Here is a 61664-nt window from a genome sequence, read left to right on the forward strand (position 1 = left end):
GTACCAGGTCTCTGGTCTTTGGCAGGTGACATGGTCTGAGCTTGATATGATAGGACTTTGATATCACCCCAGGCTATATTGTGAGCTCTATGGTGGGGAGGTCATGGTGTTCTCTTTCTTTCTTTCAGGCTCAATTTGGAGCTTGGCAATCAGTGGCTAGTCTGACATTTCTTATTGGTACCCAGATGGGGTGAGGCTCCTGTTAACAAATGTAATGGTTAAGAGTGTAAGGGACTGGCGAAACGTCGGAGGAAGAGACCACAAGAGACTGGCTTCATGCAATAAGCAGACGGGGATTTTTATTGAGGATCCAATTCAGCACGCTGAGGCTCTAGGCTCACTCAGGAAGGGAAAACAGCCCAGAGCCCAGAGCCGGGGTTGAACAATGCTTAAGTACACTTTTTTGGGGGAGGGCGGGGACTTTACATACATCACAGTCTCCTTTAACAAATCACCATATACCGGGGGAAAGTTAAACAACAATTCTTAGACTTGATTAGTACATACATTGGTGGGAACAGGGCTAGCTGGAGTGATAGGTCATTCTTAAGGAGGGGGTTACATTTAAACTGATTGGTTTAGGCCCTGAGGTGTGTATGTGCTGGACTGCACAGGATCTTAGGCCATAAATCAACTAAATGGCCAGTAGGGCATTGTCTTAACTGCCTCGGGAATTTAACCCATGCTTTGCAGTTTGAAGCAGGTTTACAATGCCTGGTCCTTTACATTTTAACTCAGGCTTTGCAGCTTAGAAACTTTATCCTTTCAAAGAGGAGCCCCAGACCATCCCATGCGTTGGTTATGGGATCCTTTCATGAGACCATAGGTAGGTGGGAGGACTCTGAGAAGGGAGCCCAATGCTTATGGGCTTCTATTTCAGTAGAAAATTTTGAAATTGAAAGAAAATTTAAAGCAAGTTAGATTCTTTTCAAGGCATCATGAGGGGACTTAGTATAGTTTCTTGTGTGTTCTTTCTATATTGCCTTGGGTCTAAGGGCTAAAGAGAATCCCCATTAAGTGATGTATATGCCAACCATTGCAAATTGCCTGAAATGTCTTGTTAATATATGTTGGCCCTTTGTCAATTTTAATAGACATGGGAACATTCATAATTTTAAAACATTTAGGTAGATGGGAGATGACATTTTTTTTCTTTCATCTAGGGCAGGGTATCTTGGGGCTAGGGAGGCTGCCATTCTTAGGACAGTAACCCTCAATGTGGCCTGGCTGATTACAGCCCTAGAAAATGGGATCAGATCTTGTTTGGGAAGGCCCATCATTTTTGTTAACTGATAGTTTGTTAACAGCAGCTGTTAATGCCTGAATGGGCCCCAAAAAGGAGGCTATTTCCTTTGTAGCAGAGTTTTATTTTGAAAGGGATTCACTGCATACTGGGGCAATTGCAGCCCTAGTTCCTGCAGTTGCTCCTTCCCATGCCAATTGTTTAACTAATGAGCCTTGGGTAGGATCAGGTTGAATGAGCTTCCCAAGTGCCTGGATTACTCTAGATAAGAAGCCAGGAAACCATTCATGGGGGCCTTGGATCATATTCCTGAAAAATTCATCTTTTTCTTTTTTTAAGAGTTCTTAAAGCAATGTCTTTGACTTAACAAGATGCCTAATATAGGGGCCCAAGACGCTGACATGGAGGGCCCTAAGAATAACAAAAGATGTGTTTAGGGTCCAATGTCTTGTGCTTAGTGGGGGACTTGACTTGTTAGATCAAGGCTGTATGTCCACATGGTGTGTCCAGAGTGGGAGTTCCCTTTAACAGAGAAAATTGAGGTTCTGAATTTTGGGAAGACCAATCCCATATGTGAATTCACCAGGTGAACCAGGGGAAAAGAGGGGTCATAAGGTGACGCCAAGCCTTATGACAGTGTGTGCCTCAACTCAGGGTACCAAGGTATGACAGGGACAAGGAAAGGGGGTAAAGGAGGGGGGTTCAAGGAACTGTCAGCACATGGAACACAAATGGATCTACTACCCAAAATCCTACCTGAAACCTTACCTGAAATCAAAGGGATGGCCAGTCCTGAGGTGTGAGGGTGCAAGAAACCACGTTGTGGCGCCAAATTGCATGTGTTCCTATGTCCCGTCTTGGTCAATGGTCACTCGGCTACCTTGTCGCAGGGGTAGAGACACAAAATCAACACACAGACTCCGGAAGCTGGTGAGAGAACTGGCTGGAGACCTACCTGTAGTCGTCATCCAGTAGCTCAGTTTATTTTTGGAATGCACACAACTGTCAATCATACATAAGCAAGACATTATCCATAAGCCAATCATCTTCTGCCTAATGTAAGCACACTGTGAGGAAACTCTAAATGTGGCTGTCATGGCGGAAAGCAATCTGGAAGGGTCTCTGGCCCTTACTGAGTCAGGGGTTTCATGCCCTGAAGGCCCTGACTCTCAGTTTTCTGGTCTGGTAGTTTGGCAACGGTAACTATAAGTGCTGAGTATGTAGTTTCACCCCATCCTGCAGTCCCTTCTGTCAGGCCTGAATGAACATGGATATTTCAAGCACTTTGGAGCTGCTCATAGCTGCTAGCTGTGGCTGAAAGTTATTCCAACAATTGTCATAAAAATTTGCTATTGAGCATGTGTTCATTATGTAAATATCAACCATGCACCTTCGCTTTCTGGCCTATATATGAAAAGGCCTATGGAATCATGCAGGAGTCTGAGGGCTGAAGACTCTGGGCCATCTGGGAACTATTGTCACCTCTGCATAAGCATGACTACAGTGCCAACCGTGCCTCCCATCTCTCAATTGATGGAGAGGCAAACCTTACATTCTGAGTCTGAACACAAACACAACAACAGACATAGTCTGCAGGATATTTGCAGGTGAGAGATATCTCAGTACTGATAGATTAATGGAGATTGTTAGGGGCATGGGCGCACCTATGGACACCAAGAAGCATACAACTCTTAGTTTCCTCAGTCCTATTACAGTGGACTTTTATGGAGAGTTATGATATGATGGGATGAGTTCTTTGAGAAGAGAAAGAAGGCTTCTGACTGCACTGTGGGCAAACATAAACCTTGCAAGTTGAACTGTCAATGAAGTGTTGAAACCCAGGCCCCAGCCCCTGGCCAAGGAAAGAAGTCAGTGGCACAGATGAGTTGGAGAAGGAGTTATATGCAGTTATATGCAGCTGCTTTGGCCATGGGATGAATGGTTTCTATTGATATGGAAGCAAAAATTGATGCAAGTGTATGAGAGACTACCAGAATTAGGAATTGCAAGATAATCAAAAGGCCTAGAAATCCAAAGTACATCCAGTAGAATAAGATCTCTGTACTTTGAAAATACCCATCAACCTTCCCTATTGTGCTGACTGAGTCTGAGGAGGAGAAGAAAGATTAAGGCCTGCAAGCCCAGTCAATGTGATGCATAAAATGAAACAACAGCAGGCAATTGCTCCAGTGAAAAACTGGCATGGCCAGCCCAGGTGTCCAAGTTTACCCCATTCTACCTGTTAAGCAGAATCGGTAGACTTACAAAAATAATTTACCCAGGTGGCAAGAGAGCACCATGTTTTTTTTTTTTTTTTTTGTTATTTTGTTTTGTTTTGTTTCTGCAAGAATTAGAGATAATCAGCATTCTGTGTTGGGTCCTAAAAATGGAGAGGTTAATATTGCTTCTTACAGCAGAAATTGTAAAATGCTCAATGCTATGAGGCATTTAGAGGACAAAAAAGAACAAGTGTGTTAGTACCTGGCCAGGCTTAAGGGGGCTATGTTTTTAGTAAGTAGCCAAGGTCATTAACACCCAGATTCAGTGTATTTACTCAAGATCACAAATATTTATTTGTGAGCATGCTCTTACATCAGTAAAATGTTGTCAAGGTGCCTTATTTGTTCTACCTGCATTAAAAAGAAATTCTATGTAATAATTTGGGGGGGCTGAGAAATAGAAGCTAGAGGCTGGTTAGGGGCTATTGCTACTTTCAAATATAGCATGCCTACTATCCCAAATGTTCCTTACATCTATGTTCAACTGCTTGAACCATAAACCTTGCTTTTTTTAGTATGAGCCCCTGCACACCAGGAACAGATGTGAAACTATTTGTAATTTGAGACTATTACAAATTCCCTGCTTTAAGCAAGGACTATTATTTGTTTTGTATATATACTCCCAGAAAATATTCTTATGGTGGAGATCTAGTGTATTATTTATTTTAGATTACACATATCGCCTTAATGTTGGCTCTCGCTCCCTTTCTTATGTAGTGATTCATATTCTCCATTTATAAAACTTTTGTGATACAAATACATTCTTCTGGTTGAAGCTTCCATAGCATGCTGCATTTTTATCATGCCTGTAATGAAATATACCTGTTTTCAAATTTTTCCTTTGATGAGAAGTTAAAAAAAAATATTTTTGGTTCTTGATCTTTCAATTCAGTTCTCAGCTATTTCCCAAGTTTATCTGAAGTCCTTGCTATAAGCTTCAGAAGTTTTTCTCAAACATATTATCCCCATTTAATAAAAAGTGCACCAGATGTAAACAATTTTTTTTCTATTTCTCTCTCTCTCTCTCTCTCTCTCTCTCTCTCTCTCTCTCTCTCTCTCTCTTATAGAGGGGAAGAATGAGTATTTAACCCAGGGCAGGTCTCTCCTAAACCCCTATATCACCAGCCCTTTTTTTAAATTGCATTTTTAACTTTCAGACAAGATCTTACTAAGTTGCTTAGGGCCTTCTCATATTATTTAGGTTAAATTTGAAATTGTTATTCTCCTGCTTCAGTCTCCCAAATTATGAGGATTGCTGACATGAGCCACCACATGTGTGAAACCTGATTTTTGAATAAATGTCACTACTTAACTTTTAAGAAATTAAAAAAAAAAGATGAATCATATCTTCTAGAGAAGTAAGTTTTGCCTTTTGGGTCAGGGATATTTGATTTTGATACCTACTTAAAAACTGGGGGCCTGTTAGATGCGGTGGCACACACCTATAATACCAGTGACCTGTGAGACTGAGGCAGGATGATTACAAATTTTTAAAAAGCTTCAGCATTGGAAGAGGTGGAGACTGAGGAGGCAGTGGCGGAGGCGGGGCGGGCGACTCCGGTGGCAGCTGCGGCGATTCCCCACTTTGTGTCTAGTTTGCTCCAAGCCACTGGAAGTGCTTCCCGGAGGGGCACGGGGTGTCTCACCGGCTTGCTGCCCACCCTTTTGCCTAGCAACCTACATTCGCCCTCCTGCCGTCCCCCGCCCTTGGCCCGCGATGCGGAGCTCCGCCCAGAGCCCAGAGCTGTGTGATTAGTTCACAGGAGCCATTGATGGACCAAGACGAAGGTTTCATGGTGGAGTTCAGTCAGGCAAGATCGAGGGTCAGAAATAGCCCCAAGCGAGAGAGAAGGCGCCATTAGGCAGGGAGAGAAGGGGCAGCTTTCCCCGCCTCCCCGAGAGGCGCCGCCTAGGCGCTCGGGCCCTGCCTGTCGCAAAAGTACAAGCACCCAAGAACATGCCAATCCTGATTCATTGTGGCCTCATTCATTTCTGGGGTTGATGCCATCTACTGTCACTTGGATAGTAGGCTCAGTGGATTCAGACTCAGAGGGCAGGACTTTTCCAACCAGGGGCTCTTGGGTGAGAACTATTCAATCCAATATACAATGAGTATGAAATGTGTGGCTTTCACTGTATGTTCCAGTTTTTATCTCTGGGGATTGCCATTCTTTAGGATCCATTTCTAGGCTTCCTCATCAACGCTCAGGAAACCCAGATTCTGCTGCCACATAGATGATACAAAATCTATAGAGAGAATGCAAGGCACAATAAAAGCCAGAGAATAGTGGCTGTGCAGAATTTTGAGACTGCAGATTGGAATTGGAGCCAAATTGGAAGAAGTTTCAAACAGCAATGGCTATGGCTGGAACTGTTTTTTGTAGATGGGAACTACCCATCATAGTCTCTCATGTCTGCAAAAATGAATCCTTCTATGGAGCAGTTCATTTCTAAGTTTCCTCTGGCCAATCAGGTGGGAAATATATCAGCAGCTGACATTTTGGAAATTCTGTTCTCTTCATTCATGGTATCTTCAATCATGGCCTGAAGCCCATGTGGACAGATTTGTTCTGAAAGCCTGACACCTCCCCAGATTGTGTGGTAATGATTGCTGTGATCATCAGGAGAGAATCCCAAATCCAGGCGTAATTTTTTTTTCATTTAATCTGAAAAAAATTTGCTGATATATAGGTGACTGAGTTGCTTTTCCTTCCAAAACTTTCTGAGAAGCAGGGCCTCAAATTCACAGTTCTGGAAATTATCTTTAGTTTTTTTATTCAGGTCTCAGAACATATCCTATATATTTATTTTCTTGTTCACATTCTCAATGCCAGCTTTATTACTCCACAAAATAATAAACTGTTTCTCATTATATTTTAAATAGATTCAGTATTTTTTAGCTATTTTTCTCCAACACTACATGGCACTGCTTATGAGATTTTTTTTTCTTCTGTTGGTGAGTATTCTATATGAGAGAAAAAAAGAGAAGATTCACTTGACTCTATGTAATAAACAATGCTCATTCCTGGCCCTTCTTTTTCTTCCATTGATACAGATACCTTATTGGAAAGTCTTTCAGTGGGGATTCCCCATTGTAGACTTGACAGGATAATGTGTCCTCATGTCACTTTCATCCTTCTCTTAGCTCAGGGGTTTCTGAGGTATCCACAACTCTCATGTCTATATACTTTGGAGTATATGGCTCATTTGTATTTTCCAAGAGAAAGAAGTCTAAAATATGATGTGGAAATTATCCTGCAGTTTAAAAAAATCTTCTGGTACATCCTGCAGTTTTAAAAAAAATCTCCTGGTACATCCTTCATTTAAAGACACTTTATTTCTTTTCTTTTCTTAACTACTGACAATTCTGCTACATAAAAATGGGCATGCAGTTATTTCTTTAACTTCCTCACTCTAACTCCTTGAATTAGAATCATGGTCCAAATTAATTTAACCCAGAATTAATATACCCAGAATTAACTTAACCATGTTATATGTTAGTTGTGTTTTAAATGCTTTAGAACTTAAAGCATTTAAAACACAAACATTTAAAATTCAAAAATGAATTTCCTAAACTTGTATTCTTACCAACAGTGTACAAGTTTTTTTTTTATACCCAAAGTTTCTTGAGTCTTTTTTATTATTAGCTTATTGACAAAATCTGTTCTCTCTCTTTTTTGGGGGAAAGACTATTAGGGATTAAACTCAGGGACACTCAAACACTGAGCCAATCCCCAAGCCTATTTTTAATTTTCTTTAGAGTCCTGCTCACTTAGTTGCTTAGTTTCTTGCTGTGGCTGAGGCTGGCTTGGAACTCTCAATCTTCCTGCCTCATTCTCCTGAACTCCTGGGATTATAGGCATGCATCACCACTCCTGGTGATAAAAGCTATTCTAACAGTTGTGCTTTGTATACAATTGTCCACTGTTTGACTTGTGAATCAAATCCCTGATTGAAGATTGCAGGGTCCAGTGTGTCATGTAGCAACAGAGATTGTGTGTTGCAAACCTTTGCTGGGGATTAACAAACATGTTTTCTTATTAATCCCTTCTCTGCACTATTGCTTGAGATTTTAGCAGCTCATCAAGAATCTTGCACATCAATGGAAAATTACTGGTTTGTGATCTAGGGGAGATTTGCATGTGATCAGTAAACTTTATTCCCATAGCTTGAAGATTTAAATTGGTCTTCTCTTTGGGGTCCTTCTGCATAGCCTCTTGCCATTCTTTTGCAGAGTATTTATTATATATGAGGAAATTAGTTTCTTCCATTGAATGAAATATTATAAGAGATAAGACACTCAGTGATGAAAAATTTTTATTCTGGAAATAATTGGCAGTTCTGGAATTTTTACAGGGGCAAGCCCGATATTGGAGCTCTCTGTTTGCTCAATACTCCTAAAGGCATAAACCAAGTTCTTTAAGTTTTAACTTCTTTCTCCTGATCCTAGGAGTTAAAGCCCATGGGTGTCCTTGACTGAACATAGATAACTATCACTTTTTCTCTCATCTTAGCACTTATGAATGTGTAGATCTTTTCCCAGAAAAAAACTAAATTAAGATTGAAAGCACACACACACACACACACACACACAAAAAAAAAACTATTTAGAGTGTCATATATATGGTCCCAGTCTTACTCTTCTCAGGGTAACACTGGCTGTTGGTCTTTCTATTTCAATTATATAGCATATTCTCTAAGGCTGGATATAGCTATGGATTGAGAGAGAGTCAGAAGCTCCTATTCTTGTATATTCCCAGCATCAATCTCAATTAAGATATGCCTTTTATTTTTGTGCTGGATTTATCCCCAGGGCCTTGTAGATTGTAGACACAAACTACACTAATGAATTCTGCCTCCAATTCAGTCTTCCTTTAGATTTGGCCATGTCACTCATCCACATGTAATATTGTTCTTGAGATGTTTAGCCTTTCAATTTGTATTAAAAATACAAATATATACATTAACTTTTGGATTTTGCTTTCAATTATGTTTCCTTGCTTTTTATTATTACAAAATATTTTCCCCATTTAATTCAGAGTTTGGGAGTGAAATATGTAAATCATTTCATACAAATTTTAGAATTTTTGCTCTGATCTCTTCTTCCATTAAAAGTTAAATATGCTAACACTTTAATGGGATTATATTTTAGATTTAGGGGAATTTTCCACCTTGCTAATGATGAGTTTTATCATGTACACAAATGGTGTGCATGGTCAATTTTTTTCATGATCTTTTGTGTATTTACTTGTATATTTTGTGTATTACTCTACATATTTTTTAACATATGTATGTAAAATATCATATATATGTGAAATCTACATAAAACTTGTTGATGATTCACAATATAATTTTAACTGGATACATTATTATAAAAATGGGTTTTGGACTTTTTTTTAACCCACCTATTTCTCCTTATATCTTTCTCAATGTTCATAGTCTTTTCTTCATGTTCTATTTTTCAATTGTTTTGACGAATGGTTCCATTTCTTTATATGTTATCATGGTTCAGATATGCAGTAATTTTTATAATCATATTCTTCTGCTAGGTAATGATCATGTATTTTCAATATCCAGTTCCTTTAAAGAAATTAAAATTTTACTCTCTCTTCATTTCATGAAGATTTATTTGCTCCATGTGTTTATTGATACTTTTTAATTTTGTGTCACAATGTACTTTGATTTTGCCATTTTCCAATATCTAAAGCTATTGAGCTATTTTATGATTATCAAATCCTTACGTGTCTCCTTATAAACTGGCTATTGAACTCACTTCCATTTTTTTTATTGGAACTAAAATTTAATTCAGAGATACTTCCTCACTGAACCACATCACTAGCTCTTTTTTAATGTTTTCCTTTAAGACAGGTTCCCACTTAATTTCTTAGGAAATTGTTAAATTACTGAGACTGGCTTTGAACTCACAATTCTTCTTCCTCATTGATCCAAGCAGCTGGGAGCATAGGCATGTGCCACCATGCATTGTTCTTACCTTCTCTTCTTTGCGGTCTGTGTTTTTGGTTGCTAAGGCTAGCTTTAAACTTGGAATCATCCTGCCTTAGCCTCCTTTCCTCTTTTTTATATTTGAGGCATTTTTTTTCATATGTGAGGAGGCAATTTTTTTTTCCAATTTCTAACTTCAATTTGTACCCTTTAAATATATCATATCACAAATATGTCTTATTTTAATATTTCCCATTTTTAAAGATAGTATTTAAGTTTGGAAATGAGTAATGATATTTCTGTCTTTTCATCCCTATTTTTTATTATTATTTTATTATTTTGAATGATTGAGAAAAGCCACATTAATCGTTTTTTTTTTTTCCTAAAATTTTGTGTAATCACATCACTAAATTGCATAAGCTGATGTTGGTCTTGCAATTATTCTACCTTTTCTTTCCAAGTATATAATATTTTAGAGTCATACACCACTATATACAGTGTTTAAATATCTTTCTTATTAAAAAATCTTTGACATATCTTATATTTTTAATTTATATTAAAGTATTTCTTTACAGTGAATGGTTTATTAATTCATCCCAGAAAAAAAATAAAATGGCATTATTTGTTAGGCAGATAGCCCATTGTTTCAGCACTTTTTTTGGAAAGGATGTTCTTTTATTCTTTTATACTACACTGCAGTGCTTTTTTTTTTTTCTTTTATTGTCTAAATGGCCAGATTCTGTTAAACGATTCTGCCTTTAGTTCTGTAGGGCTAATTATTCATCTCATTATGAGGTCTATACTAATTGCTATAATGTTAAATCCTATAGTCATATGTGCCACAATATTTTTATTAATGATGGATTTCATGTGCACTAATGTCTAAATTATAACCTAGGTATGTAGTGGTCTATAGCACCTAAGATAGTGTCAGTATGCTGTATCATTTTTAAAATAACAGAATCACCTTATGATGCATATTCCATGATGTACATGGATCACTAACTAAGAAATCATTATATGTACCATACAAGTTACAATTATGTAATGCATAAATAATATAAAATTTTTACTTATAAAACTTATCAGAGCTCTTTTAATTTAATTTAGGTTCTAAATGCATCATCTGGCATTACTGGTAATTTTTATGCTATGTTCACTGTTAATGGTTTCAAACTTTGCTTGTTAGGTTTGTATTTTTTTTCTCCTTTGAGAAAATTGCCTTTCTCGAAATATTGAGATTGATATTTAGCTATGAATCCTTACTTTTATTTTAAATGTTATCATTTAATAGTATGATTTATTTTTAATCTCAACTTAGACACATTTTTCAGGTTAATTGATATAATTATTACATATTTCTTTTTCCTGTGGTTCTGGGGATTGAACCCAGGGCCTTTTGTATGTGAGTCAAGCACTTTACCAATTGAGCTATATCCTCAGTCCTATTTAAGGTGTATTTAAGCTGTGTACTTTTATCTTTTGACATAAAAACACATCCAAAAAGACAGATCAATAATCAATTTATGCATTACCCCCAAAGTATTTTCTAGTGCCCTTTTGATTTTTTAGTTGTAGATGAACACATAGTATCTTTATTTATTTTTATGTGGTGTTGAGGTTCAAAACCAGTGCCTCATATATGCAAGGCAAGTGCTTTACCACTGAGCTACAGACCTAGTTCACTGAGCTACAGCCCCAGCCCTCTAGTATCCTTTTATAGTCTTTCTCTTATACTATTTCCCACCACATTTCATGAAATGAATTTGATCTTATTTAACAAGGCCAATACTGAACCAGCATTGAAACTATATAGATCAATGAATTATTACAAAGGGAACATACTACATAACCACTATTCCTATCAAGAAATAGAACATTAATGATGCTACAGAAAATACCTCCATTTCCTTTTACTTTCAGTATACCCTTCAGTCTTCCTAGTGGGAACTTCAACTCTTTTTTCCAGCTATTTTTTTAAAAGTATTATTCTTTTAAAAACAAAACAAAAATACAGAACTAGGATCATGTATTTATTTAATTATATTTTAAAAATGGGTAGAATTAGGTAGCTCACTTTGTAGCAAAACAAACCTGACAACAATCATGCTTGATGCATTGTTGGTGGAGCAAATCTGAGGGTAATCCAGAAATCAGAAGAAATAGGTGCATCTCAGCATGTCAGGGTTGGGGCATTAGGAGTTCAGTTATGAGAAATTATCCGAGCATAAATATTTGTGGGATCAGTCAAAGAAAAAATGTGGTTAAGCGTTACTAGAGAAAATCTGAGGAAGCTCAGATAGACCAGGTCAGGAAGTAGAGCAACAGTACATATAAGGTGGATGAATAGTGCCTTGAGAGGAAGAAATTACAAGTCTAGAGAAAAAAAAAATATGTGACATCTCTATTAGAGATCTAAGAGCAGAGAGTCATGTGTGTGGCATACTTGTTTAATTACACCATTAACTCCTAGTTTTTAGAAATTTCCAAAAAGGAGAACACTGGCATAAGTATTGTGCTGTCACAATATTTCCTGTCTTCTCTCACTTAGGATACACATCGTTCTCATTTCTGCATCTTATACATCCTCAGCAATTTCTTCTTTTTCCTCAGATCTAGTCTCTTACCCCTAACCACTTTTTCTTCTGCCCTTTTCAGTTTACCTTTTCTTACACCATTTCCTCATTCAGAACTTTGAATCTCAATTATACCACTTTCTCTATGTTTTTCTCTGAAATTGTTGTGGAAGTGGGCATAGGCCCATTGGAATCTTGGTTTTGTAGGGCCCTGACTTAGGGGGCTTGGATGGTAAAAGGAGATGTCAGGTGCAGTCTAGTTTGGTGAAAGCAGCAGTTGCAGCTACCTGTTGAAACATTCTAAGAATATTTTGGTGTCAAAGAGTAGAATGTATGCTTATGTTGGTAGTACCAAACTAATATCCAAAGTGGCTCTCAAATTTTACATGGCCAACAGAAGGGTTTGACAATTCCAATAAATTAACATGTTGGTAATTTTTAGTCTTTTTTAGATGTTTTGCTATTCTATTTCATGTTTTCCTTCCTGGTGGGTATGCCATAGTGAATTGGCTTTAGTATTAAGTTGCCTTAGTGGTAGGGATTTATACGCTTACAAAAGTTGAATATTTTCTTTTTTTGTTTAAGTGCATTTAGACATATTTTCACTGTGATTTACTCTTTTCTTATGTCTTTTTTCCTCACAAATATAACATCTCATTCACTCTGTTATATTCACTTTTCACTATATATGTAATCTGCAAATATTTCCTTCTATTTCATGTTTTAGCTGGAATCTCTGGGTGTACATTTTTCTAAAAATTTTAAAAATGGCCTTCAGGTATATAAATCCATAGAAATTTACAGGGAAATATCTTAAAAATTGAGTGGCAGAGAAAACTGGTATATGTAGATTCTCTCTTACTTGTACTCAAAAAAGGACCACGCACATTAATTGTTAGGGAATGAACAGGCACAAAGAGTGAATAGAGTATTAGTTGAGAGAATCTAAAGTTCCACAGGATTGGAAGAGTTTTTATGGTTCTTGGCAAAAATATATAAGGCTTGCTCTCTGGACATAGCTCTTTCCTCTGCTCTGCACCTGGATACAATGTATGATGCCACTCTATCCATCTCACTCACTTTTTTGAGGCTTTGACATGTCTTGCTTCATTCTACTAGCCAAGTGTCCCATCTTTTTTTAAATCCACTGTGCATGACATTTCCTTTTCTGTGATCTCAAATACTCTGTGCAAGTATAAAAATCATCTCATTTTGGGATCTGCCATCTATGGTGCTATCATATTCTGTGGTGTTTTAATGTAGTCACCTGTTGTGACAGCACCATGTTCTATAAATAAAAATATAGTTTTTCTCTCTTTATGCTTTTGAAGGCTGCATCACCACAAGGAGAGAAGAGACATTTGTAACCACATAAAAAATTACCATCAGCCACTAGAAGCTAGAATGATTCTCTTTTAGAGCTTCTGGAAGAAGTGTGGCTATGCTAACAAGTTGATATGAATGCTGTATCATGATAATAAAAAGCCACCAATATCTATAAAAGAATGATTTTCTATTATTTTTAGTTGTCATATTTGTGATTATTTTCATTAGTAGTAATAGGAATCCAGGATTTCTTTGCAAACTGAATTGACTATTTGACCAAACTGAATGCTGCTAAAGTAGTAGTTATCAAAATATAAGTAGTGGTTTTCCCAGTTGTGGACAAACGGGTAAATTATAATTGAAAGATGTCTGCCTTATTGTCAGAAACAGCAATAGCTTTGACAGACAAATTTTTCAAATTCTTCAGTATTTGTGTTTTTTCTTACCTGCTGCTTTTTTAGAACGTGACCTATGTAGTGTGATCTGGGGAAGTATTCTCTCAACCTTTTATATAATTTCTCACCACTTTATAACACATCTTTTCCTTAAAAAATAGGATTGATTCTAACAAATTTTCTCATCAGACATGTTTTTATTTTTGAAGATTGGCAGATTTTTCCCTGCATCTCTCTTACACTTGATTGAATACAAGACATTTTCTAGTTCGTGTTTCTTTTATCTTGTGATGAGTGAATGTGTTTGTGTCTGTTTTGTCATCTTGTCTTTTTGTTTCTGATTTGTAGGTACAAGAGTTTGTGAGATTGCCACTAATGTTTTATTAGTAGTATTTATTCTAATTCATTATATATGACAGAAGAATGCATTTCAATTCATAGTACATACACAGAGCACAATTTTTATGTCTCTGATAGTACACAAAGTAGAGTCACAGTCTTTATGTCTTCATACATGTACTTAGGGTAATGATGTCCATCTCATTTAAACATCTTTTCTACCCACTAATTTCCCTCCCTCCCCTTTGCTATATCTAAAGCTCCTCCAAACCCTAACCCACCAGTTTTATTAATGTGGTCAAAATAAGGGCTATTTTACCTTACCTGTGTCTCTTACTGTCTTAATTTTGCTCTTTCCCCAATTGAGAAATGACAGTTTTCAAAGTGCCTATTTTCAATGCAACCAAACATAAAGTGTGTAAAAGTAGAAAAAAAATGAGATAAAATGGAAAAGCAACAAAGCATATGTGCTTGCGATGGTGATTAATATGAATAATGTGGTGAGTTTCTGCTTCAATATTCTCTTAGGTGTGTTGTCATATGTGTAGATAAAAATTTGAGAGGCCAGATTTAATTTCAGTATGTCCACATACAACCATTTTTTATCTTTAACTTATCTTTTTGCCATCAGGGTTATTATATTACTAGATCTCTACACTTCTTATTGTGCAGTATTCAGTGACATTAAAACCATAATTGAATTTCCTTTTCTGAAACTTTAAAAAGCTAAGAGCAAACTATCTGTAGAAAATAAAACAGTCAGTAAAACAAATAAATATTCCACTGTTTAAATGTTTCCTGAGCCAATAAATAATGACATTGAAAATTTATACTTAGGAGTATGTGGCACATAGGAAAAAATATGCCAAATACAATGTATCTTCTAATATTGCAGCAAATATGTTATTAATAACATTTTATAATTTCTCAATATTATTTGTTAAATTCTGTACATGATATATCAATGTCACAATTATAACTCACTGCCTAAATTTTACAACATATTAGCTTTTTTTTTTTTTAATTTTGGTGCCCTTTATGGAACCCAGGGACACTTAATCACTGAGCCATATCCCAAGCTTCCAAACCCTATTTATACTTTATTAGAGAAAGGTTTTTCTGAGTTGCTGAGAGCTTTGCTAAGTTGCCATGGCAATGCTTGTTCTTGTGATACTCTTGCCTCATCCTCCCAAGTCACTGGAATTATAGGTGTGTGCCACCATGGTTGACATATATGAGCAATTTTATGATGCTACTTTTTTATCTTAGTTTTTTAATGATCTATAATTACTTAGAACAAAATTTATACAGTGTATTTTGATATCTGTAATGTATAGATTATTTATAATAGTTGCAAAAAGGACATGGTAAACTAAACAGTCTGTGGTAAGGTATTGTATTATATTTTGTGTTTAGTAAACATATAATATTGAATCTAATTAAATTTAAATTTTAGATTGAAATTATTATCTTCATAGCAACCAGTATAAGTGGAATATTGTGTCATTAAAATACTAGGGAAGAATAAACTGAGGGGTCTAGTTTTTGTTAAGAATATTGATAGCCCCAGTAGTGCTAATGGTCTAAAATAAGAAATAACTCAAATGTTCTTGAATGTTGAAATGAACAACTTGTAGTGTACCCATAAAATACAACATTAATCATCACGACAAAGAAACACATTACAGAAGCACACACCCTGATTGGCTCAAGAAGATACAGTTCAGCAGCTGTATTTAAAATTATAATACATGATGTCCGGCAAAATAAAATTATGGTTAAATATCCATTTCAGTAACATGCTCTGTGAACAAAAAAGTTGCATGTAAAAGGAAATAGTTTTCTTGGGATGCTTTAAAAATTTTGTGCTTAAAAGCAGTGAAGGTTTTTATCATTCTATTTGTCAAAACTGTATAATTAATATATGTTATATTCAAGGAATGTACATGCGACCTTACCAAAAAATAAATATATGACTAGCAGGGCTGTTCTAGGTTGGCAAATGGGTAGAAGCATAGAACAAATTAAAATAACATGTAATAAGCAGGTACTGAATCTGAATAACTGGTATAATATTTACCTTATGTGTGTGTATATATATATATATATATATATATATATATATACACACACACATATATATATATATTCTACATTTATGTAATGAAATATTCCTATGCTGGTTCATAAGATCTTGTTTGCTTTTTGAGTTCACAGATGGAGAAAGTGATTTAGTATGCTCCGAGCAAGGCTAATTAAAATTGGGTTGACTTTTGAGTAATCTCTGATCTTTTACATAAATGCTTTGTGTTTTTATATGTACATCATACTTCAATGGAAATTTTAAAATTTATGTTTGTAAAATGATTATGTATCTCAGAATCTGAGGAAAAATTTGTGAGTTGGTAAAAATCTCAAATTGGTTTATTATGGATTTTAACATTTTAATATTATCAGGCATTTATTCTTGTTCTAACATCAAAAATTAGCTTATGCAAAGGATATTAATGATTCAATGCAGGTGCTCTGGTTTGAATAACTATCCCATATTGATCCATGTACTAAAGTCTTGGTCTACAGGGAGTCAGATTTAGTGGAATCTTTAAAAGGTAAAGAATAGTGAGAATTGTTTATTTCATTATACTGTATGTACTTGAGTATATAGGCCCTTGGTGCTTTTTTTTTTTTTTTTTTTTTTAGTTTTCTGTTGCCATGTGCTCCTGCTTGCTCACTTCAAGTATAAAGCTGCAATACCAATCACTTCTCAACATCAATCTCCAGAACTTTGATTCAAAATATGATTTTTCTGTTTGTTAAGTGATTATTACAGGACTTTTTATAGTTAAAAAAAAAACCTGACTGAAAATTGAGTGACCCTGAATGGGTAAAAGTCATGAGCATATATCTTATTTATAATTCATTCATCAAACATTGTTTATTTAGAGGAGTAGTTTTTTTTCTACACATAATTAAAAATGAAACAAAACAATGAAAACAACAAAAAGCAAACAAACAAACAAAAAACAACTCTGATGCCTGATTTCCTGTCCATGGATATGGGCTACATTGTTTTATTGCAATTTGGATTTTGGAAATTAAAGAGCCTTTCAGGTGACTGTGCACTTTATCTAGAACTGGAAACCATTGGTTCACAGTTTAAAATGAATTACCTTTGGTGGTTTCCATGTGTTCTGTGGATTTGTCCACTTTATACTTTCAGGTGAGGGTTTATAGAAAACAGACTTGCCATGTTAAAAAAAAAATAAAAGAAATGAAAAGAATAATTTTCTTATATACTCAGGTGTTTAGACAAACTGTTGGTGAAGGAAATGTCTTCTGAGTAGATTTATCTTGGTCTCTTGTTTCATATTAAGAAATTGTTTCAAGAAAAGAAGGTCTAGGTTTCATTTAGGTAAAAATTATTATAAGTAGACTACAAATACCAAAACACACACATACAAAATAATGAAAGAAGTTACAAATATACTGCTATTTATTTACATTTTACTATTATGATGAGAAAAAATAATCATTTAGCCTTTATTTCATAAACATAGTCTGTGTCTATTTACCCAAATTATTCATTTGTTTAAAAAACATGTACTCAAGTGTTTCTCTTGAAAATATTTTAATAGTAAAAAGCAGTGAAGGGATATTTGTAGCTAGAAAGAATTGTGCTTCTATTGCACAAATGTCATTATTCACTTCCTTGAATGACTAGAAAAGGTACATGATTATTTTGGCCTAGCAAAAAATTGAGCTTTTAAAGAAGGCAGTAGTGATTCTGAGTTCAAACTTGACCAGCCTTTTTGTACGTGTGGTTTAGTAACATTTTATTAACTTAGAATAGTCCTATAAATTTCATCTGAATAAAAAAGAAGAAAAAAGGATATGAATTGCCTAAATGTCTCCAGTTCTTTATTCTCCTCTGTATCTAAGTCATTGACAATGTTTATTTGTAGCTATTCTTATTGACAGGCAGAATATTTTGCCAAGATATGAATCAAAAATAGCTTATATATTACAGTCTGTAGAATACAGCAAGTATGAAAATGTACTGGTATTGTGCCTTGGCCTAAAATGTCATGAATTATTTCTGGTTTTGTCTTTGTAAACCCAACCATATTAAAGAGAAGAAGCTCACATTAGACTTATGGAGGAGGAGAGGCCATTTGAATGAGAATGAAAATGCCATAGTGGACTGTCATCTCTATTCCAGAAGGAGGGATACCATGTCAAATAGCAGAGTATATTCTTAAAGGATCCCTGCTGAAATCACTAAACCCAGTCTAAATTGGGATTACTCATAAACTGATCATTTTAATTATGAATTAGTCAATTTCAGGGTAGTATGCCATACTTGATAGCTCATCAACAAATATATCCAATTTAAACAGCATGCCAGAATTCAATACTTTCTGATTTCAAGTTAACTGAATAGATGTAGGCATGCAAGAAGAACTGATTTTATTTTTCCTAGATGTAATGCTGAAAGTTTTATTAAATCATTTTGTGTTATGCAGAAACTCATGTAGACATAAAAATTGTATTATTCTTTAAATAACAGCATACACTAGGACAAAAGATGAACCAGACAACCATAGCCAGATCACTAGGGTGAAATCTCAATGGCAAAATAAAAAATTTGTATCTTTTCTTTCACATCTAAATTTTGATGTCAAGGTATATAGAGATGTGAATCTTTCCCCCTGGGTTGCAACATCATTTGTTAACTCTCTAGTATCTGAAAGGTCTAATGACCTTGCCAGGTAGCAGTTGTGAAGTATGACCTGCCTTTGGTCACTCTCGTCTCATCACACCCTCCTTTGTCTAATAGAAATTATTTCTTTTTTCATTGTTTCAAAGGAGGAGTATTGCAAAAAAGACATATTTTCTCATTTCTGATAAAAACCTAGTTTTCTTATTTATTAAATTTCCTGCATTCAGGGGAACCAGAGCCCTGAGTTATACACTTGCAATATGCCAGCAATTTGCCACATGTGGCTAATGAGTTCTTGGAATGTGGCTGATATATATTGAGAAGTATTAGAAGTGGAAAACAGTGTGAGATTTGAAAGTTTAATGAAAAATAAATGAAGCAAACTAATAAATTTCTTTTTTAAAGAGAGAGAGAGAGAGAGAGAGAGAGAGAGAATTTTTTAATATTTATTTTTTAGTTTTCAGCAGACACAACATCTTTGTTTTGTATGTGGTGCTGAGGATCGAACCTGGGCCGCACGCATGCCAGGCGAATGCGCTACCGCTTGAGCCACATCCCCAGCCCCCAAACTAATAAATTTCAATGTTTATTTTTTCAGAATGGTCACATTTTGGATATTATGAAGTAAAATATAATAATTTAAAAATTATAATCATAATTTTATTATAAAAATAAAAAAATAAATATAAATTATTTTATGACATTTAAATTACTATAAATTATCAATTATTAGATTTTATAAATTATAAGAATTATGGTAATTTACTTATAAATCATTACATATGGGTTTTTTTCAGTTATTTTACTTATGACCCCTAAAAGTTTAGTTCCACACATACTTCTCATTTTGTTTTCATTGAACTTTGTTGCTGTAGAAGATTGTCTACTTTTTCTAAAATCTACCTGCATCTTCGATATTCCTGCATATGAACTGGGTATATTGGTGCATACCTGTAATTCTAGTGGCATATGAGACTAAAGAGTGTATATCACTTGCTAGGACAAGCCTCATTGACTTAGTGAGACCATGGAAAAAAATAACATTTAAAACAACTGGGGATATAGCTCAGTAATGCATATATGGGGTCTATGCCTGAAATCATCAAAAAAAAAATAAAAATAAAAACATGAAACCAGGGTATGAAGAGTATGCAACTTAAAAAATGTAAAATAAATCTCACTGTATCACTTGCAATTGTGATTCTGTTACTGATATTATTGTCATTGATAATTGATATAACATTATATTCAACATTAAATACATATAACCCTCTTGTATGGCCAGGTCTTCTTGCACATAGAAAGCTATCTGTGAAAATGAATATAACCAAGATCCTGCCAATCTTGGGTCCTGCAGCCTGAGTTAAATTTTTTTACCTGACACTCAAGAACAGGGGTCTGAGCTTGGTATTTTTTTCTATTCAAGTAAAAATTATTCATTCAGAAGTGATTAGGGAATAATTATTCAGAGAAACAACCAAAGAATAGAGAATATGCTTCAAAATTTGGGAGACATTTATCTCTGTCTTGGGCAAATTTCTGAATTCATGTTCAGGTTTTGTGATGTCTTGGGGCCTGTCACATGCTCTTTCACTCTGACCTTCAGGGGCTAAAGTAGTTGTAGAAATGGTAAGGCTGCTGGACTGGGCATTACAAAAACAGATGACAGGAGCTGGGTGATAGTAGTCAGAACTAATTGTGGAAATCTGGGCTTTCCTGAGGTCATCTTTGTAATTTGTTAACCCTTGTCCAGATTTGATAGATCTCAATATCATACCACCTCTGGTCCACATAATGGGGTTGACTGTTACTACATTTTTTTCCTGTGTCAGATTGGTTACCTCAGCCTGGCCTAAAACTAACTGTGTACTGCCGCAGTCCAGCTGCAGCAAAATAACCAGGGGGTGACGAGCAACTTGTGTACATTGATACAGCAGGAGTGGGAGCCATTTATTGTAGGACAGGAGGGGTATACATACATTACACACAGCTTATATTAATTAACATAAACTAGATACAGCAGTCAACCAATAAGGAATCTCCACACTTAATGGCTCGCTGGCGTTACTTCACAAACCACTCCCTCTGCAAAATGCCAGGCGCCATCTTGACTTGTTTACAGACCCTAACAGTGTACCTTCTATCCAAAACCACTTCAGTGGATGTTAAGAAAGGGTCATGCATAAGAATTCTGACTGACATAAATAATTCATATTGGGGAACAGATGTGGCCCATGGGGTTTACAGTTTCTTTTTCTTTCCCAGGTATTTCTTATTTTGTTCATGCAATTTCCAAATGCATGGTAAGCATGATTTTTCTAAATGTCATCTTTTTTTAGCTAATTCACTATATCATGAAGCATGCTTCCCTGTGGTACATTTCAAATAACACAGGATTTTAATTAATCTTTTTCTCTGGGTTATGAATGAAATTTTTTAAAAAAATGCATGTGTGTGTGTGTTTGTGTGTGCACTTTTATATGAGATAAAAAATATTATAACAGGAAACTCTCTAAAAAGTATTTGTACATAATTCTACATGTGAAGATGAACATCAATAATCCTAGAATTTTAGTAAGCTGAGGCAGGAGGATCACAAGTTTGAGGATAAAAAATAAAAGGGGAAGGAGAATGTTACTCTGTGGTTAAGCATTCCTGAGATCAATCCTTGGTACTAAAATAAATAATCTTTTAACCTCTCATCTCTTTGTCTTTCATAAGCATAGACAGTAAGTTAAGGGCCCCCTTAAGAAACTTTATAGAGTGTGATACCTTTTCGGTATCTCCTATGTCTCTGACTGGTCTTGAGTATAAGAATTGCATGAAGCTAACACAAGGGGCCCATATCTGTCATGTTTTTAGATTTACCTAGAGACTACCAACGTGTGTATAATAATCCCTTCCTATAGAGCATTTTGAGGTTGGGGAATAAAGAACCTTGTTGGACTGAATGGATTCTGTAGAGATTACAGGAGTATTCTATATAGGTTTTATCTAAATAGATCATGTATTGGAACATGAATATTATTGTGCCCAAATGTTAGATTCGGGTCCCAGAATCACATTGCTAGTCAACCATGTTGATTCTGGAACTAAATAGAAAGGCAAAGATGATCTGTATCTTCTTTCCTCTTACTCATCTAGGGAAGATAGATGATAACGTGTCAGAATTTGAAAGGAGAAAATATTATACCAAATAATTGAAAAAAAACATCCTATTGTGTTTGTGCAGAAGACTTGAAGGGAAAACTTACTACATGCAGACTGTAAGAAATAGTGCAATGTCTCAAGTTTGGGGTTGTAAGCAAATATTTAAGCAAATATGATGGTGGATAAAGGATGACTCAATTTAATCTAACATTCTTATTAGCTATGAAATGCAATGTATCACTAACATTTGAAAGATAAAAAAAGTTTCCACACAAGAAAGATACAGGCAAATTTCAGAGTAAAATTATATTCACACTATGGTCAATTTTTAAGACTGTAAAAGAATACCATTGATGATTAAGTCAGTTCTTAATTCTATCCAGGGTTATAATTTTCATTGTTGTTGAACTGTTTCTAGACTGTCAGAATGGACAAATTCAGATATGTGTAAAAAGTGGCACTTTTTTTCTAAATATATATTACAATATTGGAAAATCAACAAATATAAGATGGATGCATCTCAAATATTAGGATGTCAATGGCTTGGTTTTAGATGGAAGAGCAAATAAAGAGGGTAAAAGAGGGTAGAACATTTATATCTTGCTGGGCATATGAGAACATGCCAGTAATTACAACTACTTGGAGGTTGTTGATATAGAAAGGTCACAAATCCAAGCTTAGTGGAGCAACTTAGTGAGACTCTGTCTCAAAATAAAAATAAATTAAAAGGACTATAAATGTACCTCACTTGTAGAGTGTCCCAGTATCACAAAAAAAAATCAAAATTCCAAATAAAAAATTAATTATCCTTAGTGCATTCAATACTCAAGAGTTTTTTAGAAAAATAGTGTGTATGTTTCTTTGGGCTGCCATGAGATGGCTCAATGTTCTAAGGGTTGTACATAAAGGAGAGCTTTAAGTTACATTATGTCACAATATTTTCTTCTGACCACTGAATGTAAAAGTGTTCAACTAATTTTTTTATTTAAAAATGAGAATATGCAGAATGGGTATCTGAATTACCATATTTAAAATAGCGAGGACCTTCTAAATTATACTGGGAATGGGGCTCTTCACTCTTGTAGCAGAACACCAAAATTGAAGATAATATCTTCAACCAGGTGTTTCCTAAAATGGCCTATGTAGTGCCCCATCTTCCTCTGACGTTTTTTAATGTTCTATGCATGTTATCTATTGTCATTTCTGATTTATGGATTTTATAAGAACCTGGTATACATAATTGTGCTCTTTTATTCCATAAGTAGTTCTATCAGATTGTGTAACTTCAGTGTGTAGTTGTAGAGACCCCCAATTTATAGGAAATGGATCAGAAATAAATATGTTATTCTGAGGCTTGCAACTGGCTTCTCAAGTTAGTGAAATTATATAGCAGTAAACCCTAAACTTTTGGCATCTGTTAAGGTTCATCAGAATTGAATTATTGGATCACAAGTTCTTGGAACATTGGTTGCTGTGCAAATTTGCATATTTGGTATCAAAAGTGGGTGCAGAATAAGGTGCGGTGGTACACACCTGTAATTAATCCCAGTAATGTGAAAGAATGAGGAAGAAAGATGGCCAATTTGAGTACAGTCTCAGTAATTTAGATATAAACTAAGCAACTTGGTGAGTCACTGTCTCAAATTTTAATAAAAATTTCAAACATTCTGGAAATGCGATTCAGTGTTATAGTGCCTCTGGTTTACTAATTAAATCCCTTATTTTTTTTTAAAGCTGTTTAGGAAAAAAGACATCAGAGATAAGAACCTTAAACTAACTCTAGGTATGTGTTTGTTCATTGGTGAAAATTGAAACCCTGGAAGAGGGACTATTTTCACACCCTCAGGGAGGCAATTAACGTGCAAGAAACTTTCAGAATATTTTCCTCACCTTCTTAGTATTCTCTCACTCACTACTTGTAGGGATACAGTTGCACAGTGAGAGTGGTTCACCAAATCTGAGAATATTTAACCTGATGTGCCAGTTTTCTTATGAACTGTAGAATTAATAGTTTATTCACTTAATTTGCTTTTCTATTGCTTCTTTTGTTATAAATCTGTGTCATGTAATTTAAGTGTACCCAAATACCTAAGTGTTTTATAATGATTGATATTTAAAATTTCTATTTTATTGATTTAAAAATGAGTTGTGATATTGTAGTTTGAAAAAGTAAATATATTTTAAAAAGTATATATATATATATATATATATATATATATATATATATATATATATATATATAATAAAGTACTTCTTTTAAGGCTTGCTTAAATAGTAAGAATATAGACAGTTCTGAAGACTGCCATTTAAATAATTATGTGGGCTGTTAGTATATTTTCAGTGTGTCTAATTGATCTCATGTATCTTCTACACATAGAGGTGACCACTGTCCTATGAGTCTTTTTATTACTTATAATTTTGCTATGCATATCTCAAGTATCACTTTTTAGTTTGTATGTGCTTCTTTGAATAGGCAAAAACTTATTGCAACTGTTATTTATACATTAGGATTATGTTGGAATTTTTTTCTTTTACCCTTTTTTGTTTCAGAATTTTGCTTCACAGGTACTGCTCTCTGGGTTTCATTATACCAAATTTATTCACCTATTTCACTGCTAATAACTAATTATTGGGGCTGGAAATATAACTCAGTTGTTAGAGTGCTTGCCTTACATGCATAAGGCCTTGACTTAAATCCCCAGCACCACATAAAAAGTATCATACTGAATGATTGGTGTCACTCTCCTATGTGAAACCCTTCTATTATAAATCTCATTAGAACTCAGGTCATATTAAAAACTGTGTCAATGATCATATAGTTGATATGAACTATATTTACTCATTTTTATTTTAGGAACCATTGACATTCAGGGATGTGATCATTGATTTCTTGGAAGAGGAGTGGAAATGCTTGGACCCAGCTCAGCAGACTTTATATGGTGATGTGATGTTAGAGGTCTATAGAAACCTTGTCTTTGTGGGTAAGCCTAAACTTACTTCAGAATTTCTAATTCATTGTCACTATTTATTTATTTATTTAATTAATTAATTTGTAGAATATCTTTTGGCAGCTTCTATTCTGCATGAAAAAGTTTTAGATTCTTGATTTTATGATAAAGATTGGGTATTTGTTGATGTAGAAAGAAAATGTTTAAGATTTTCGGTGTGGGCTCTCTCTCATTCAGTGAGGAGGTCTATAGAACAGGGTAGCGGAGAGTGTGGCTCTGGAGTCACTAATCAGTACTTCTGGAGACCAAGCAGGAAGCAGGTCTGATTTTATTGCACAGTTACCATGTATAAATACTCAGGAAGTAGCTAAGCAGAATACAGGCAGCCACCAATGCAATGTCTGCTAACTGTTCTTGCAGCTACCAATTGAGGAGTGGGACATGGAGCCGTGGAGCTGTGGAGCAAGTGCAGGGACTGCAACAAGGTCATTTGGAATGGCACAGGCTACTGCCATGGCAGTAGACAAGTTGTTTACAGTCTGAGCAGTCTGAATACTCTGAGTGAGCAAAGCAGCTGCAGTGGTTGTGGTGCTAATAGTGGCTACCAGGTCAATAATCCCAGCAATGTTGAGGCTAATTGCATGCCTTGTCCAATGTGGGATCTCAGTCAGAAGATTCTTCATCTCCATGTCCCATGGACTCCTCCACTCTCTGGATATATTCACTGAAAGCCAGATTACTGGGGGCACTCTGAGGATAAATATATATGTAGCTTTCATAATAGGGGTTAGGCAATTTGTGAAACAGCAGGATGTATTGGCTGCACAAAGAATCTCTGTAAGAGTGATATTTATGCCATAAGTATCATTGATTATTAGGATGGCAAAGAGTGGCATCACAGAAGCTTGTGTGTAGTGGGTATGGGTATAATTTGGCACAAAGGCAAATCCATGAGTCAGGGTCTGGACTCAATATAGACCCATTCATCCAGCTGACTGCTGCCCATTTGATTGGTCTAGCAGCTAGTAATATTGGCATGGTATTCATCATGCCATACTGATTTTCTGCATATCAGTTGGTAACAGCTTGTCCTATGTAGCAGTTGCTGCAGTACCCCATGTGGTTTTTGGGCATATCAATTACATTCCAGAGAGTTGCACCTGCCCAGGCACATAGATGTTGTTCTTCCTGAGGGAAATTCCTCTTATCAAGGAGATAAAGTATGGCAGTGACATATTGATTCCATGGGATGCTAAGATTATCTGAAGGGGACTTTCCAAACAGTATTTTTAGGCATGTTGGCAGCAAGGGTTTCTTACATTTGCCATGGGGGAGTCTATTGGTATAGGTAGCATTAACTATAACTATAAGCTCAGTAAGGGATAGCCCAGTATATGACTTATTATACTTATCTGCAATAGTTTCATTGGCAAGAGCAAAACAGAGTGGACTGCCTGGAGTATAGGTCTCATTATCTACTACAGAGAAACAAATGGGCAGAGTAGGTATAGAAATGCTGGTGTTCCATGGTATGGTTAGCTCCTGAATGGATAACTAAGGATCAATAAGATTGGAATTATTAGGGAAGAGCTTGGGTAAATCCCCTTAACAATTGGCCACTGATAAAGGTGGTGGCCTAGTGTTCAAAGCACAATTTACCTCATGAGAGGCTTCACTGTTAGCAGTGAGCATTGAACATAATAGGACCATTGCCATAGGTCCAGGGATGGAGTTACCATCAGGCAAAAGAGCCAATCTGGTGGCTTGTTCAAAAAGACCTTTATATCACCCCAGGTTACTTTACTTGAGGACCATTTGTGTTACTGAGTCGTTTGTTTTTGAGTTTTTACCTCCAGAGTTAGTTCCTTAATCTTCTTGGTTGGTGGCTATGGGAGTCCAAGGCTCGACTTTCTGGCAGGCACACAGATGGGGTGAGGCTCCCGTTAACATATGTAAACCCTTGACCCATGTTTATGTGGGGCCCAGGGCTATCTCTTGCATTTGTTATGGGATCATTCCATGAAAACATAGGTAGATGGGAGGGCCTCAAGGGGGGGGGGCAATGCTTTTAGGCTGCTATTTCTATAGAAAAAAATTCAAGTTGAAAGTAAATTTAAAGCAAATAAGATTCTCTTCAAGGCATCACTAGAGGACTTGGTACAATTTCACCTCTCTGTTATGTAGTATGGTCTTTGATTCCTTGTTTGTTCTTTCTATGATGCCTTGAGTCTAAGTGTTGTAGTGGATCCCAGTTAAGTGCTGTATATGCCAGTCATTGCAAACTGCTTGAAATGTCTTGCTAGTATAGGTTGGCCCATTGTCTGTTTTAATAGACATGGGAACATTTGTGATTCCAAAACATTTAAGTAGATGGGAAATGACCTTTTTGTGGTTTCTCCTGTGGAGGCTGTGTCCACTACACAGCCTGAATAGACATCAACAATTACATGAATATTTGTTAAATTTCCTAAAGGAGCAAAATGGGTGACATCCATTTGCCATAAAACATTAGATTTTAACTCTTTGGGATTCACTCCATCAAGTTGTAAAGGGCCAATGGGGAGAAAAGTTGCACATTTTTTTTGCAGTATCTGACTAGCTGTTTACAAGCCTCTTTAGTCCTGCTTTTATGCAATTGCCATTACTGAGGGCTGCAAAAATGCTTGAGCTTCTTTGTCCCTGTATCCTGGGTGGCCAAAATCTATTCATCCAGTGTGTCATTGCATACCAGTGCCACTGCTGCCCTATGTTCCTTATTTAGTCCATCCCAGATCAATTCCTTGGCTAAGGCTGCCCTACCTCCTTCATGAGACATGTTCCTTTCTACCTCCTTGTTTGCCCTGTCAATAAACTGTGGCAAGTCCTCAGTGGCTTTCTACATTAAGCCATGTATAGAAGCTGTACCTCCCCAAACTGGTAACTTTCTCCAGGCTCTCAGAACACAGAGGCACACCAGATAGAAATAATTCGGTGGGCCTGTAACCTGTACCACAAGGGAACTGTAGATTCCCTCTCCCTGCAAGCATTCAGCTGGGAGGTCAACATTCATGGTATGATTGTGATCTCCCTGCTGTTCACATTCATCATAGAAATATGCCTTAGAAATCAAAACTGTTGCAGGCTCAAGAGATGCTCTGGCTAGGTCTTTCCAGTCTTGAGGGCAATTAAGTTCAAGACTAAGTGATTCGAGTATTTGATCTGCAAGGGGCTCATATTCTTTACTTCCATCTTTAACTTCTTCAGGGCACCCAATGCATGTGGATACCAAGTGGCAGGGTGCTGTGGTGTGGGTGCCATGTTGATTGGGAAGGCTTTTATTCCCTTACCTTGTTGTAGGGATAAATGAGGCAATGCAGTGAAGAGAGCAGGAAACAGTTTTATTTGGCTGCAGTCAGGTTCAGAGGGCACAGCTTTTATTGCAGTCAATCAATCCCCTGAACCTCAAGTTCAGGTAGTTTCAGAGTTACATACCCAGCATGTAAGGGGAGAGGCTCAGAAGTTCACAGTCTGCAGAAGTTCACATAAAGCAGCTTTTTTTTCACTGTTTTGGGCAAGTTAGCCCTTTAAGGACAACACCTGAGAAGGGGAGAGCTTCTTTTTCCCTTTCTTTTTTCCCCTTGCCAGTTGTTACCTTATCTTAAAAATGTAGACATCTCTGTGAAGCCCCAGCTCAAGGCCAGAGTCCTTGTTTGCACATTTCTACAAACTATTATACTGGATATGCTTGTGAAAAACTAGCAACACACTAGTAAGGGGGTGTATAGCACTTGGAGTGCTGGTATCTTCTTGGCCGTGTCCAAGTAAAAGGGGGCAATTTGAAAACAGCATGTTTATCTACATTGAACTCTTTTCCAGAGACTCTTTTGCTGACAGTCCTAAAATCAGTCATGGTGAAGATTTCTGGAGAAGCCCAATTAAGACTTTTCTGTGGAGAAAGGGGGTGCCACTTCATCTCTTGTCTTACATAGATCTTCAAAAGGATCTCTGACATCCAAGAATGGGTTTCTGGGAGACCATGGTTTGGGTCTGTCTGGTAGTCTGGTCATTTTCAAACTGTCATAGTCCTTTGCTGGCTCTGGCATTGTCTCATAATTAGGCAGTTGCCATTTACTCAATGTAAAATATAATCTTTCCCTGTCTTGCACTATTTGTCATCACCTCTTCCTGCACCATGAAGGCTAGAGGCACCGTTTCCCATCTGTCTTCCTCCTGCAGATTTTGAGGTTGCTTGCTTTGATGTGGTTTCTCACCCCTGCTTTCCTATGCCTGCTGTAGTTGCTTGCTTTGAGGTACATTGTCGCCCTCATCTTTTTTCCCATGTCTGTCTTTCACAGCCTCATCTTCCTTAAGGGCCATCTTTATATGATAAGAGTGTATAACAGGGCACCCTAAACTTTGCTGAATGGCTGACACAATAGAAAAAAATGTAGTGGTAAAGTATTCCCCTGTCTCACTTCAGCTTGTCATGTATTTGCCATTATCTTGTCCCATATAGTAGGATCAGAAACATCAGTAGCATGGATCCACGGGTTAGTGTTTATATCTCAGAATTCCTGGGCTTCTGTCTTATTCAGGGTTAAAACTCTAGTATCTAAGAGAGTGTGCAGCCCTTGCAGCTGCAAATCTGTGGTGGAACTCTGTAGGTTCCCCGTTCTCCCTTCCTCACTGCTCTGTAAGAAGCCACACTCTGTCATATAAACTTACCTAAGACCTCTGCTTGGGTGCCAGCTGTGTAGGCTCTCTCTCATCCAGCAAGGAGGTCCACAGAAGAAGGTATAGAAGAGTGTGGCTGTAGAGTCACTAATCCAGACCTCCAGAGACCAAGCAGGAAGCAGGTCTGATTTTATTGTGCAGTTATTGTGTGTGTGTGTATATATATACACACACAAACACACACACACACACACACACACCAATCCAATGTTTGCTAACTATCCTTGCAGCTACCAATTGAGGAGTGGGCTGTGGAGCAAGTGCAGGGACTGCAACACATGGCCTCATGCCCAGGGCTGTGCCTACAGGTTAAGCAGCCTGCCACTCACATTTCTAGCACGAGGGGAGTGGCCTGCCACTCAGACACCCTTAATATATGCCATGTATGCAGTACTCCATGCACTTGTCCCCACAATTTTTCTTTTTATGTTTAATCTATATTTGCAAAATAGTGCTCACAATCTGGTGATTAAAAATCATTTCAATGTATTTTAGTCTTTCAGTCCAAAAAAAAAAAAAAAGAAATGAAAAGAAAAATAATTGTATAGAATCTTCTATAATGTCTTCTTTTTCTTTTTTTCCTATGAGAATAGCATTAAGAAACAGGCACAGTTACCAAAAAATGACAAAATGATCCATATTCTATTTTTTAACAAACATGTCTTGCTTTCTCTAAGTCATCTTTGGCTATTTTTTGGTCCTCCAAAGAGTAACCTTGAAATTTCAAGAGAAAAGTGATAGCAGCTCTATATCCAACTGTGTAGAAATCAATGAAGCAAAGAATAAGATGTCCAAATGTCAAGGAGGAAGTCACATTTTAAAATTTTAATTGAGAAGCAAAAATCCAGCAGAAATTATTTTTCAAAACCTAGGTTTCTTTCTTTTGTATTCATTGTATTCCTCTATCTCTACCATGATTCCCAATTACTTAATCTCTTTTTTTTCTCCAGTGATCTCCCTAAATTAAAGTTTAAAAAGTACTCCCTAATGCCTGTGAGGATTTGCATAATGCCAAATGTTTATTGATCTTGGAGGACTCCCTAGAAAATCTGCACAAATTTCTGAATATCTGAGGGTTAAAGCTTTGCAATATGTCAATATCACAGAAGAGTTTCTTTAATATAATTTAAATATTTATACACTCAATTTTTTATCAGAGCTTTTTATGAATACTTATATGGATTTTCCATGAAATTTTTCTGCCATGTAATAAATAGCAATGATTCACAGTATCTGCTCCTAGTGATTATATAATATAAGTATAGCTGATAAATGTGGTTTAAAGAAGGATTTCTAGGGCTGGAGCTGTAGTTCAGTGGCTGAGGGCTTTTCTTGCACAAGTGAGGCACAGGGTTTAATCTTTCGTACCCCTTAAAAACAAACATACAAAATAACAGTATTCTGTCCATCTATAACAACAAAAGCTTTAAAAATAGGATTTCTAAAGTAATAGAGTTATTCAGAATTTTGTGGATTATGTTTTCTCTAATTCTTGTCTCTTTTTGGGTTCCACTGTTAAGAGTAGCTGGAGTGTTGGTCAGTAGATTATCTCACATCAGTGACTATATATATACCTATATGTTATAACTGAATAGAAATTCTCCTGACTTCTTACTTAAAGACAATATAGGTTGAAATAAAAATAGATGTTAACAATGTGCCCATTTTCAATAAAGTTATATATGCTTTCACTTACATGTATAACTATTGCCCCTCTTTTGTTTATGATTTCTATATAGTGCCTTGATTGTTTGTTCTGTTAATGTGATTATTCATATAATTCATCTAAATTTTATTATATAAATACATATATAAACATATGTATGTATAATTTGGAGTGAACTCAGGGGTGTTATAATACTGAACTACACCTCCAGCACCCTTTGACTTTTATTTTGGAACAGATTCCTGCCAAGTTATTGAAGCTGAATTTGCATTTCCCTGCTTCAGTCTTCCAAATAACCAGAATTACTAGAAAGTTTATCATCTGTATATGGATAAATCTGTTATTTTGTCTAAGAGTAAGACTTTAGCATTTAATTATAAAGATTTTTCACAATTTTGTTTATCTTTTACGTATTTTAAAATTATAATTGTCATCAAAATCATTAACTTACTTAAAATTTCTGTTATATATTTTAAATGTACTGTTCAGTAGTGTTGATTCAAATTATTTTGTAGGATATTTCTAAAAAGTTTGTATCACATAAAAGTAAAATTCATTTCTCCCCCTACAAAGTGCTTATTTGGCTCTCATCTTTCCATTCCTGATGTCATTCCTTTTGGCCTATTTGTTTGGTACATTAGAAATATCATAAGTAGAATCATATGGTATTTGTCTTTTTTGCGAATGACTTTTTTCACTTAGCATACTATCTTAAAGGTTCATCATTGTAGGTATCATATAATTTCTTATCTTTGTAAAGTTTGAAAACTTTGTTTTGGAGGGAACACTGAATATTTCTTTTAGACCAGATCTAAAAGTGAGGAACACTTCAACCACTGAGCCACATCCACAGCTATATTTTCTATTTTATTTAGAGACAGAGTCCCACTGAGTTTCATAATACCTTGCTGTTGTTGAAGCTAGCTTTGAACTTGTAATTTTCTGGTCTTAGCCTCCTGAGCTGCTAGAATTTCAGGCGTGGTCTCCAGTACCCAGCTAAGTTTGAAAAATTTTCCTAGTTCATTTCAAATTGTCTTTATACACTCTTGTGAAAGAACATTTGATTGGCTGTTCACATTTTCTCCATTAAATATTGTCATAATAAGCATAGATCTATAATAAGTTTTAATTTGAGCATCAAATTGAGGTCTTATTGATATACTCTCAGTTTTTTATGTGTAGCCTGTTCATCTAAATTTATGTTAACATAAAACTGCTTAATATTATAGTTTCATTATTTTTATATCAGGAAGCAGTTTAAAACAAACTTTTAGTATGGAAATTATTTATATACCCTGGATACTATACAATTTAAAAAAATAACTTACTTTGTTTTTGCAAAAATAATATTGAACATTTGATAAGTATTACATGGACTTCTTAGATCACTTTTTGTGTTATGGATTTTTTTTTTTTTTTTTTTTTTTTTTTTTTTTTTGTATTACAGGTGTTTTACCTCTGAGCCAAATCCATAGCTCTTCTTTTTTGGGTTACTGGGGATTGATGTTATGGGCACTCACCTCCTGAACCTCATCCTAAGCCCTATTTTGTATTTTATTAAGAGAAATGGTCTCAATCTTTTGTTTGAGTTTCTTGCTTTTGGTGAGGCTGGCATTGAACTTGAGATCCTCCTGTCTTAGCCTCCCACACATCTAGGAATACAGGCATGTGCTACCATTCCTGGCCAACAGCCCTTGTTATATTTTAGCTTGAAACCTCTTTTTAAGTTACTTATGGCCTTACTAAATTGTTGGATCTGGCTTTGAATTCATATTTATAAATTTTTGGTTATTACTTAACACTTTTAACTTTCAACTAATTACTTTATGTTAGAAAGAAATTTCAATGTTCATATAATTCTATTAACATTTGTTTTGTGTTGTTAAACTGATCTCCATTGAATAATGGTCCATAAACTTATGAGAAAATTTCCTCTTTAACCCTAATTTGTTTTTAATACTTTATGAAGTTTTCTAATCCCTGAGTACTATTCCAATTCTATTTTATTCTTTTACATTAATTGGGGATAGATGTCTTTTATTATTACTTTGTTTCTTTTTATGATACTGAATTTTTTTTAGTGTTTCTGTTCTATGTTTGGGAAATATGATTTCTGTTACATATGTATTTACTACTATTATAATCCAGAAATTGGCTATATTTACCTTGATATAATATTTTACTTGTGTCTTATTATTTTATATAATTATTGTAATTTTTTGTAATTTTTAAGTGTAGTATTCCTTTCATTGCTTTTTTTAGTCTGTTTGTGACCATAGATCTAAAGAGAATCTTCCATTGATTTAGATCTGACATAGTTATTGTATTATTATGTTTACTCTTGTTGGTCATGTTTTTGTTGTGATTAGTGTTTCATAATAGTTTATTTATTTTTAAATTACTGATAAGAAAGAACTTACTACTGTAGCTTTGTAAGTTTTATTGATGTCCTATAGTTTTGTCTACTATTAACTAAACTGCTTTAACTTGTGTTTCATAGATCAGTGTGTTTACATGACTTGTCATGAATTTCTATTGACATCAAGCTGCTTTTCTACCTTATACCTATTCACAGATATTTATGATAATTTTATGTTTTATTGTTTCAAATTTTATAAGCAGAATTATATGTTTAATCTACCACAATTACAGTAAAATGAAATTTATATTTACATACTTGATTTTTCCACAAAATCTTTCGAATATTACATTTTTTTTTTTTTTTTTGCTTTGCCAGTTTATTTTATTGGAAGGATTTTGTTTAGTATTTCTTTTAGACCAGATCTAAAAGTGAGGGAATTCTTAAGCATTTATATATCTTATAGTATTCTAGGTTGATTTCCTTTTGTTCACCACACATGACTATATACTCCAATTCCATTCTGGAAGTCTTCTGCTAAGAAATTAACCCTCAACCATATATAAGTATCTTTGTAAATAAAATGTATTTTTTTAGTCCTATCAAAAAAAAATCTGAAGAGTTTTGAAACTTTGATTGTGAATGCTTCATGTTAAATCTTTTAATTGATTTTCTAGCATTTGATATCTTTTCTTCCACACATTTCTAATGTATCAGACATTGTTTCTTAAAGAATAAGTATAGTATATTTCTACTTTTTCTATTGCTGTTTTTTTCTGAATTTCATTCAATTTTCTTCACTGTTAAATCTTTCATTAAACATCTTTCAGGTGGTTATTTGGCATTGCTTAATTAACAATTCTCAATTTCCTTACTTTCAAATAACAAAGTATTTTGCTTGAGTCAATTTTCTTCTTTTTTGCATGTGCTGTTATTGTCATTGGAATTTTTTCCATTTAAAATCCCTTTGAAATAGATCACTATGGTAATTTTGGGAAATGTTTGGATGTTAGTAAATAAACAATAATAGGTCAGGTGCAATGATATATAACTGCATCATTTAAAAGCTGTGGCATTAGAATTGTAATTTTGAAATGAGCTTCAGGATCTTAAGAAATCCGGTCTCAAATTATTTAAAAAGTATACATATAGAAAGGTTTGTGGATGTGATTGTGTGTGTGTGTGAGTGTGTGTGTGTGTGTGTGTGTGTGTTGCTGGGGATCAAACACAGGGCTTTGTGCATGTGAGGCAACTACAATACCAACAGAACTATATTTCCAGCCCATTTCTGACACATTTTAGTCAGATGCAAAATATGAAAAAAAATTGAACTGGGAGGTTTTAATTTAACATTGTTGTGGTAACATTAGTCAGTTTCAATTTTGTTCTCCTCTGTCTTGCTTTGATTTTTCAAGATGATTTTTGAAGTTCTTTTTTTAAAAAATATTTATTTTTTAGTTTTTGGTGGACACAACATCTTTATTTTATTCTTTTTATGTGGGGATGAGTATTGAACCCAGTGCCTCATGCTTGCCAGGCAAGCACCCTACCACATGAGTCACATCCCAGCTGAATTTTTGAAGTTCTTAAAATTTTGTCACAATTTTGTTCTAAAGCTCATATATTTCTTGAATAAGAATGGCCTTAGATAATACTGTTCTTTGATTATTCCCACCCCATCAATACTGTTTTATATATTTGCAGAGTATATTCAACACAGTGTAGTAATGGATAATTTGGTATTTTAATTTCTTTCAGGTATGTATTCTCATCAAAACCAAGAATTTTCAGGAGAGCAGAAAATAAAATATTTTTTGCAAAAATTTATTAAGGAAAGGTATGAAAACTATATTCAGTTTTAAACAAGGAATTAAAATGTGGAGAGAGGGAAGTTCAAAAATTTTTCCTAATGAACAAAACAAGTGAATAATGATTATTTATAAAAATACACTGTCATCAGGTTATGTTATTACATAATGTCTCAGAAGATTGACTATTTTCAATTACAAAACTATAACAATTCAATTGTTATTATTCAGTATTTTGTATAAAACCTGTCACAATAAACAAGATTTTCAAATATACACATATGTGCAAAGTTTACAGGCTATTATGAATCTGTATCTTAAAAGTAACCTTCAGGAAAAGAAACACATGACCAGTTTACTCAGCTTTATAAATATGTTTAGAATGAAAACATGCATTTTAATAAAAGAAATCAAACCAGTAACAAATACTGATTAATTAGTTGTACTTTGAAACTTTTAATGATTTGTACATGAGTGTGCATTAGATAAAAGTCTGCAGATTATTAATATGAATATTTATTTATAATTTTAGTGTCCCTGGAAGCACTCTTGGTATACTTTTAACAGTATTTAAGGCTCATACATCAGCAGAATCACTTAATGTCATGTTGCATGAAGCACCCTGCCACAGTAGTTTCTTGCTTAGAAGGTGATGACTCACCTGAGAAAATTAATGTCTGAAATAATTATGAAAGAAATAAGAGACAGAGACAGAAATTATTTTCAAAGATATGGAGTGCCTGATAGATTTTCTAGTGCACATAGCAGCTGAAACACAATGACTAGAAAATGGTTAATTTTTTATTTAATGGAGAGTAAATCAATGAAAGAAGTGCAATTTCTTTTTTTAAAATACATATTGTTAAGATTTCAGTGGACACAATATCTTTATTTTACATTTATGTGGTGCTCAGGATTGAACTCAGTACCTCAAGCATGCTAGGTGAGCACTCTACCATCGAGGCACAACCCCAGCCCCTGAAAGAAGTTTTTCAATGAGAGGAAACTTGCTGCAGACAGGTTAATTGACATATTGGCAAGATTCACCCATCTCTGTGAGGATATGTTGCTATGTGGGTCCATCAGATCATCCCATCTCCACTGTAATGCTGAACATAGACAGAGCAGGGTAGAATATCACATGTGATGGGCAGTCTCAAACCAGCAAGATTTCCACTCTGAGTTCCCAAATACCAGACTATGTTGCCTAATGGCTTCCATAATTTGTTTTTAATTTCACACACAGTTCAGAGATATTTTTCAGCACTTCTATCTGACATGCACCACCTCATCTTCTATAGCAACTGTACTCCAAGATGAAATCCAAAAATATTTGTGCATTTTGTGGTTTTGAGTGTGGTAGAGTAAGTACTTATTCATATCAGGATGATTTTTTTCAAATGTCAGGCCCAGAAACTTTATGGATCCTACACAAATCTCCAGTAAACTTAGTACTGTGGCCTTTAGATTATTATGATGTTCTATTCCTAATTACCTGGGTATCCTAAAAAAATTTTCATTGAAAAAATTAAAAGAGTCATCTACTCATTTCAGTGAGCTAGTTACCCACAAAGATTTTTTTACCAAGAGCCACTGTGATAGTGATTCTAGCTGAAAAGTTGAGAAGCCCAGGTGAGATGCAGCTCACACTTTAGCCTCATGTGGGCTGCCGCAGAATGTTGGTGCTACAACCTTGGCCCCACAACTGCAGAGGACCCTGCCAACCAAAAGCAGGTGCTAGTGTGTAAGTGATGACATGGCACTGCAGGGTGTGGGGCATCAGTTGAGATGGTAATAGGCAGCTGCACATATGCCAGTCAATTTTGAGGTCCAGTATGGGCCTTTAAATTGTCTGCAGAGCATTTTTGGAATTATATCCTTTTTCTAAAAAAATGAAAAATTTGCTGTGGAGTCTATTTCATTCTTTAGGTAGTAATGGGAATATTTCAAAATGTACCATTGAGTAATATTCACCAATATTTTTGTTGGCTAGAGATTAAAAAATAAAAAAGAAATCTCTAACTGTGATCAGTCTGATCGTTACTTTACATAAAAGGCTGCAATGAACAGTTTCTCCTTGTGCCAATGCTCAGACTTTTAAAGAATGTGAGATGATTTCTATTTACCTACTCTTTTTAATCTAAATGTAGATATATATACTTGAAGAGACTTCTACATTTATGAAAAGTCTTTTATACCTTCAGATAGGTCACTACCTAAGTAATAGAAATATATATATATATTTCTTTTGTTGTAAAACTATAAATTCTTTACACCTAATAAAAATTTAATTATTTTTTAAATCACAAGAAACATCTGCATGATCATTTAAAAAAGCTTTACAAAGATAAAAGTGAGAATGTTTTTAATTCTTGCTCAAAATTTATTCATTCAAGATCTCATATTCAAGAAAATAATTACAAATATAAGGATAGTGAAAGAGCTTTTAATAAAACTGCAAGTATTACTAAACAACAAAGAATTTATACTGGAGAAAAACATACAAATGTAAAGAATGTGGCAAAGCTTTTAATCTAAGATCATGCCTTACTCAACATCAGATAATTCATTCTGGAGGAAAGCTATACAAATGTAAAGAGTGTGGCAAAGCATTTACTTTTCAGAGCAACCTTATTGTGCACCAGAGAATTCATTCTGGAGAGAAACTATACAAATGTAAAGAATGTGGCAAAGCTTTTAATCAAAGATCACATTTTATTCAAGACCAGAGAATTCACACTGGAGAGAAACCATACAAATGTAAAGAATGTGGCAAAGCTTTATGTGTTAGACAAAGCTTTATTGTGCACCAGAGAATGCACATTGGAGAAAAATCATACAAATGTAAATTATGTGGCAAAGATTTTCATAGAAGATCACACTTTACTCAACACCAGAGAATTCATACTGGAGAGAAACCATACAAATGTAAAGAATGTGGCAAAGCTTTAAGTGTTAGACAAAGCCTTATTGTGCACCAGAGAATGCACACTGGAGAAAAACCATACAAATGTAAATTATGTGGTAAAGCTTTTCATAGAAGATCACACTTTACTCAACACCAGAGAATTCATACTAGAGAGAAACAATACAAATGTAAAGAATGTGGCAAAGCTTTTACTGTTAGGCAAAACCTTATTGTGCACCAGATAATTCATACTGGAGAGAAACCATATAAATGTAAAGAATGTGGCAAAGCATTTACTGTTCAGTACAACCTTAATGTTCACAAGAGGACTCACACTGGAGAGAAACCATACAAATGTGAAGAATGTGGCAAAGCTTTTAATCAAAGATCATGCCTTACCCGACACCAGAGAATTCATACTAGAGAGAAACCATACAAATGTGAAGAATGTGGCAAAGCATTTACTGTTCTGTCCAGCCTTAATGTTCACAAGAGAACTCACACTGGAGAGAAACCATACATCTGTAAAGAATGTAGTAAAGCTTTTACTGTTAGGCAAAAGCTTATTCTGCACCAGAGATTGCATACTGCAGAGAAACCATACAAATGTAAAGAATGTGGCAAAGCTTTTAAGCAAAGCTCATGCCTTACTCAACACCAGAGAATTCATACTGGAGAGAAACCATAGAAATGTAAAGAATGTGGCAAAGCTTTTCATGTAAGATCAAACCTTAGTAGACACCAGAGAATTCATACTGGAAAGAGCCCATAAAAATGTAAAGAATATGGTAAAGCTTTTTTTGGAAGAGAAGGCCTTACCCTACACCAGGGTTGTCATACTTATACAGGAAAGGTTATACAAATCTAAAGAATATGGCAAAGGTTTTTGTTATAATTCAAGAGTTATTATGCATGAGAGGATTCATAATTGAGAGAATCTTTACAACTCTGAAGAATGTAAAAATCACTTGTTGTGATATCATGTCTTATCACTAGAAAATTTATAGTGAAAGAAGAGTTCAAATTGCAAAACAAAAAAAAACTGGCAACGTTTTTAATCAAAGCCCAACATTTTTAAAATTTTAAGGATATTACATTAGTGCTTAACCCCTACAAATGTAAAGAGTGTGATAAAGTTTTTAATGAAAGTTCATACCTTACAAATCTCCAAAGATATAGAATTATAAAGAAGCTCTATACAGGCCAAGACTATATCTGAACTTTATTCAAATTTAAAAAATCATACTCTATCCAATATTAAATCATATACTATCTGTAGAGAGTCTTGTAACATGCATAAGTTAAATTGCTGCAAAATATGTTGTATTGAGAAAAACGTTCACATGTGAGAATTAGAGTGACATCATTATGGTCCATATATTTCTTGAATATGAGAATTATCTGAGAGAATTTCTGAATTTATAGGGACTTCTTAATGGTTGCTTAAAATTTAATAAGATTTTTAATTGATGTGATAGAAATAAAGAAATACTCACATATAAGAATAGTGCAGATAGCTCAGTCTTGAGAAGATATTTGTGTGTAATAAATATCAAATTAAAAAACAAATTAAAAAAATACACTCAAGTCTTGAAAACTGGATAAGCTGTAATTTTTCTCTAGGTAATGTTATCAATAGTATAGGTGTCATTAACAAAAAAATTTTTAAAGATAGAGAATTTTAAATATATTTTTTAAGTTTTCGGGGGACATAACATCTTTATTTCATTTTTATGTGGTGCTGAGGATCGAATCCAGCACCCTGCACATGCCAGGCAAGTGTGCTACTGCTTAAGCCACATTACCAGCCCCAGAAAATTTTTAATCTGAATTTTTGTTGTTTTGGTGGAGGAGATTGAAGCCAGGGCTACTGCATGCTAGACAAATGCTCTGCCACTGAATCATATCTTCAGCTATTATTTTTTTCTGTAGTTGATACTATACAACAGTGTATATTTCTCAATGTTTTTAACATTATCATGTATTGAATTCAGTTTTCTTAAATTTTGCAAATAACAGATAAAAAAAGGATACTGTTTTGTAAATAGTGGGACATTGCTCTGAATCTTTTCAAGCAGTATAATTATACTTCCAGTTACATTGTGACCAATAATTTCCTAAATTGTAGTTAAATTATTTCTCTTTTGTACCTACTGGGAAATGAAGATGGATATAGGGAATATATAGGAAGACAACATTAGCGCCATATTTTTAAATCTTCAATTACTATTACAAGTTTTTATTCTGTAATTTGTGGCTATTTTGTTGATATTTCTTCATCTGAGAAACTTTGGTTTTGATTGAAATTGACTTGAATATGCAAATTTTATATGTATATTTTAGAGCTAAATACCATGGGAATTTTAATTATTCAGGTATTTGTGTGTTTGTGTGTGAAAATGGATGTGTTTGCTTATGCCTCTCTTTAGAAAAAAGGAGCTCATTTAACTAAAAGAGAATTTTGAAATTATTTTTATAAATTACCTGTATACCATAAACCTAAATATTGTTAGCATAATTGCAGCCATATTTCTTTTCCACACCCCTACTGCATGAATACTGTTTTTATTCCCAAGAAATAGAATGTAGCCCAAGATAAAACCTTCCAGTCTTCAGATGTGCTGATCTCTCCTTCCTCTCTCATTGATAGATAGGAGACAATTTACCAGTCCCTGAGACGGGGACATATTGGTTTCCCTGTTCTCTCCTTGAGAAGATAAAACAGACATGCCAGTTTCCCTGTTGTTCCTCTGAGAGACAGGAAAACTGCCTGTCTTTTTTTTCCCCAAGAAACAAACTTGCTTACTATATCAGTAAAGATGCTTACTATATCAGTAAAGATCAAAGCTACTCCAGTGCATGACCATAATTCTAGCCTATAAAATGTAACACTCAAGGGAGAGTTGAGGTTTCTCTCCCTCCTTGCTGCTGCTATCCCTCTTTTTTTGCAGAGAAGCCTTGTCAGCTCTTGACAATAAATCTGCTTCTTATCCCAGGTTTGTGTGTGAATAGTCTTGCACCTCTTTTCTTTCAAATATCTTAAAAAGCCTCTTTGAGGTACTCTGAACTAATTTCACCAAAATACATGGTTTCTGATTTAAAATTCTGTAGTCTCTACTTCCTATTTAATCATGGAACATATGAATTCCTCATTTGATGTTTATAATACATTACTTTTATGACCTGTTCAGGGAATTTAAGAATGATTTTAATGACAGTAAAAGTTATTCAGTAATTAGTTTGATTTCACAGAAAAATAAATACAATGAAAAGGTTCAACATCTTTAGCAATTAGAGTAATGCAAATAAAAACTACCCTAAAATTTTATCTCATTTCATTCAGAATGGCAATCATGAAGAACACAGGCAACAATAAATGTTGACAAGGATGTTGGGGAAAATGTACACGCCTGCATTGGTGGTGGAACTGCAAATTGGTGCAATAACTTTGGATAGCGATATGGAGATGCTTCAGAATACTCTGAAATCATTTCACCCAGGCATTCCACCTTTTTTTTTTAAGCAAAAGAATGCAAAATCAGCATGCTATGGTGATGCAGCCATGTCAATATTTATATAGCTCAATTTATTGTTGCTAAACTATGGAACCAATCTAGGTGTCCTTAAATAGATGAATGGATAAAGAAAATGTGGAGTATACATTAAATGGAATATTACTTAGCTTAAAAGAAGAATGAAATCATGATATTTGCTGATATATGGGTGGACTTGGAGAATATCATCTTCAGTGAAGCAAGCAAAACCCCCAAAATCAAAGGCCAAATTTTTCTCTAATATGTAATGCTAAATCCCAATAACATGGGGAGGAACTAGAGAAGAATATGGTTACTTTAGATGACGTAGAGGGGAGTGAATGGATGAGAGAGAATATGAAGATAGGAAGAATAAAAAAAAAATAGTTTGAAAATGGTTTAAAGTGAGAATAACATAAGTTTTATAAGTACACTTTCCTACTTATCTATTGGAAATTCTTGTCATTTCAAATCTATTCCTATAATTTATTTAACATCTTATAATTTAGTCAACTTATTTAGACAACATGTTTAGGCGAAGCCTGTATAGGCTTCATTAGTCAAGAGGACTTGTAATTTTTATGGAATTAAAAAAACACACACACACACACAAAACAATGTTGGGTATGTAATACATGATTCTTATCTGAGAGAAAATTTATTTTGTAGAATGAGCTAATTGCTCCATGTGGGGAATGAAACACCCAAAAAGAACCTTTAGATTAAAAAACTCTGTTGCAATTGTGCACAAGTAAGTATGAATTTAAGAGAAATTTTACTATTTTAACTATCTCCATTTCTTATTGAATCTTCAAATTTCAGCTACTAAAGCAAAACTCTTCTTTATTGCCAGTGTTATTGTTGTTGTTTTATTTTATTTGACTTCAGTGTTTTTACTTTGGTAAACTCAAATCTTCTTACAGGATATTTATTTATTCTTTAAAATTTTCATGAGTTGACTGACATTTTAGTAAAGCATGTATGTAGTGTATTTTGAAAATTTTTGGAGAGTGTCTTAATTTTAAGTATTATTTAAAATTTACCCCAAAAATATGATATGTAGGCACAGGATGAAGTGTCAAAGTATTTATATATTATGTAATCAAATCAGTAATTTTCATGTGCTTCAACTTAAGTACACTCATTTGAATGGTAAACAAGTTAAGAATACTTTTCTCTTGTTATCTTGGAACACATAGAACATCATAAATAGCTATAGTCTTTCTCATATGTAACAGATTCACAAAACTTGCTTTTTCTATTTTTATTATTACCTCTGAAAATGTCTTCTCCACTCCCCACACTTAGGTACATTATTTTCTTAAATGATCAACATTTTGTTTTATTTACCCATAAGAAACTTCATTGTTACTCCTGGTGTAGCATATTTCACTTTGTATAATTTTCTGTAGGTTAATCTGTTTGTGCAACAACATGATGTTTTATTGTAAAATGTGCATGTTTCCATTGGCTTATTTACTATTTGTTTTCTTTGGAGAAATGCTTACATTTAAATCTTGCTTTATAAAATTGAGCTTTTGTGTTTTTTTTTTGTATTGTTTTTCTTTTCATTATGGAGTTTTAAAAGTTTATTTTTACAAATATATATCTGATATTAGGCTTTTTTTAGGTATATAATCTAAACTCATTTTCTACCTTTCACATGTTAATATTTAATAAAGTTCAACTTCTCTTCCCTTGCATGTGTTAGAAGTGTCATTTCTACAGCTGTCCTTTCCAACATCATGAGATTTTCATCTAGATTTTCTGCAAAATAAATTATAAATTCAGCTTTAAACTTGCAAATTTTATCATTTTTAGTTAATGTTAATTTTCTCTTTAGTGTGAGGTAGAAGTTCAAATATATATGACTATCTCAGTGTTAAAAACATTAAAAACACATTTATTTTTCCTCTCATGGTCCTTAAATAATTAACATGAATATAAGTCCCCCCCCCATTCTAAATTTTAGTCTATTTATTTAGTTAGTAGGTTAGTGAATGCTGGGTATAGTGGTGCTTACTCTACCATTGAGCTATATCTATAATCCACTTTACTAAAATGAGAAAATCTCATTATGTTTTCTAGATTTATATATATATTTTTAATTTTTCAGCCTTATCCACTCAAGATACTTCTTACACTCAAGTGCTATCATAACTAGCATCTCACCAGTCTTCTGTTTGTCTTCAAACAAGATGTGGCTACATTTCCCAGGATGGCCTCATAGTCTTATTGGTCATCAAGACTGACCTGACCCATACTGGCTGTTGGTACCACTGTTAGAGAAAATCTAATCAAGCCAAGAGGCTTATCATATGTCACCAAAAGTGATCTCTGAGAAATCTCAGCTGTCACAATAGAGAAGAAAAGTGCAGTTGGTCTTAAACACCTGACAGAAGAATGTAGACAAAGCATTTTTGCATAATGATATTTAAATGAAAACCATTTTTTTACAGAATGTAACTTAAGATGTACAGTTGTGAAAGCTTTAACCAAAGTAAATAAAGCTTGAGGGTGTAAAGGAAGTGTTCTTGTGTGGCAGAATTATTTTCTTTATATTTTCTTCTTTTATCAGAGGTGTTCCAGTCTTTATAAACTTTTATAATTCTATGTCTTGTATTTATTGTGAAATACCACTTTGACAATTGGAGTTGACCACTGAAAATAAAATTCAAAATAATGATAATTACTAAAAACTTGTGATGAGTTTTATGTAAATGCTCGTGTGCCAGGGCTCCTGTGATGTGGCGTGGGTCTGTATGGCAAGCCCAGAGTGAGTATAATTTTGCATGGCTGCCAGGTAAAATGAAAACATTGAATGAGGCAGAATTGCCACCAAACACTGCTTCTTTGTTTAGTCTTTTGCATAAATCCTTTGTACACTAGCACATTTTTGTAAAAGACAAATTCCTGGAACTGATGTTCTAGTTGAAGTGTCTACATTTTTGATCCTGATCAACAATGCCAAACGGCATTCTAATGGGAGAGTCCATTTCACTTTGTCTTAACCAATTATGAATGTCATTTTTCTCTTTGTTAATTTGGTAGATGAAAATGACATTAACAACTAAATTATACATATTGGTAGAGGCAAACAACACTCCTCAGTGGGAGAAAGAATTCTAGTGTGTAGAGAGAAAATACTTAGCATAAGTCCCTGAAGACAGCTCTTCTCTGCTGACTCACATACTGGATTCTTAACCTTGAGCAGATAAATTCCCAGCTTTATGCCCATTTTCCCTGTGTGGTATCCTCATCTTCCTGTCCTTGGCATGATGGCACATTTGTGTAGACTTACACACACCACTGCTGTTCGCCTGAGGACAAAACTCCTGGTTGCTTATACCACAGTTATTTCTATCCTCTTAGTTAAACTGGTGGCAAGATGTAATTTTACAGTCTAGCTGTACAATAGAGTACTTTTTCACCTTAATAGGAATCACGTTCTGATACATGATAAAACAGGTTTGATTTAAAAAAATGCTAAGTAGATGATGTCAGTCATGAAAGAACAAATAGTATCTCTTCCAATTAAATAAAATCCTTGAATAAGCAAATCTACATATAGAGAAAATAGAATGGTTATTACAAGAAACTAGGTATAGAGAACATTTAAAGATAGTAGTTATAGGTTACAGTGTTTAGTTTGAGGTGATGAAATTTTTCCAGAAATGGATAACTGTGATGATGGTTCCACAATGATGTGAACATGTGTAATGTCCTTAATTATACTTACAAATAGTATAAAGGGAAAAATGGTTAATAAGGTAATGCTGGGCATGGAGATATATGCCTGTAGTCGGAGAAATCTGTGTATCTAAGAAAGGAGAATGAATAACAAGTTTAAGGCCAGCCTGATTAACTTTGTGAGACCCTGTCTCAAAACAAAAATATTAATTTAAAATGACTGGGGATGAAACTCAGTCATTCTGACACAGAATTCAATTCCTAGTTATGCCCAAATTATGATTAAAATATATATATATATTTATCCCCATAAAAATAATAAAATATTGCTAAATTTTCCAATATGAATGAAACTTGAAAACACACTAGGTGAAAAGGTCCATAGTCACATATGATTCCAGAAGAGGCCAGACTACAGAAAGAAAGTGTAGATTCATAGTTTTCAGGGAATGGATCATATGAGGAATTGAAAAGTGACCACTAAATCTATGAGGTTTTAAGAAGAGTAATAAAAATATTCTAAAATTTGATAGTAATAATTTTTGTAACATTTTATGATCATGCAAGTATAAAATAAAATGGACTCTTTATTTTTAATTTGATTTAATTTAAAAATACTTTTCTGTTACTGGGAAATAAATCTAGGGTTTTGCTTGTAGTCCTCCTTTCTCAGGAACATTGCAGTTTATTCTGCCATTCCCCAATGAAAGTATATTGTGGCTGGGATTATAGGAATGAAGCTTGTTGCCTGGCTCTGAATTGTATGTTTTAATATGGTGAATATGATGGTGTATAAATTATATGTTAATTTAAAAGAAGAAAGAAATTATTGAAGTGGAAGAGAATCATGTAATATTTCAGGCAATTCCCACATTTCAGTTCATTCTGCCATTCCACAGTAAAAGTATTGATTAATGTTACAAAATTGTTCCTAATTTGGAGGAGAAATGTTGGCTGACTCAAGGCAGGACAGGTTTTAGCAGTGCAAGTGACTTCCTGACACCTTGTCTTCATCAGCCTCTCCCTTTCATCAGGTTTCAAGTGTCTACTATTGGAATTTGAGTAGGATAGCAACTAGTAGCATGTGAAGGACAGATACGCCTCACTCTGAGTTACCCTAATATGTACAGCAGTTTTTAGACTACAACTTAACTTGAGTTACTGCATTTTGTAAAGCAATAATTTTCCACAAGCCACTACATTTTGACTACAAGTGACAGGGTAGAATGACTCTACACTTTCTTTATACAAGTAAACAACCACCACCTGCCTACTACAACCATAAAGCACAACCTGTAAGTAACTCACTTACATCTCACCTTATCAAAATAAATCCAGGAACACATTGGCATGTAAACATTCCAAACCATATTAGAAACGTCATACATGGGAGCTTATCAACCTCAGTAGATGCCACAGTTCACTCGAGATCCATTAAAAAAAAAGGAGCCCACTGAGACTAACCACTCATCATCACTCTGACCCTGTCACTTGGTTATCTTGAACTTGCCCAGGAAAATCATCACAGTAACAAACCACTAAATTTCTGTCCTCTTTGGACTGCATGACAGCATGGTTTCTTCTACATGTGGTGAGTGCACATGGCCCAGTCCAGGCTGACATTTTAAGCTGATGCTCTGAAACTGAATCTGCTGGACCCTCTATTTTGACTACTCTGCAGAACTTGTTGTCTAAAATACAATCTGACCATCTACAGTGACTCTGACTCTGCTCTCAGATGTTTCTACATATTAATTTTGGCTCAGGATCCTGTAGCCCTGCAGCTTTCTTTAACCTACTTACATATCATTGTGTGAAATATGATATGTGACATGATTGTTATAGACATTGAAAATTAAAATTGGAATAGAGAACTTGTATTTACCCAGATTATAACTACCAGGAAACCCATAACCCTCACATATTTAGGGAACTGGCACTAGTGAAAGTGATGTGGCCTGTTAATGTATTGGTATATTGGTATTCAATAAACCCTAGTAGTGTGGAAAGGCAGTGTGACAGACATGGAGTATTTTAAATTTATGCAAAATTTATAGTAATCATCATGCCATAAATTTTCATGAAAATTAACATTAGAGGGCCATGTTAAAACAGAAATAATGTTGTATCTATTTTGTTCTTTGATATGATAGAATTTTAATCAATGACCATACTGACATTTTATGTGTTTTGAGTTATCTATAATAAAATATTATTCTAGATATCTGTCAGTTATTCATTTCTCTCTTCCTTATACTTATTATTACAGACAAAAATGCTAATTCATATTCAGAGGGAATTGGATATATACTTGGATTTTGCATATTATTTTATTTTACCTATATTTTAACTCAGATCTTCATAAAGAAAATAAGATGACTATTTCAAGATATGTAATTATATTTGGGGCATTTCTTAGATTAATAATTAAGAATAAATTCTAATAAAATGGAAGAAAATCTTCCTGCTTAATATATCATACATAACTCATGTTTTCTCCAAAATAATTAAAATATCCCCATGACGTTCTTATTTGCTAGATAAATAAAACATGAATTTGCCCTGGATTTTAATAAATTATATAGTACTTTTAATTGTGCAGGCTTGGTACCCCACACTAGTAGTATGTGAAATTACAGAAAAAAGCAATGTTGGTGAATTAATTAGCATTTTGAAACCCAGACAGAAAATTAGAAGATGGAAAGGAGGATTTTACTTCCTCACTCCTACAGAGAGGGTAGTTGAACCCAAGATTTCACAAATATAAACCTTTAGTTATTGGATGACTTTTAAACAGATGCAGAACTTTGTTGAATTAGTGCTATTCATTTTTATGTGTAAAAGATCATTAATAGTTTTGAGAAAATGGTAGTATCTTTTTAAAATTAGTATCAAAACTTATCTATTTGTGTGACTTTACCTTGATGTCTAAAAAACAGAAAACCTATGTTAGATTATTTTCTTCACTAATTACCTAGGTGGGTTGCTTTGGACTCTGTTTTGCTGAAAAAAAATTCTATTATTATTATTTTTTTTTCTATTTTCAGTACTTTCTAAGAGGTACTTTATGGTGTAACATGTTGCCTATTTTCAAAAATGTTCAATATGATGCTCAGAAAAATTGTATGCAGTCATTCGTGGATGAAATATTGTATATGTGTCTGTTAAATGTAGACTATTGATTGTATATATTAATTCTGTTGATTTGTTATATAATTTTTGTTTGAAAGATCTATCTAGTGATGAGGGTGCCAGGTTAAAGTCACCCAGTGTTATTGTGTTATATATTTATTCAGTGTATTAGGCACTTTTATCATAATGTGTCTTAAAGTGTGCTTGTTATGATTTTGTATATTTGGAAAACTGTATGCCTCCTTAATTTACTTTTTATTTCATTCTTAAGTTTTGAAATATTTTATTCTAATAACTTATCCCAAAAGTTGTACATTCTTTCAGTTTTATCTCACAGCTTTCATTTATCTCAATAAATATTAAATTTTACTTTTTCATATTATTGTTTTTTATTTTATTTTTCTTAATCTAGGGATTAAACCCAGGGATACTTAATCACTGTGCCACATCCCCAGCCCTTTTTATGTTTTATTTTGACAGATAGTCTTGGTAAGTTGCTGAGTCTTATCTCAAACTTGCTTTCCTCCTTCCTTAGCTTCCCGAGTTTCTGAGATTATTGAAATATACCACCATGGCTGGCCAGATCCTATTTTTAAAACACTTAGGTGAAGGTTCAAATCACTATCATGCTTAAGATATGCTAAATTTATTAAGTAAGATACACTATGCATCATCATTTATAGTTTAATTTAATTGTTTTGGGAATATACAACAACTAGCAGGAATAAATAAAGATAAGAATTTTAACATTTATAAAACAATGTTTTTATTGCATATGGTAAAAAGCTTATACTAATAAATCAAACATTGTATATATATTATATGGTATGTCTATAACAAACTATATGCAATAGGTCATATGTGTGTGCGTGTGTCTGTAAGAAAGAAAAAAGCAGAAATGTAAAAGGCCTTCACCACTGTCACCCTTCTTGATGATTTGGAAGCCTCATAATCCCTGTGACCAAAGACACCATGCTTAGCACCCCTTAGTACTGAGTTGCATACATTTTCAACATAGTTTTACTAGGATGGTATATATTAAAAGAAAAATAAATTTTACTAGTGTGTAGAATGGTTTTTAGGAACCACTACACAACAAGTTATCCTCAACTACATGGTGTAGGTGATTCTTTTTCTACTGATAATGGAAAGTTTCTTGCTAGAGTAGTACCTGGGGTTGATCCCAGTCAGTTCACAATAATAAGCAATCTTCTCAATAGTTTATGGAATATTATCCCAAAAAGACCAGGTTCAAAGTACAAACAAATATTAATAAGTATTAAAATACAGAAATTGCTTTCTAACATAAAGTAATTTTGTGGAAAATAAAAATAGAAGTGATATCCAAAAATTCATGAATATGAGTTTAAGGCCAAATTCCAAAATTTAGCAAGGCCCTATGGAACTTAGCAAGAGTGGTCTAAAAATAAAATATAAAGAGGGCTGTCAGCCAGGTGTGGTAGCCCATGCCTGTAGCTCCAGAGGCTGAGATACAGGGATCAAGAGTTGAAAGCTAGCTGCAGCAAAAGTGAGGGGCTAAGCAATCAAATGAGATCATGTCTCTAAATAAAATACAAAATAGGGCTTTAAATGTGTCTCAGTGGGCAATACCTCTGAAGCGTATTCCATGAATTCAAAAAAGGTTTGTGGTTGTGGTTCAGTGGTTAAGTACCTCTAGTATCAAAAAAAGTGCCTAGGCGGGGCGGGGCCTCGGCGCCGTGCGCCGCTGCCCGCGGTCGGAGGCTGGCGAGACGCGGGCCGGAGTCGCCCCCGGGGCCGGGCGCGCGCGGGGCCCTCGCTGTCGGCCGGGACGCGGGGGAGCCCTGCGCGCGGCGGGGCGCGAGGGGGAGCGGCTGGGCGGCCAATGCGAAACTGGCTGGTGCTGCTGTGCCCGTGCGTGCTCGGGGCCGCGCTGCACCTCTGGCTGCGGCTGCGCTCCGCGCCGCCCGCCCGCGCCCCCGGGGCCGGCGCGGCAGATTCCCAGGCCTTCTTTCATCAGTGGAAGTCCAGTCACTATGATGTGGTGGTGGGTGTGTTGTCAGCTCGAAGTAACCGTGAGCTCCGGGATGCTATAAGAAACACCTGGCTGAAGCACTCGCTGCGTCACCCAGCCCTGAGTCAGCGGGTGCTTGTGAAGTTCATCATAGGTGCTCGGGGCTGTGATGTGCCTGTGGAGGACCGAGAGGACCCCTATTCCTGCAGACTGCTTAACATCTCCAACCCAGTTTTGAATCAGGAAATCGAGGCATTCAGCCTTTCTGAGGAGGGTTCATCAGGACTCTCCGAGGCCCGGGTCGTCAGCGTGAGCTTCCGAGTGCTCCACCCGATTGTCATTACCAGCCTGGGAGTGTTCTATGAAGCCAGCGACGAGGGTTTCCAGAGAAACATCACGGTCAAGCTCTACCAGGCGGAACAGGAGGAGGCCCTCTTCACTGCGCGCTTCAGTCCTCCGAGCTGTGGCGTGCAGGTGAACAAGCTGTGGTACAAGCCCGTGGAGCAGTTCATCTTACCCGAGAGCTTTGAAGGGACCGTGGTGTGGGAGAGTCAAGACCTCCACGGGCTCGTGTCGGGAAACTTGCACAGGGTGACCGTGCATGACGGTGGCGGAGTCCTCCGGATCATTACTGCTGGGGAGGGTGCACTGCCTCATGAATTCATGGAAGGTGTGGAAGGAGTTGCAGGTGGCTTCATTTACACCATTCAGGAAGGTGACGCTCTCTTGCGTAGCCTTCACTCTCGGCCTCAGAGACTCGCTGATCACATAAGGAGCCTCCATGAGGAAGATGCCTTACTGACAGAGGAGAGCAGTGTTCATGGTGACATTGTTTTTGTGGATGTTGTAGACACTTACCGAAATGTTCCTGCAAAATTATTGAACTTCTATCGATGGACTGTGGAAACCACCAGCTTCAGTTTGTTGCTGAAGACAGATGATGACTGTTACATAGACTTAGAAGCTGTGTTTAAAAGAATTTCCCAAAAGAATCTGGATGGGCCTAACGTTTGGTGGGGAAATTTCAGATTGAATTGGGCAGTGGACAGAACTGGAAAGTGGCAAGAACTGGAGTATCCCAGCCCAGCTTACCCTGCATTCGCGTGTGGGTCAGGGTATGTGATCTCCAGGGACATTGTCAACTGGCTGGCAAGCAACTCGGGGAGATTAAAGACCTATCAGGGTGAAGATGTAAGCATGGGCATTTGGATGGCAGCCATAGGACCTAGAAGATACCAGGACAGCCTGTGGCTGTGTGAGAAGACCTGTGAGACAGGAATGCTGTCTTCCCCTCAGTACTCCCCTCACGAGCTGACAGAGCTGTGTGAACTAAAGGGAATGTGTGGTGACCCTTGTCAGTGTGCAACAAGGTGACAAGAGATTCATACGGGCTGCGTGAAGACAAGGGCAGGTGGATGATAATCTCCATGTAAGTCTGAGAAGAGCAGCCATGGTTGGCAGTAGAATAGATAGTCTTTCAGGAGAGCCCTGGGCTGGCACCTTCACCTGAACCAGTGTGCTACTAATTGTGCTGATTTCCTTCTTTTAAAAAAAATCAATTAATAACTGTAGTTAAGTTTTTATTTATATATTGGAAAATGATTTAAAATTACCAAATTGTTTTATAAAAGGAAAAGTATTTCTAAATCATGATTAATAGTTCATCTGAGTTTGAATTTCTGCCTGGATTGCATAGGTCTGTATGGCTTGATTAGACAACACACGCCAAAAAACTCACAAATACTGTGTGCTTACTTACATGAGCAGTGATCACTTATACCAAAGTTTTGGGTTTCTGGAAATAATGTCAGATTTTGTGGCTCTTGAATGAAATGGGCAGTTTGACCTTGGAAAGGAACTGATATAATTCTCAGTCATGGACCTGGCTTAAATATGTTCATTTACTTAGACTAATATCCATGTTTTTTTGTTAATGCTTTTTTTTTTGGTCATTTAAGATAAATCCTGAAGATAAATGTAGTACTCCTGTTAAAACACATTTTTATGAATATACTTCTTAGGGTTTTTGTGTCATAGGGAGGATTTTGCTTTCATCATTGACCCCTGGTTAAGTTGGTCAGAGCTGGGAACCTGCGAATACTATGCTAAGTTTAGGTATAACTATGGAGAAAAGCCTGTGGATTGCCTTGTTAAGGACTCTCAAGATAGTATACCTGAGAAGAAAAAATAGCAGGCATATGATAGTAAAGGATGTGCCTCCCTGAATTTAAGGGACACTTCCCTATGTGACCAAATCATTTCGGTAACCTTTTAAAATAGTATCAGTAGAGAATTTCATTAAAACTAGTCTATGACAGACATTAACTATATTCAGATGTTATTAGACTAGCTAGTTTCTATTTAATAATCAATAGTGAGGAGCTATAAAAATACATATGAAGTAAGATCAGAAGATCATGAGTAGTCAAAGCCTTTATTACTGCTATTATATACAAGCCTACAAATGGTCTCTTCCTGGTGAAAAGTACATCCTTTGTTATACTTTGAGCAAGCTGTAAAACCTCATTTGACAGTAGAACTGTTCCAGCAAATCATTTCTTTCCAGCGAACCCCAGTCACGATGAACAGTCAAGTCACTAAATTTTTAAAGCTGATTGTTACCATCTCACTAGTAGACAATCTCCATTTTCCACAGAATAAAACTGTAATGACTGTAGGTCATTTCCTAGTTCAATTTCTCTGCCCGGCATCTAAAATTAGAACAAAGGTAGGGGGTAAGACAGACCTGACAAAAGATGACCTCCATGCCACAGGTTACTCAAAGTCTAATAAATATGTGCTCCCTGCTCAGAACTGGACCATGTTAGACAGTTTAATCATGTCTTACTGTGGAGAATTGAGCTTGACTGTCTATTGGGGGTGGCTTACCTTGGGACTTTCATAGGACAGCAGAAGTTCTGACACAGGAACTTTGAGAAGACGTGACAGGAATGCCTTCACCTTTTGAATGGTCATGGAGCCTATAAAAGAAAAGGAAGATGTCTCAAAGGACAGCTACCTGTAAAACCAGGTCACATAATGAGACCAAGCTGCAATGATAGCTGTCCCTGTCAGGTATCAATTCACTCAGGAAAATATGTAGAGGTAGACTTGTGTCTTTCTACCACTTACTTGAGTCATTTGGGATACTCGTGGAAGTGAAGTCAGTGTTTGACCCAGGTGCCCCTAACAGTTTTCGTGCCATTTCAGTAGGTATTATTCCTTAATCTGATAAACCAGAAATTAGATTCTCAGCTCAGAGGAAAAGACAGGTGAAATAATGGTTTTCTTTGTAAGTCTTTGTAATTACTTCTTCTGAGTTACTTACTGAAAGAAGCTTGGAGTGGGCTCAGGTGCCCTGAGGAGATAGCTCATCCTCCTCTGGGAAGGGAGGGTATAGACTGAGATGGACAAGGTCCAGCATAGCTATCCTGTGATTATCAAAAATGTGTCCCATGTTACATACACAAGCAACCACCAGGCCTGGAATGTAATTTAACTGAGCAAATGCTTTGGTCTGTTCAGAACATGGTATGAACTTCTTTCCAAAGATGGGTTGTGGTAAATAGTAGAGATTTAATTATGAAAACCAGTTTCTTTGAAGCTTTAGCTGGAGGTACAGCAATAGTGTGGTGTTCCCACAAATATCACGACATAGTCAAATGAGTATTTTTCTATCAATCATTTTTGTAAAAGCTGTGTGTTTTTATGCAACTTGTGATAATAAATGTGATCTTTATTTTAGAATAAAAAAAAAAGTGCCTATACTACCCAAAGTGATCTAAGAAGTCCAGGTAGTACATATAAAACACTCAATATTACTTTTGCAGAAACAAAGTAACTTGTTTTTAAAAATTCTATGAGGTATCCAGGTTACATAAATAACTAGACATTAAAATTTTAAAAATGCTTCCTGATATAAAAATAATAAAAGCTGAATGTTGAATGGTTTTATGTTAACATGAAGTTAAATGAGGAAGCAATATATAATAAAATTGAGAATACATAAATTAACCTTCAATTTGATGATCAACTCAAAATATAGTTAATGATATATGCTCATTAAAACATCATTCAATAGAGAAAAATGTGGAAACCTATAAAATGTCCTTCCACATGAGTGGATTTAGGCAATTTGGGATGAACTATGAAATGTTTTCAAACTTTATGAAGATAATAAATTAATAATATGTACAATGATCAACTTTTAGTATAGTATGCTAAGTGAAATAAGTCATTCACAAAAACAAATATCATGAGATTCTACTTATGAGATATGTAATTTAACTAAACATACAGGCCAAAAGGAATGGTGTCTGGGATGGAAAGGTGAGAGAAAAATGAGCACTTGTTTGGGAGAGAATTGAAATTTTACTTTTATGTGATACAAACTTTCTAGAAATATGTTACAAAACCATTTGAATCACCACTTTTGAACAGAACATTTAAAAGACAGTAAATTTAATTATAAGTAAGTTAATGGTTTTGATCACAACTAAAATTTTAAAAACCTTTTATAGATAAACAGAATTTTGAAAATCTTTGTTACCTTTAAAATGCTAAAGTCTTATTCCTAAACAAGAGAACAAATTTATTTGTATAAAGATGAGGAATGTGTTAGTACTTCTAGCTACTTGGAAGCCTAAGACAGAGAAATGCAAATCTAGCTTCAGCAACTTAGTAAGAATCTGTTTCAAAATAAAAGTAAAATGGGGCTGGAGATGTAGCTCAGTATTATAGCATCCCTGACTTCAATCTCTAGTATACATACATTTATGCCTATATGTATTTATATCATAAAATTTAGATAAATTATGTAAATAATCACAAACAGAATAAACAAAACAAGGGTAATATTTATACAAGTAAGTAAAATAAAAGTTTATTGAAAATAGGCACATTGTTCACATGCATTTAAATTTCACCTAATATTGTCCTAAAGTGAAAAGTCATGAAAATTTCTATTCCATTATATCACATAGGCATAAAAATAAAAACTGTATTAACTTATGTGTGGAAATCCACTTAACAACACTGAAGTTACTCTAAATAGTGGAACTCAAAAAGAGACACAAGAATTAGAGAAAATGTAACCCACAAAATTCTGAATAAATACATTACTTTAGAAATCCTTATTTTATATTTTTTTTTAGTTATGGATAGATAGAATGATTTTTTAAATTTGATTTAATTAATTAATTTGCTTATTTATTTTTTGTGGCACTAAGGATCAAACACAGTGCCTCATATATGCTAGGCAAGCACTATGCCACTGAGCAACAGCTCCAGCCTTAGAAATCTTTATTTAAACCACAATTTTCAGCTGCACTTAAATAACTACTATGAGCAGCCATTGAGAATTACTGTTATTCATGACACAGCAGAGAAAGTCCACAGAAAATCCAGTGTAAGCATTTATAAAATGCTCTGATGTGAAAAATTTGAATGTATAAATAATTAAATTATATTAAAGATTTCTTTAAGATATTATATGATATTAATATATTACAATGGTTTAACCTAGAAATATTTAGAACTTGCACAGATATTCTAGGAAGCCAAGATCAATACACATCAGTCAAATTATGCAAATCCTCACAGGCATAAGAATATTCTTTGTTAATTTGAATGTAGCGAGATCAATGAAGAAAAAGAAGGAGCTTAATGAATTAGGAATCATGGTAAAAACAGAACAGGGTATGCTTTTTAATGTTTGAAAGAGAAATAAATCTGGTTTTAAAAAACTTTTATTTTAGCTTCTCAACATTTTAAAAAGGTTACTTTCTCCTTGACATTTGGAACTTTTATCTGTATTTTTTGCTTCATTGATTTATCCACTTGTATATATATCTACTGTCCCTATGTTTAATTGTTTTTTTTTTCCCCAAATTCCCGTATTATTTTGGAGGGAATAGAAAGGTGACCAAGGATGACTTAGAGATAGCAAGAAGTGTTTATTGGAAAATGAAATATGACTCATTGTGGTATTCTCTTGTAACTTCTGATGTTTCTTAATGCTGTCCTCATTATGAGAGAGAGACAGAGAGAGAGAGAGAGAGAGAGAGAGAGAGAGAGAGAGAGAGAGAGAGAGATCATAGAAGATTATAGAGAAATTTTTTTTTTTCCATTACAGGAACACTAAAACAGTTTGGAACCATTTTCAATCTCCAGATTGTGAGCACTACATTTAACTAACAAAAGAGAATAATAAAAAGATAGGTAAAACATGAAAAGAAAATCTTTTAACATTTTTTTCCTGAATAAAGTAATGCTCAATCTTCATCCTAAAAACAAGAATCTAAAACTTTTTCATGCAGAAAAGAAGCTGCCAATGGACATTATACAACATTAATAATTAAATATCTATGGTCAATTGGGAATTCTGAATAAAATGTATGCTCACCCACAAAGACCAGGTTTCTATAGATTTCTAACATCACATCCTTATATAAAATCTTCTGATCAGAGTCCAGGCATTTCCACTCCTCTTCAGAGAAATTAATGGCCACATCCCTGAATGTCAATGGTTTCTGAAATAAAAATAAGTAAATACATATCACATCAGCTTATGATCATTGACAGTTTTTAATTTGAAACAAGTTGTAATGAGAGTTACAAGAGCTGACTCTCACATCAGGAAGTGACCTCAATCATTCCATGTGATACTTTATTTTGTGGAACTGGGTATTGAACACAGGGCCTTGTGCATGCACAAGTCAAGCACTCTACCAACCAAGGTATTTCCCCACCCCAATAATTTGTTATAAGCAATGAAATTGGTAAAAAATAAAACATTGAAGGAAAGAAGTCATTAAAAATCTGACATAATCTTAATGAATAAATTAAAGTTGCAATAAGTAATTGAATAATCAAAAGAAGCACAACAACTAAAAAATGACACTTGAGATATACATAGGAAAATTGTAAGTAATAACAAGACTCAGAGGATAGTTGTTACTTCTGTGTGTAGAAGATATATGAGATCAGTGAGACACACCAAAACTTTCATCAGCCTCCATATTTATTTGAATGGCAACCCCCAACATTGTCTATATTCTCATTACTTAATTATACCATAAAACAAGTACTTTATTTAAAAATACATTTTGCTTCTTTAGACTACAACATTATAACTCACTTTTAAACAAATAAAATAAAAATCTTAACTATAAAACAATATTACAAAGCACTTAAATGCTTGGGAAAACTTGAATTACATGACATAAAGATATAACAAAAGAAACAATAGAAAACAAATTAGGTGAATAGAATATTAATCCCACATTTTGTAAGAAAATTGACACATCAGATTAAACATCCCAGATTTGAGGAACCACTTTAACTGTGAAATTCTATCCCCACATGGTTCTTTATGAAGTAGGGAGTAAGGGAATACTAACCAGGTAAGAAAACATTTTTGAATAGTTCTTTTACCTTTACATGTCTTTCTGACAATTTGCAAATGTCCATTATGAACATACACACAAAAATTCTCAATGAAATTCTGAAAAATCACATTCAAAAATGTATTACAAATATAGTGCACCACAATCAAGTGAGGTTTATCTGAGGGATGCAAGGTTTATTCAACAGGTGAAAATCAATAGTTGTCATATATCACATCAATAGACTTAAAGAAAAAATTATATGATTATATCAATAGCTGCAGAAAAAACATTGAAAAAACACAGCACCTCTTCACGTTCAAAACACTAGAAAAATTAGAGAAAATTTGTATATAAAAAATGGAAGATCATTCTACTGTCATGTATAACTAATTATGTGATAGCCAAGCCAAAGTGACTCCATTTTGTTTAGTAACTCAATTTTGTAAAACAATCATGCTGAATAGAAAGGTCATGACTGGGGCAAGTTGTTCTATTCCTTTTATTATAGAAAACCTTAAGAACATGGAACTACCTAACAGGGCATTGTTTCTGTAACTAGGGTAATGGGGCTCTGTTTCTGTAACTGAGGTGACAGGACTAGTTGTGATTGGCTAAGCTTCTGGCCACCTGACTGCATTCTCCCACTTCTGTATCTTGGCTTTCTTGCATTGGCTAAACCCACAAATGTCTCTTTTGTGGTTTTAAGTCTTAAAAGTAGTGCCCTTGCAATTGTTCGGGGCTGATCAAAGAACAGACTTTATGTGTGCTTCAATAAAGGTTTGATTTGATTACATACTAGTGTTCTGGAAGTCAATATATGAAACCTCAGATGTTTCTTTAACTATACGAATTAGAACATACAAACAAACAAAAATAAAAAATAAATAAAACTAGGGACAGTAGAAACATACCTCAATATTGTGAAAGTTATCTATGATAAACCCAGAGACAACATCATTCTAGATGAAAAAAAATGAAGAACTAAAAAAAGACAAGGATACACTCCCCCACAACTTCTATTAAACATAGTTGAAACTGTAGCCAAAACAATCAGAGAGACAAAAGAAATTAATTTGGTACAAATATGTAAAGAAAAAGTATCACTTTTTTCAACATGATTCTATATTTAAAATTCCAAAAAATTCACCAGAATACTTCTAATACTATTAAGGAAATTCAGCAAAGTAATAAGATATAAAAACAAAACCTATAAATCAAAACATTCCCATATACATCAATGATGAATCCACTGAAAGAGAAATTAGGAAAACTACCCCACTCATAATAGCCGCAAAAATATGAAATACCCAGAGCTGGGATTTTGGCTCAATGGTAAAGTGCTCACTGGGCACGTGCAGGGCACTAGGTTTGATCCTCAATAAAAGTGGGTGAAATAAAGGTGTTGTGTCCAACTACAACTAGAAAAATTTTTAAATTAAATACTGGGAATCAATCTAACAAAACAGTTGAAAGACCTCAACAAGGAAAACTATAGAACACTAAAAAGAAGTTGAAGAACACCTTGGAAGATGGAAAGACTTCCCATGCTCTTGGTAAAGCATAATCAATATATTCAAAATGGCCAAACTACCAAAAGCATTATCCAGATACAATGCAATTTCTATTAAAACTCCAATGATATTCTTCATAAAAATAGAAAAAGCAATCATGACATTTATTTGCAAAAATAAAAGACCCATAATAGTCAAAGAAATCCTTAGCAAGAAGGATAAAGTAGAAGGCATCACAATACCAGACTTTAAATTACACTATAGAGCAATAGTAATAAAAATGTCAAGGTATTGGCACAAAATTAGAAATACAGACAAATGGTACAAAAGACAGAGACAATCCCAAATGAATATGGTTATCTTATATATACAAAGCTGCCAGAACCATGCATTAGTGAAAAAGACCCCCTATTCAATAAGTGGTGCTGGAAAAACTGGAAATCTATATGTAAGAAAATGAAATTAAACCACTATTTTTTACCCTGCACAAAAGTCAACTCAAAGTGAACCAAAAGCTTAGAGAGTAGAACAAAAACATGCACATAACAGAAGAAAAAGTAGGCCCAAACACTTATCATTTTAATTAAGACATCGCTTTTTTAAAAAAGGCTCCTATAGCACAAGATGTAATATTAATAACCAATGAAATGGGATGGATTCAAACGAAAAATGTTCTTATCAGCAAAGGATACAATAATGTGAAGAGAGAGCCTACTGAAAAGAATAAAATCATTACCACACACACCTCAGATAGTCTTAATCTTCCGGATACATAAAGAACACAAAAATCTTAACACCAAAACCACAAATACCCCAATCAATAAATGGGCGGAGGAACTAAGCAGAAACTTCACAGAAGAAGAAATACAAGTGATTAAGAAACACGAAAAGTGTTCAACATCTCTAGTGATTAATACTCAAATCTAAGATTTCATCTCACTCAAGGCAGAATGGCAACTGTCAAGAATACAAGCAATATTAAGTGTTGATCAGGATGTGTGAAAAAATGTACAATCATACATTGGTGGTGCTGCAAATTTTTGCAACCACTGTGAAAAGCAGTATGAAAATTCCTCAGAAAAATTTAAATGAAACCACCATTTGAACCAGCAATCCACCCCTCAGTTCATTCTCAAAGGACTTAAAATCAGAATACTACAGTGAAACAGCAACCTCCATGTTTATAGCAGTTCAATTCACAAGAGCTTAACTACAGAAACAACCAAGATGCCCTTCAACAGATAAATGGATAAGCAAAATATGCTACATATACACAGTGCAATATTACTCAGCCTTAAAAAATAATATTATGGCATGTGCAGGTAAATGGATGTAAATTAGAAAATATATTGCTAAAAAGAAATAAGCCAATCCCCCCAAAAAAAAACAAAAGCCAAATATTTTCTCTGATTAGCAGATGTTATTCCATAGTTGGAGGGGTAGTGAAAAATAAAGGAACTTTCGATTATGTAGAGAAGAGTGAGGAGAGGAGTTGGGGTGTGGGTATGGAAAGGATCATACAATGATACAGACATCATTATCTTATATTCATATATGATTACACAAGTTCTGTGACTGAGCACTGTGTATACCCAGAGGAATGAGAAATTATGTTCCATTTGTATGCAATGTGTTAAAATGCATCTATTGTAATGCTAACAACAAATAAAAATAACAATTTTTAAAATGAAATTAGGAATTTCACCAGGGGCACCCTACCCCTGAGCTGCATCCCCTGTGCTTTTGATTATTACTACTTTTTTTGAGACAAGGACTTACCAATTTGATTAGGACCTCTCTAAATTACTGAGACTGGCCTCAAACTTGACATCTTTCTGAATCATTCTTACAAATTAGTAGGATTACAAGTGTGCCTGACTCCCCTGGCTCTGCAACCACTTTTAATACCAAATGTGTAAAATTGCACAACAACCAGTATTCCAACAATTAATAGTCTAATAATTCAACACTGATACCACTTAGTAGAGATGCCACAAGTTTTGGGTTCACTCCTGTCGAATTTCACTAATCTGAGTTATTAGTT

The 61664-nt window shown here is 34.7% G+C and overlaps 1 protein-coding gene and 1 long non-coding RNA gene across 2 annotated transcripts; one reads left to right on the forward strand and one right to left on the reverse strand.

The window, feature by feature from the left end:
* Positions 1 to 50484: 50484 nt before the first annotated feature.
* LOC124105655 (UDP-GalNAc:beta-1,3-N-acetylgalactosaminyltransferase 2) lies at positions 50485 to 52374 on the forward strand. Its single transcript, XM_046462868.2, has one exon. It carries the CDS (start codon positions 50593 to 50595, stop codon positions 52093 to 52095), a length of 1503 nt encoding a protein of 500 aa, XP_046318824.1. The 5' UTR covers positions 50485 to 50592; the 3' UTR covers positions 52096 to 52374.
* Positions 52375 to 53136: 762 nt separating this feature from the next.
* On the reverse strand, positions 53137 to 54468 carry LOC131424893 (uncharacterized). Its single transcript, XR_009228508.1, has 2 exons — positions 53611 to 54468; positions 53137 to 53432 (listed from the first exon to the last, which is right to left on the reverse strand). It is a non-coding gene; the product is annotated as an uncharacterized LOC131424893 (long non-coding RNA).
* Between the last annotated feature and the right edge of the window lie 7196 nt (positions 54469 to 61664).

This window comes from Marmota monax, unplaced genomic scaffold (genome assembly GCF_021218885.2).
Source record: "Marmota monax isolate L192 unplaced genomic scaffold, Marmota_monax_Labrador192_F-V1.1 WCK01_AAM20220418_F8-fsc00597, whole genome shotgun sequence".
Classification (NCBI taxonomy): Eukaryota; Metazoa; Chordata; class Mammalia; order Rodentia; family Sciuridae; genus Marmota; species Marmota monax.

Bases quoted from the DNA above. Each gene is read 5' to 3' on its own strand.
- LOC124105655 (XM_046462868.2), top strand. From the start codon at position 50,593: ATGCGAAACTGGCTGGTGCTGCTGTGCCCGTGCGTGCTCGGGGCCGCG.